The 72,089-nt window shown below is 33.0% G+C and overlaps 2 protein-coding genes and 1 long non-coding RNA gene across 13 annotated transcripts; 1 reads left to right on the top strand and 2 right to left on the bottom strand.

Annotated features, from left to right (window-relative positions):
• The first annotated feature begins 13,282 nt into the window (after positions 1–13,282).
• LOC129285141 (uncharacterized) lies at positions 13,283–21,936 on the top strand. Of its 2 annotated transcripts, none has more exons than XR_008587094.1 (2): positions 13,283–13,726; positions 21,344–21,936. It is a non-coding gene; the product is annotated as an uncharacterized LOC129285141 (long non-coding RNA). The 2 variants fall into 2 exon arrangements; XR_008587093.1 differs by having other exon boundaries at positions 21,335–21,936.
• A 2,872-nt stretch (positions 21,937–24,808) lies between these two features.
• Positions 24,809–42,133, bottom strand: LOC129285925 (uncharacterized). 10 transcript variants are annotated; one of them, XR_008587420.1, is made up of 4 exons: positions 41,723–42,133; positions 26,877–27,015; positions 26,217–26,305; positions 24,821–25,276 (listed from the first exon to the last, which is right to left on the bottom strand). XR_008587420.1 is itself a non-coding variant. In XM_054921905.1 (4 exons), exons 1-4 carry the CDS (start codon positions 42,000–42,002, stop codon positions 25,234–25,236), a joined length of 336 nt encoding a protein of 111 aa, XP_054777880.1. In that variant the 5' UTR covers positions 42,003–42,133; the 3' UTR covers positions 24,828–25,233. The 10 variants fall into 10 exon arrangements, 2 of the variants coding, with proteins under 2 accessions (XP_054777880.1, XP_054777881.1); XR_008587422.1 differs by lacking the exon at positions 26,877–27,015 and adding an exon at positions 41,137–41,194 and having other exon boundaries at positions 24,822–25,276; XM_054921905.1 differs by lacking the exon at positions 26,877–27,015 and adding an exon at positions 41,137–41,194 and having other exon boundaries at positions 24,828–25,276; positions 41,857–42,133.
• A 2,417-nt stretch (positions 42,134–44,550) lies between these two features.
• Positions 44,551–50,430, bottom strand: LOC129285444 (lipoxygenase 3, chloroplastic-like). The gene is made up of 9 exons (XM_054921155.1): positions 49,953–50,430; positions 49,144–49,409; positions 48,198–48,438; positions 46,850–47,149; positions 46,654–46,742; positions 46,440–46,547; positions 45,972–46,273; positions 45,597–45,863; positions 44,551–45,511 (listed from the first exon to the last, which is right to left on the bottom strand). The coding sequence occupies exons 1-9, from the start codon at positions 50,362–50,364 to the stop codon at positions 44,755–44,757; spliced, it is 2,742 nt and encodes a 913-aa protein (XP_054777130.1). The 5' UTR covers positions 50,365–50,430; the 3' UTR covers positions 44,551–44,754.
• Positions 50,431–72,089: the final 21,659 nt, after the last annotated feature.

The following is a 72,089-nucleotide window of genomic DNA, read 5'->3' as shown; positions in this document are numbered from 1 at the left end:
AAAGTGCCATGCGCCATGGCATGTGGATAGCGTCACAAGCTCTATGCTTCTCTATGCCATACGCTGTGATACATATGACAACTCAAAAGATGAACTTCATCGTGTACCATTTCCACATCTAACGTCTGATTGGAGTGATTCAAGTATCCACACGAAACTTACAACATATTCTATCTAATAAGATAAGTTTGTACTCAATGTGATAGTTAAATATAAAATTAGACACTTAGGTGTAAAAAGCTATTTTTTCTATCAAAACATCTACCTTAAGTGCTCAATTTTTATTCCTTGTTCTATTAGACCACTTTGGACCTTAAACCAAATCCAAAAGAACTATATACACCTAATTAAGTCTAAAATCACATATATCACATCAAATGCTCATTTTGACCTTTCAATACCGCATTACACAATTATAGACTTATATGAGACATAAATATACAAGTACATATACATATAGATTGTTGGAAATTGTGCCATAAGGCCAATCATTGTACTATGAATATTATTATTTAATGAATTTCTCTTTTGTTATCATATCAATTACATTTTCAATATGATAACTGTATCCTTGGACAAACTATAGTGATTGTCCTAAATGTCCTTGGTCGGTTATCTATGAGGGATCATAGATGAAACAAGACTAGTATGACTTTGATTAATTATAGAGATACAAATCAAAGTCATAGGCACTTGAAAGAGTACAAGGTGCTAGACTGATCTACCATGAGAAAGCTGCATAGTACAAGTCATAAGCTTATCTCATATGTAGCTATATCACTAAGCCCTTTGACCTAAGATTATTATGGATTCCTATATGATGATCACTGAACTTTGACCTAGTCAAAAGTCACCTTTGATCGGGTGATTATAAAGGCTATGATTGAGTTCAGTGATATTTATGTAGAGAAATATGAGCGATTACGATGGAATTTGTCCCTCACATTAACTGAGAGATAATACTAGGCCCCTCGATGAGTAAGACTAAGAAAATGTATGACCATACTATAATAAAAAAGGTTTTTTCCATTGCTACTCTCAGTCTACTCAAAGATCAAGAAAGTAACGGTCAGTTAAAGGAGAATGACAATTTCATGTCTCATACTTGACCGAAGTATCGCGTGACAAAAGGGATATGATATGATTGCATGATAGATTACATCAAATCATCAATCCCCATGTGAATTGGATAGTTGTAATGTCTTGTTAGATGCCCTTGTGACTTGTAGGCTAATAGTGTAATTAGCCTACTGCCAATTTCATTTGGGCCTACAAGGTAACACACAAGAACAGCCCAACTCGAGCGATAATGTCTAAATTTATTGAATCTGAAATATGTCTAGATTCAATGAATGTAATATAGGGTGAATGAATTATATATGTATATTTAAAAAATTTTTTGATAAATATTTATATATATTTATATGAAATATAAAATTCAAAATATAATTATATATATATTTTTTTGAAATATATATATTCATATGTGTGTATGCATATTTATGTATATCAGATATATATATATATATGATATATGTATATGATATATAAAATTAAATATAATATATATATATATATATATGTTTTGAAATATATATATATATATATTCATATATATATAATATAATATGTATATGTGATATATATTATGTTATGTTATGTTATGTTATGTTATGTTATGTTAGTATTAAATTTAATTTTATATGATAAATTAAATTTAATAACTAGTATGATATGAGAGAATATCATGTTAGTTTTATAATTTGAATTTATAAGATAAATTTGAATTAGATATGATATCATGGATTAAATTTATGACATAAATTTAATTAAACTTTCATGGGCTTTTAAGTGGAAGGTGAAAACCCTAATCCATATACTATATATAGATAGGGATGTCCTTTATGAAGGAAGAGAGAATTAGAAAAATTCTGACAGCAAAACACTTTGAGAGCCATGAAACACCTTTATAGAAAGGAAAAATAACGTTAAAAAAAGAATAGATGTTAGGAGCACTAGCATGCTATTCGAGTTAGAAAGATGTTCATGTGGATACCGGTAGAGGGAGCAGATTTATTTTGTCAGCTCTTGAGATCCAAACTCTTGAAGAGAACGTACGCCAAGTTCAAAGAATTAAAAGGTAACTCTTCTATCCACCTTGACTTAAACAACTTCGTTCGATCCATATGAGGATAAGGACTTTAAAATTTAATCTTCCGCCACGCTTCCCTACCTAACATAGACTTGTTCCACATTCAATTATCCAACTCTCACATATGGGGCTTCACCTTACTATATGGTCAGGAATTACAAATATACTTGACTCTTTTAAATAAGGCTCTGCCTTACCATTTGTGTCAATATCTCACATATATACATAATTTTACATGACAATTTACATATATACAAGTGGAAAAAGTTACATAATAACATACACTTGCTTATCCATATACCCCCTACTGTGGTACCCTTAATAAGATGTAGTATCACATACTCAAGTTTTCAACTACAATTTATATACACATTTACATATTTATTTTCACATATACTTATGGATCATAGTTGGCAGCTTAACTCTAACAACATATTATACATTCATTTTCACAATGGTAGTCATACCATTATCAATCAAAGCTACTCTTTTCTCACTTCCTTTTCCGGCCTTTTCGTGCTCTCTACATATATGTACAAAAGTAACAAAGTGAGACATATGTCACAGTAATTTGGATATAACCCAAATTCTGTTAGTAAGCAAAATTATAAATAAGAGATAAAGTAGCATGTGTTTTAGTAAATGCAGTATAATAAGCATATATAAGAATTCATACATATCCATCCATCGCATTCATGTTCATGCATTCTTAGTTCTACCTAGTGAAACAAGCTATATGCTTGAACTAAGACTTCTAGTTTTACATGAAACAAGGCCCACCATACCTCTATCTCATACCAAGTATCCTCTTGTGTATGGGTGGTCTTCTAAGTCCTTCTTGACGAAGTCAAGCTCTACGCTCAAGACCTTTAGGACATCCTAGCCTTACACAGAGTAGAATTATGACCCCCTACCCTAGTCTAAAGTGCATTAGTGGATCATTATCCTAAGTCCATCATGGTGGAGTCAAGCTCTATGCTCAAGACCTTCAGGATCTCCTAGGTCCTTTCTTGCAAAGTCAAGCTCCACACTCAAGACCTTCAGGACTTCCTAGACTTACACAGAGTAGGGTTATGACCCCCTACCCTAGTCTAGGGTATACTCGTGGATGCAATGCATATGTCTGTGTATATGTCTCTTTACATTCATTTAATACATAACTCACACACCGGCATGCGTATTACTTTCACAATACCGCTACTCTATTAGTTTATAAATCACAATGTATTGTATACAGTTCTACAAAATACTTGTAAATAATTTTACAAACGAACAAGTAAAAAGGCTACTCTAGTTACCTTTTACCCTTACTACTAAGGGTTACCAATGTATAGAATTCTCAAGAGTGTAGTTTCCCATAAGTAACATTACAAATGCTCAATCTACATAATACAATGTCCCTCAATCATTTCAAGATTTAACATAGGCATTGATTCAGTTAAACTGAATCTCTTAACACACAAAACGATTCAATTTACACATTTCAAATTCATAAGTCTATTATCTACAGTCATTAGTCCTATAGACTACTCAAATGACCATAACAACCTCCTAACTCACTTATTCACCTAATTTCTCAATTTCAACCTAAGTATTTAGGTTATTTTGAGCTTAGACTCTTAAAGCTTAACCATTTAACTTCAGACTAGTCACAAAACCTTAGTTTCATATTCAATAGCCCTTTTTAAACATTTCTTTAGATTCTAACACCTTAAAACTTCCTAATTCAATTTCTCAACTTATCAAATTTAAAGAAAATAGGGTAGAAACAAAGCTTAGGGGTACCCAACAAGTCACTAGTCAAAGCAAATTCCCAATAGCCAAATAATGCTTGCTCTAGTAAAGATGAACTTCCTCTCCTCTCTAGATGTGTTTTCCTTCACCCCCTCTTTTGATTTCACAACCTGATCACTTTAATTTTAAGTAAAATCTGTGTAGTGTGCTGGGGCACATGACACAATAGAGCCGTCAATTAGGGCCGAGCCCGTAGGGCCGGCCCTTTTAGGCCCGAAAAAATTGAGGGCCGGGCTTCCATTTTATCTTTAAAAATGTAAATTGGGCCTAAAAGGGCTGGCCCTTTTAGGCCCAAAAATAAAAGGGCCGGCCCTTTTAGGCCCGTTTATAATTTTTTTTTAAATTATAATATAAAAAAATAAAAGATTAAATACATAATTCAAAGAAATGAACATATTAAATGCATTCATTCATCCTTTATTTATTTATTATGATAATATTAGTTAAGTTTAATTTTTATTGGTATTCACTTTGATGTTGCTATTTGATATTAGACCTAAATATTCTAGTTTTCTTTATTGTTGTGGTGTAAATTAATTTAAATTTATTTTCTTAAACTTAATTTTATGAATAATAACTTTTTTTATAATTATAAATATATATTTTATAATTTTTAATTGAAAAAATAATTTTAAAAAAATAGGGCCGAGGCCCTGAAGGCCGGCCTTTTAGCCCTGAGGGCTAGGGCCGGGCCTTAAAAAATGGAACCCTGACATGTAATCGGGCTTATTAGGGCCAGCCCGTTTAGGCCCTGACCCTTTAAGGGCCGGCCCTAATTGACAGCTCTATGACACAATAAGGTTGATCTCACTTATGCACGCATGTTTAATCTCGAATTGTCATTCTACCCTTCAATCCTATTAACACAACAACCATTCAATACAAAATATTAACTCAACATCCAAACCATAATTAATCCACTAATTACTAATTTACCTCTACCTAGATTGAATTTTTGGATGTTACATGACTTGCCATTTCACACGTGAGTGTTATAGTGTTCCACACATGATTTTTCTTCCTGAATGGTTTGGGTTTGTAATAAACCATTCCATATGTGACAATCTATTGGTTCCATGTAAGTTTTATCACATTGAATTAGCTTTGGCATTCTACTAGCCAAATCACATGTGAGATCTTGAGGGTCACACGCAAATTTTGTCATATAGAATAGGTTGCATATTCTTACCCTTCAAAACACACATGAGATACCTTGAGGTTCATGCTTGAATTGTCACATATGTATGCCTGAAACTTAAATAGTGCCATTTCATGTGTCAAACATCTAGTTGCACACAAGAAATGTCACCAATGGCTAGAAACACTATTCTACCAGTTTACAAACTGCAAAACTATATATGTGATACAATTCAAGTCTAAAATAAGAATTCTAATCTTTGAGCTAACTATTCATTATTTGAGCATTCTAAAAGGCTTTTGGATTGTGCATAAACATTTAACATTCATTTATCATTCTTGATAAAGTTTGTGAAAAAGATCTCACAAATTTATAAGCTTTCATTTGTGATATATCTACTCTTCAAGAGAGTTTCTTTATGAAAGTTTTATTCTTCAATTGAAATATTGAAAAAGTATTTTTCAAGTGATTGTAATGACTTGTTAAATTGTAGCAAGGTTTGTTGTTGAATTAAGACAAGTAAAGTTTTAAGAGTTGTACTGTGGTAGCATGCACCCATTAAAGCTTGTGAGTTTAGTTAGAAATCTCAAGTGTGAACTTGAGGACTAGACATAGGCCAAGTTTAGGCTAAATTAGGATAACTCTCATATGTATTATCTCTTTCCTTCTTGCTCAACTCTTTTCACTCTTTAAGCTTTCAAGAAATTTTTAGTGTCACCCAATTTACCTCTTCTTGGGTACCAATCTATCTAACAACCTAGTAACAATTGGCACCATTTTTAAAGCCTTATAATGATAAGCACCCCTAAAGCCCAGTAACAATTGCCACCCTTTTTAAGCCCTATAATGATAGGCAACCTAAAGTCTAGTAACAATCAGCACCCTTGTCAAGCCAAGTATTGGCTAGTACATCAAAGCCCAATAATGCTTGGCAACCTTTTTCAAAGCCTTGTAATTGCAAGTACTTCAAAGCCTATCAATGGCTATCAACCTTTTCAAAGCTTTATAATGGCAAGCACTTTTAAAGTTCAATAACTATTGGCACCATTCTTTTAAAGCCCTATAATGGTAAACATCTTTCAAAGACCTATGAAAGTAGGTGTATCACTCCCATTTGAACATCTAGTTGTGCTAGCACATTTTTCATGCTTGTTATGCTTTTCAATCTTCTCCCCTAAGAACTAAGTAAAGAGGGGCATGAACATTGTATGTTATCCAAACTCCTTTAGTTTCAAGGGTACTTAAGGTTTCATTATCTTTTTCTCTCTCTCCTCACATGTTTAGTTAGACAAAATATGTATTCTTATGTTTACTTGATTCTTAAGTATGAGAATCTTAAAAAAAATGCATTCACTACCTTCATCTACAGAACAAGTAAAGAGGGTCAATTGTGAACACCTTATTTTATCCAGGTCTCACAAAAAAATGACAAAATTGAAAAAATCCTTTATTAATAAAATAATAAAAAATTAAATGAAAATTAAGAAATAAAGATTAAATGAAAAAATTCCCCACAATCATGCCTTGATCTGAGTCTTCAATGGGGGAGATCAATTGAAAGTTCACAATTCCCCAAATTTATGCCTTAATGTGAGTCTTCAATTTGGTAAAGTCAAATGAAAATTCAATCACGCTAATTTGTGCCTTGATTTGAAATGGTAAAAGTCAAATAAAATTAATCATAAATTATGATTTGATGGAATTCAACCATTAAAGATGGAAGCCCTAATATTCATATATAAAGGGAAGATGAAGGTGGTGGATTAAGAGGAAAAAAAGGCAAAAAAAGAAAAAAGGAGTTTGAGAAGAGAGTTTGTTGAAAAGGCAAAGAATATTTTTCTCTTACATGATCCTCGCTCATGATAATATAAGGTTAAGAATGGGTGGAGATGCCCTAGATAAGATAATATCAATTGCTCATTATTCTATAATACCCTAAGAAAAGCCAATCCTCTCATTTGGCATCACATGTATGATCTTCAAAAATATTAAAGGTTAAAGGATGTAGGATTAGTAATGATTTATATGATCTTTTTGATTTCCATTTTCTCCCTTCAAAAATTCTTGTGTGACACACACACACACACACACACACACACACACACACACATTCCTATGGTACCTTGTGCCTTATTGGTTCCTTTCTTCTCTCACTCATTCTTTGTTTTGTTTTTTTTTTCTTTCTTGCCTTCCCCACCTCTAAATCTGATTTCAACAAAGTATATCAATCTTTTTTTTTTGTGTCTTGTACATGCATGCCTCCCTCTCTACATGTATGTATTTGTGTGTGCTTTTCATTCCTCTCTCCTTTTTGGTTTTAATTCAATATTTCCTTCATTAATTTTGCTTCCTTTATTATTTTTCCTCCCTTGTTTCCTTTTCTATTATTTTCTTCCATCTCTCAATTAGCTTTAACCATAAGTATTTAAATAAGCTTTTATTTACCCCAAATGTGGTCTTTCATTCGTATATGTAGAAGAAGAAAATATATGTGTGTGGGGGTGTTTTTTTCCCTTAACATGCACACATACACACCCAAGCATATGTTTTGAGCCATTCACTTCTTTTATCTATTGCCTATAGGATGGAGATTGAAATTTCCTCAAGATTGTTACAAGAATGGTAAAGCCCCAAAGTTTTGATCCCTCATTTTTTGTTTTTTTAAGCTACTTATACTATTGTACCTTCTTCTAACACAGAGTACACCTGTAATATCCTAAGTTTTCTTAATTTAAATTCAGTGTCTCCAAGGGTAATTTAGTCAATTTAGATAAATTATTGATTTATGGAGCTTTGTGGGAGGCTAATATAGTTTTTGAATCCTTATACAATCTTAAAAGAGGGCTAGGTCAATGTTTGAGCGAGTCATGGCGTGAAAGGGAGTTTAAAATTTTGTGGAACTTTCTATGCCATACGCCGCGACAGGTGTGTCAATGCGCCGCGGCACACGTACTAAAAATAGACCAAAAATATAAGAGAAAGAAGGAAAAAATGAGAGAGTGATGGAAAGGAGCTCCTGATTTACTAGGGCATGATCCCTAGGCTACTTTAAAAGTATTTGGAACTTGAAGCACTATTGAGTAAGTTATACATTTCCTCTTCTCCCTCTTTTATGGGAAAATCTGGATCGGTGGGGCAATGGGGGCTTTGATTTCAGTTTCTTTAGGTTTAAACCAAACCTATTAGTTTATATAAGGTCTTGAAGAGTTAAATCAAGTCTCTAACCCTAAGTTTATGAGTTTTGTGGTGATTGGAAATTTTTGGTAAGGGTTTAGATGAACCCCAGGTATGATTTGAAGATTTTGAGACAATGTTGGATATTGGTTAGTGATTTTGGTGTGTAGAGATGTTTAATAGGATGGTTAAAGTGTTTGGGAATGGTTGATGTTGTCAGAAAAGGAATTTAGGTATTTTAGACACTTAGAACCTAGTGAATTCAGAGTTATTCAAAGTGATAATTAATGATTATCACCTGATTATGCAGATTGAGCGTTGCTCGAGCTACATCGTGTATATAAAATGTCTAGAGCTAACCTTGAGCCACGACAACCCTTTTGTGTGACAAAAGGTTGAGGTAACCATATAGTTTATTATGTTTATTAACTATTATAACTGTGTAGAAGTAAATATAAAGTGATGAATTTGTTGTTTAAGAATTTTATGCATGATTTGATATTGAAAAATAATTTTAGCATGAATATTGGTTTGTGAAATGAATTTGAAAAAAGTCATTGATTCCAATAGATATGTATATATATATGATATGAAAGTAAATATGGTGGAAATGTGGATAATCAGTGATAAGTGTGAAAAAGCATGATCATAGGGGGTGGGAGTTCACTTGAGACATGTAGGAATATATGTGTGTGGAGATATGTGAGTAAAAAATCCATATGATCGGGCTGGCATTATGAGACATCTAGTGCAGCATTATATGAGACTATTACCATGGGATATTTGGGCAATCTAGCAACTCCTTAGTACCCGTTAGGGTGTAGTTAGGAGTCAATGACGCCTTTATCACAAGTGCGTGAAGAGGGAAAAAAAACCATAGTCTGTAGGTAGGTTAGATTACCTTTGGCCAGGTGTTTCTACCGTTGAAAGTGTGCTAGGATCAATAAGTGATTGATCCAAGAGAGCCTATGGTTTTATGTCGGGGAGTATTAGAGGTTTGGTGGTTAAATAATCATACTAGTGTGAAATTATGTGGAATCATTGTGAAAAGATGCACTTATCTCATAAATATGGTTTACTTGATATTACCTTAGTTTTGATACTTTATCATAGTTATCTGTGATAATAAGCATTGGATGAACTATATTAGTTACTGAGATGAGATACATCTCATGGTTATATTTTATAGGTAAGGGCTCCAATAAGGGAAAGGGAAAAGAAGGAGCGTTTGAAGAGTAAAGAGCATAGTTGTGTAGCTCTTCCCTTTCTTCTTTTTAGGTTTTGTAACAAATATTATCAATATTTAATACCAACTTAGGAACATGACATTATTTTGGATATCACATGTATAGATTTGTTATAAGTATGCGTATCTTGATCCAAGGATAATGTGGTGGATTTTTTGTGCGTGTTGGGCCAAGTTACAATTACAAGTGATGAATTTGAAGTGAATTATGTGCCTAAAATGACTAAGTTAATGTGCATACTAAACACGATCCACCCTTTTGTGTTATTGTCAAATGGGGGTTTGGTGATCATTTTGAGTGATTGCTTATTTATGTGATATGAATGAATTGTCATGTTGTGTGTGGTCCATTTAAGGTGGTCAAAATGTCTTTAGGGCTAATGGCATTTGGTATTGTGAGTTAGACACCTTTGTGTGTGTTTTAAGGTGAAAACCAACCATTTCGGCTTTGAGTGTCCATCTTTTAAACAAATGGTTATTTGAGTATGAGACTGGTGTTGTTAGTTAGAGGGATCAAAGAGCTTCATGTGGACACTTGAACTGCTCAAATCGAACATTGGATGGCAAAACGGCGCGCTCTGAAAGTTTGGAGGTTTATTTGCTGTCATGATAATAGGTGCGCGCCACAGCGCATGATTATTGCATTGTGTCGCGATGTGAGTGGTCTTCGAGGGATTTATCCATGTGTGCCATCCACCACGGCGAGTATGACTTGTACCGTGACGGACGAACCAAATAATTGCAAAATGGCTTGTTTTAGCCTATTTTGAAATGATTTAATTTTCATGCTTCCGTATTTATTCTAAATTGATTTTTAACCATGGTATGAGCTCAAACAATATTTTAAAAAGGGTTTTCTTAGGATCTCAATATTTTAAACTAATTATCTTTTAAACCTCTAAGTTGTGATAACTTCTTTTTGAGATTTTATTTAATCCTAGTTATCACAATGGTGTGTATGAGTATTATCTTGTAATGTCAAGGCATACATTACAACATCAATACTTGATGTGAGAGTTTTGCATGTGTATTTTCTTATCTATTCATATTGTGTGAGAATTTTAGAATCTCTATAGCTAACTAGCCGATTAGCATGCTGTGTATGGCAATAGGCTACCACAGGCTTACCAATCTCTACATGAAATTGAAAAATAATTTCTATGCCGTGTGAAATTTTGAAATTTCTGCAAATATAAAATAAATTAATTTATGTGTGTGATTTTTAAAATCTCCCTAGAAACTTCAATCTAAATTTTTCATTAAAAAAAATCCTTTCTTAAATAAAGAAATAAGTCTCTTTTTATAAATTAAAAGATAAAAATCCAATTAAAAGCCTATTTTTAAAAAATAAAAAAATTTCTAAAAAATGCTAACAAACTGATACACATTTTTACTCTCAAACTACTTGAGCTTTGATCCTTTAAAAGAATACATAGACCCTAGAGTTTTATCCTAGATCAAGTCCAACTTGTAAATAAATAATATTTTTAATTTAATTTTTCTTATTCTTTTCTTTTTATTGTTCTTATTTATTAAGGGTAATCTAATTTCATTTAAAGCCATATTAATTTTATTTAGTCAACTTAGAGTAACCGTTCTCATAAATGGATGATGTGCGATGCCAAACACATTCTCTACGCATAATTAACTCCCAAATCAAATTCTAGTTATTTTAGACCATTTTGTGTTTTAAAAGGTTTTTAAAATTATCCTTTTTAATTTTGGTGGTGATCCTACATTTATAGATTTCCTTTCCGAGGAAATCACAGTCCAGGCATGACAACAGATACATTCTTTATAGAGTTAAATGTCATTGTTGTTCTTAAATAATTTTTTAAGGATCACTGGATATCCTATACTATATGTGAAGTGGTGCAAAATTATCCATAAACTACAAAAGTGTAACATTTTAAACCTTCTGTCCATTTTGAGCAAGCTGCGTTTATTGACCAAGTGTTCGATAGAAAGGAAGCGACCTGGGCTGCCATCTGTGGTTAAAATATTTGTCCTCCATCTTGGTTGGGTCCTTCTTTGAGAAAGCACCACCGCCGTGGGCACCCCATCCACCATAGGTGTCAATGATGATCTTGCGAATGAACTTCATTTTCTTTGGAAGCTCAACTTGCTTGAAATGCATTTCCACGATTGCTTTGTCCATTGCCATCAGTCTTCTTTTTCTTCCAGTCTTTACGTTGTGTCGTTTGGCTTTATTATTCATGCCGCAAAAGGTGATGCAAGCTTTCGCAGGCAGTAACCATGTTCAGATTTCCCTTTGTTGACGTCCAAAATATTTCTCTCACCAGAAAGTCGTATCCATGAGCTATTAAAAAGGAACCACCCACAGTGAAGTTTTGTGAAGTTGCATTCAGGTTTTTGGTGATTTTTGTCTTTGGCGCAACACTGGTTTAGGAACAAGAAGGCAGTTGAAGATTAAGATGATTCATCAATTATTAAAAGAAATAATATTATAACATAAATAAATTCTTGCATTGACTCAGTGTATCACATCTATGCTCTTTCCAATAAAAATATCCCATAATGTATGTTCTTAAATATAAATTCTAACATTAATGATGATAAGAAGAGAAAAGACAAAAAATTAAAGAGGCACTCTATTTCAAAAATAAAGTCACTACAAATAATGACACATTACATTTTATTTGATTAAATTGATGTAACATAGTATGTTTTTATTGAACATAATATGGATGATACTGTGCACTGGGTCTATGCAAGATTTTCTCATACAGATATAAAGTGGGCCCGCATTGAATTAATATAAGGATAAATTGGCTCACTAGCAAAAAAATAATTGTGCCTAAAAAATAAGGATTAAATTTTTGAAATTGTGGAAATGTGGCTAGTTTACATTGATATATAAGAGATTTATTATTGATATGCAAGGAATTTATTATTGATATACAAGAAATTTATTATTAAAAATTTAATATTTTGCAAAAGGTTTATCTTATATCATTGACAAATTTATATATCTATAAAATAAAAACCTCATAAGCTACAGTTTCTAAACAGCTCATCTCAAATTCTCCCTACTTTTATTGTTCATGTGAACATTGACGACTCATTTTATATCTTCCAGCTTGACATTGGACTTGTTGCCTTTCATAGAGCAACTTGGACTAAGCATTGAGCTCCGTAAAAAATTATGGTCAAATGCTTTGGTTTAATTATTTCTCTGTGCTCTCCTCAAGGTTTTTAAATTTCAAAATTTAAAATGCTTTGATTTTCTCACTTTCTCTCGCCTGATCTCTCAAATTCTGAAATTCAATATCTTTTTTTTTTTCCCTCTTTCTCTCATGACTCATCCCTTTTTTTCTTCTTTCCTTTTTTTCCCCTTTTCTTTTTTCTCTCTCTCATGTGTCCTCTCACCTTTCTTTCTTCCTTGCCTTTCTCTCTTTAGGACTGTACAAAAATCTCATAATCTGATCCGATCTGATCTGGCCCGTGAAAACCCGATCTTATCTAGCCTTATAAAATGTTAGTCTTATTGGACTAAAAAGACCAAAAAAATAAGACTGGTTTTCAGGTAAAACCAACTAGAGATCAAGCATATGGACTAACTGATCCGATTTGGTCCTATATAATTAATTTAATATAATTAAAATTAATTTATAAACCATCAATTAATAAGTTAGTCTTACATCTGGCCAAAGTTAGTCTTACTGTCTCAAGCAAAAAAGTCAATCTTACACAGTACTAGCACACTGCATGATGCACGCCACGCACTCAAGGCTCAAGCAAGCTACAGGCGCTCATTCTCACTTCTTAGTTTCTCTTTCTCCAGTGCACTGAGCCCTAGCCCTTTCCTCTTCCAGTTCACAGCCATCAATCACGTTGGTGAGCTCTGATTCATTGCTCTCCATTTGCGTCGGTGACCTCTAGGCCTTAGTCCCTTGCTCTCCGGTCTCCATCACCCCTAACCTTTGATTCATTGCTCTTCAGTCTCCATTCTCGCTCGAGCCATTATCCTGCTGTCAATCACGTCGGTGAGCTCTGGTTCATTGCTGCTCCGCCAGTGCGCCATCACCATCAGTCGCATTTATCGTCGCCTCTCGCATCTGATTCATCATCGAGCACGTCACATCATCGCCCCACCCCTGGTTTGCATCACCCCTACCCTCTAATTCACCGCCATTCTTGTACCTTTGAGCACACAGTCGCCACTCGCCTGCTCTCATGTTCTTAGAAGTTTCTTGCAAAGGTATGTCCTGTTACCTATCGCCCCACCCCTATTCGTTTTACACTTGTAGCTTTACAGTTCAAAAGTCAACTCAAAATGAAATTTCTTAAAATTAAGCATTAGAGAAAATGTGACCAAAAATAAAGGTTTCAGTTGAAAAGTAACTGTAAAAGTTTCCCATGACTCTACTTGATTACTCTGCACGATTGAAGTGGATGTGGATGTGTTTTTTTCCCCTTGACTCTGCTTGATCACTCTGAACGATCCTTAATATGGATTGAAATTCATTACACAATTTTCCCCATGTCTGTGTTGATCTGTTCGAAGGACATTTCTGTGGGCTGATTTTTATTAGTAATCACCTTATCAATTATATGCTCTCATTTTCTAGCTTTTGTGTTCCCTGCCATGATTTTGTGCTATTATAACTCATCTATTTTGCTTCCTTTTTATCACTGTGATGTTATAACTAGTCAATTATATGCTCTGAATTATATTTTATTATTGTGAAGTGATGGATATTGACCAAACATCCAGTATTGACCAACCTCAATCATCTCCTTTTATTGGTGAAAATATGAGTTCAACTCCTTCTGGACCATCTTTGACACCTACTCCTCCTCCTTAACCCCCAACTGTTATGGAATGTCCTCCTTCTCTTACAATTGTAACTGAAAATGAAGCTACAGAAGGTAGTAGAAAGAGGAAAAATTCTGTAAGAAAGGTATCAAAAGTGTGGGAACACTTTACTAAGTTACCATTGGAAGAGACAAATGGAAAAGTTAGAGCTGCATACAAGTACTATGGAATATCCTCCTCCTCTTACAATTATAACTGAAAATGAAGCTACAGAAGGTAGTAGAAAGAGGAAAAATTCTGTAAGAAAGGTATCAAAAGTGTGGGAACACTTTACTAAGTTACCATTGGAAGAGACAAATGGAAAAGTTAGAGCTGCATACAAGTATTGTAATTTAGATTATGCTTGTGACCCAAGCAAGCATTGTTTAACATCCTTGAAGAGGCATGTACCAAAGTATCCCAAAAATCCACATAAAGCTACACAAATGACAAAGCAATCTATATTGAATTATGTGACACCAAGTGGGCAAGAGGTAAGCTTAGTACCTCACATGTTCAATCAGAAACGATGTTGCAGGGCTCTAGTTGAGCTCATTATATGTGATGAAATGTCATTTAGGCTTGTTGAGAAGGAAGGCTTTAAAAAGTTTTTGAATGAGTTAGAACCACAATTTCAAATCCCTTTAAGAACAACAGTGGCTAGAGATGCTTGGCAATTGTATCTTGGTGAAATTAGAATCCTGAAAAATTTGTGAAGAAGTGTACTAATCATCTTTGCCTCACTACAGATTACTAGACATCTGTTCAAAACTTCAATTACTTATGTTTGAAGGCCCATTTCATTGATAATGATTGGCACTTGCATAAGAGGATTCTCAATTTTGCATGGTTGAGAATTATAAGGGTGATATGATAGGCACAATAATTGAAAGGTGCTTATCAGATTAGGACATACAAAATGTGTTTACCATAACCATAGATAATGCAACTTCTAATGATACAGCCTTGTCTTACTTAAAAAGGCGTCTAAAGAATTGGAGAGGTCTTGTTTGTGGTGGTGATTATCTTCAACTATGATGTTTTGCATATATTCTTAATCTAGTTGTTAATGACGATTTAAAGGAGTTGAAAGACACTTTTGAGTCCATTCAAAATGCTATTAGATATGTTCGTTCATCTCCTTCTTGCTTGCAAATATTTAAAGATGTTTGTGAATTGAAAATGTTGGACACAAAAAGTATTGTTTGCCTCGATGTTAGTACTAGATAGAATTCCACATATTTAATGTTGCATGTGGCTTTGAAGTTTCAAAAGGCATTTGAAAGATTAGAGGATGAGGATGAAGATTTTGTTAGCTACTTCAACAAAGGTTCAAAGCGTCATGCTCAGAGTGACTTTTCTTGCTTAAATGGTAGCATGGATGCCTATGTTTATAGGCAAGGTGCTAGACCCGATGACAATATGGATGCTTTTGCTTACTCTAGGCAGGCTCCTCCTAGGCGTAATGGCCCTCCAAACAAACAAGTTTGGAATAAAGCACGATTCTTTCTTAAGTTCTTGAAGGTGTTTTATGATGTCACTTTACAATTTTCTAACACACTAAAAGTTACTGCACATACATGCTTCTATCAAATTTCTTTAATTCAAGAGTTGTTAGATGAGAATATTGAAAGTGATCACCCTCTTCTTAGGGAAATGTCTTTGAGCATGAAGAGTAAGTATGATAAGTATTAGGGGGCAGCAAATAATTTAAACCCTTTGTTGATTATTGCTGTGATTCTTGATCCTTAATACAAGCTTGCCTATATCAATCATGTATTTGATCAACTTTTTCCTAACCCTGACCTTTGCATGTCCATGAAGAACAAGGCAAGAGACACTTTGTATCGCTTATTTGAGGAATACTCTGCAGTAGTTGGTCCTGATACAAGTAGTTCTGGTAGTACCAACTCTCTAAACGCTCTTGACGCCAACACTTCAAATGCAAGTAAAGGTAAAAAACACCCTGGTCGAAGATAGTTAGCATCCCAAAAGCAAAAAAGCTCATTAATTGTTACCCAATCAGAGTTGGATAAATACCTTTCTGCTAGTACATCTGAGGACACCCCTATTGATGATGATGATGATGATTTTGATATCTTGACATGGTGGAAGTTAATTCCACCAAGTACAGAGTGCTTTCCTTGATAGCACGAGATGCATTGGCTATACCAGTATCTACAGTTACTTCTAAATCAGCTTTTAGCACTGGAGGACATGTTGTTGATGATTGTAGAAGTTTTTTATCTCCTAAGATGACTGAAGCATTCATTTATACCCAAAATCGGCTAGTTGTAGGGCAATCTCTCTCAGAGTTTGTCTCTATGTTTCATGAGATTAACAATTTTCAAGAGATTGGCGATGTGGTTAATGTTGCAAGTAATATATTTAATTTTACATCTCTTAATTTAATTTTATATTGAATTTTTATACTTACTAATCACTTTATATATGTGTATATAATTTATTTTTGATAAATGCTTCAAGTGTTATTGACGCTAAGGAGATAATTATTTGAAGATTTGTTGAGTCTATTTCTGTTGAAGTTAAGGAAATAATTACATGACAGATATAATGTAGTGTTGAACTTTGTTGAGTGTTTTTGTTAAAGTTATATATTTAAATCATTTGGAGTTTGGACTGTAATTGAAATATTTTTTTCTTAATGTTAGAAATCATTATGGATTTATTATGATTATAAGTGTTTTTTATTATCTTAATTGGTTTATTAGGTTGAAATGAATTATTGCTTATCATAGAGAAAAAAAATAAAAAAAAAGGTTGACTGAGTACTGGACTAAAAGGACCAGTCTTCCAATCCTATGGACCAAGCTCAGTCCTGTTAATCTTCGAGTTAACACAGGATCAGACCAGACTACGGGTTGCCTAACCCAATCCTTTTCATGAAAAAAACCAGGCTCTGGGTTAGACTGAAGTCCAATCTCGTCCAATCCTTTGTGCAGCCCTACTCTCTCCCATGTCCCCTCCCTCTTCTTATTTTTTTTTTTTCCATTTTCTTTTCTATTCTTCGGCTCCCATCCCCTCTCATTCTTTCCTTTCTTTCTTTTATCTTCTTCATCCGATCTTTCCTCTCATTCTTCGTTGGTTTCTTTCTTAGCTTCGCTTCTCCCATTAGTTTATATCAATGGCCTCATTTTTTACTGTATCAACCCTGCTCATCTGGTAGTCGTGCGGCCGCTGTCTCTTTTCTTCGTGTCCGTCGGCTATCTTTTAGTGAGTAGATGGAGCTTCTGGTGAGTAGATGCCCTCCATTATTTCCTTAATCCAAAAGGACAAATGAAGTTTTTTATGCTACCTTTGATACACAAATCAACCAAAAGAGTTCAGCATCCCAAGTTTTGAGCCTGTGTTTTTCGGAGTGTATGGAGTGTCGTCAAATCTGGTCATTTGCTTGGAGTGTCATCAAATTTGCTCGTGTTGCTCTCCATTTCTTGCTTCACTATTCCTTACTTCTCTCATAAGATTAAGGAGAAGACGTCTTCATTGTTGAACAACTTCGAGTGACTCCACATCTACTCTAAGTGGTGTTGGCTTCTAGGTTCTTCGACTTTATGAGATCACTTTACATTATCACTTATGCATTTTTGTTATTTCTTTTAAAAATTTAAATTTTGTTTTTGGATTTCAGATTATCTTGTTTTTTTGTGATTGGTCACCATGACGGAGAAATATCGTCTTTGGCAATTATCTCATCACAGGGTTCGACTTCATTTTGCATAGTTTATCTCAATATTTGTATTCATATTAAGTTCTCTATTTTTCAATTTTCATTTCTGCACTATTGCTTGAATTAAGGTAACCCCTAGAGTTTTTTTATGTTTAGAATGATAGAAACTTTACCTTGAAATCATGCTTCCTTGGATGTACTGTGAACTTCTCTGAAAAGCCATTCATCTTTGTTCTACTATTTCTAGATTCTAGACTTCAATGGAGACCAAGGACCCTCAGCTTTGTTCTTCTTGCTTTTTATTTTATTTTATTCTTTTGGTGTGCTTCTCCTTCCATATGCTCTGTTTAAGAATTATTAATGATTTTGAGGGTAATTGCTATTTGGGATTTACATTCAATTCAATTCTTTTATTTTACAATAGAATGGCAGAGGTTTTTGTTTGCACTTATTTTTGCTTGATTTAGGTTCAGTCTTAGATTAATTGCCAAATTTCAGCAACGACCCTTTTTGCATTCCTTATGAGTAAGATTATTTATATGTGCAAATGCTATCCTACATGCTAACCAAAGATTAACTTGTGTCCTTGATACATGATTAATAATACTTTCTCGGGTGAATGGCTGTGTTGTGATAGAAGTATTAGGAGAGGATTAAATATTTCTTTCTTCTTTAAACTTTGATCGTCTAAAATCAAAACAAAAGGAGGTGGATGAGGGTGCATATCAAAACGGAAGGAGGTGTATAGCTAGGTCAAAGCTTCTTATCTATTATGGTGATGTTAGAGGCTTTGTAAGGTTTGCCATATCAGGACCACTTTCAACTGCAATTATTTGAAGGAGCTAAGGGTTTGTGATTTGAAAATTTTCTTTGGAGTGATGTTAACTGTGAAGGATTTGCTTCTTCTTGAGATACTTTCTTAGCATGTTATTTCCTTTCCTTTGTAATTATTATATGTTTTGTTTCTACTCGTCGCTTTTGAGAATAATCCTTATTAAAACATGTTGTGGATCCCTTATCTTCTTGCTTTGATATTTTGCATATGAAATATTAAATTGGTTATTCTGTAGTAAATATCCAACCCGACGATAGGCCAGAGCTTTGTAGTAACTGTGCTGGTGATGTGCATAAAAGTGAACTCTACACTATATATATTTTTAGGGAAAATTTCAGTTAGGGACTCTTGACCGAACTTAATCAAAAAGAGGACCCCGGAATTTCTAGAACTTAAATCAAGGACCTGTATGGAATTTCTCTTGAATTTGTGATAGAAATGATAAAATTGCCCTCATTTAAATGAACAATATAAACAATTTGTTTGTTTCCATACTGTATGTTATTATTTACTTACGAAATATTATTTGTTTCCTTCCTTCACTTGTTTATAGGCATAGTTTCACTTGATTTTATTTCATGTTGTTTCATGATAAGATGACTTGTTCATTCTCATATTGTTTATTGTTTATTTACTTACCAAATGTTATTCATTTTCTTACTTCATTTGTTTGTGGCTCTTGAAATGAAACCAAGTGAAAGTGGACCTATAAACCAATGAAATAAGGAAACAAACAACACTTCATAAGTAAATGAATAATATACAGTATGAGAACAAATAAGTTGTCTATGTTGTTCATTTAAATGAGAGCAATTTTGTCATTTCTGTTACAAATTCAATAAAAATTCTATATGGGTCCTTCAATGAAGTTTCAAAAAATTTGGGGTTCTTTTTTTATTAAGTTTGGTCAAGGGTCTTGACTGAAATTTTCCTTATTTTTTATGGCAAGTTTTGATCTCTCATCTACTGTTTGTGAGGAGAGCCTTGCTACAAGCCCCATTATCTCTCATTAAATTTTTTTTAATTTGTTTTAGTTGTCTTAATTATGGGATATGGATGTATGAATGTTTGAGGGAAAAGTTTGCTTTTTTGACTATTTGATTTTTTAGCTTAGAATATATACTTGTTTTAGATATTGCTTGTGTTAGGAGTTATAGAAAAAAGTTTGAATGTATCACAAGCAAGAATACACCTTAAAGTCCGTGCCAAAAGGTGAAAAAAACATATGAACCTCAAACCAAAGTCTGCTATAGTAAGAAAGGCATCTAAAACTTATTTTGACAATTTGAAAAGGCAATTTTGAACCTTAGCATGCAAGGTTATACTTTTCATGACTTTGACTAGAGAGTGGCTCATTAAATACTGATCAAGCAATGTTGCAAAGGAGAATGTACCTCATCCTCATTTTTTATTTACTAGGAATGTAAAAGTAACTAGAATTAATATTTAGACAACTCACTTATACTATTATTATAGTTTGTCCTGAGGTTATTCGTAATCTCAAATGCTAATATTATAGGTTACATAATGATTAAGTATGAATTAATAAATGCTAAAAAGGTAGATTCATTCATAGAGGGCCTTCACAATGATGAGGAAAAAGCAAGCCTCTTAAACGAGTTAGGAATAATTTTGAGTTTGACAGGCATGGAGATATTTTTGTGCATGTTACTCTTCACAGTTGTTTTCTGTTCAATAATCCAAATTCTCTTTTGCTCTTCACAAGTCTAATATTTATAATTTGTTGCATGTTGGCACATATGGTGAGAAAAGAGTTCTTAGCTATCCTCTAAAAATAATTGCCAAGAATGTTGTTAAGCAAAAAATTAGGCCTTTCACCATAGCATGCTAAGCTACTAATATTAGGCCTCAGTCTAACTTCTGCCACTAGCTAGCTTTCATCTGACATGCTACTTCTGTAAGGAAGGAAAAAATAGGTTGTCCATCTCACAAGCAAGTGTCAACCTCAAACAAGATGAGCAAAAGTTGAAGGCTATGGAGGTGATGGGAGAAGAGGGGAGGGAGGGGGAGAAGGAGGAGGAGGAGGAGGAGGAGGAGGAGGGAGGGGGAGGGGAGGGGGGATACCCCCAACTTGGGGGAGAGGTTTTGAAAGGGAGGGGAGAGAAAATTTTTCTGGTCCAACTAAATGCTACCAAGAAGACAACTCCAAAACCCAAACCTCAAGACCATAAACTTGTTCGTGACCTCCCTCTTTTCAAGCTACCTAACATACTTTCTTTTTACTTTTTGAACTTCGCAATTAATGATATACTGTATAGTTCCTTTAGACTACAAAGAGTCTATAGCGGCTTCAAATCCTTTGGATTGATCACATTGACCAACCTATAACAGTATGAAGTGCTATGTAAACCCTTTTTTGTTTTTTTGGGGGTATTTTAACTTGCATAAATTGGTGTAATTTGCTGGTAGCACCTATTGTCCATTAAATTATCCGTGCGTTCCGACTTATGGATGAAGTGATATTTAGTTTTTTTAGAGTGACGAATGGAAGCTAGAATGATGCAGAGTATCAAGCTCAAAATGTTCAATGGTACATTTAGTGCAAGAATGTGCAATAACAGTTCTTTTAGACTTGTCAAAGAATGTGCACGATTCACTGTCAAAGGAATTTATTGACATAATGGTGGTGACGTTGTTGCTGGGATAATTTGGAACTCCGAGGATTAGTGGATTTACTGCTTTGAACACGTCTTTACCTCCAGTTATTGCTGAAATTAATGCTGAGGTTGGGGTGCCAAGCTTGCTGCAACAAGGGTTCGCATAAAGTTGGAGTTGCTGTGCAAAATGCCCTCTGTTGTAACCTCCTCGTCCATGACAATTCGATTATTCACCCATTTTTTGAGATTATTGATGGTACTAGGTTGTTGCTATCTAGGATTGTTGGGAATATCTACCTTTCTTATGATTGTGTAGACGATAATTAGCATTTATGTAATCTTATTAGACTAGGATTTAGTATCATGTAATTAAACTCCATGATTTCATTTTGCCTTTTATTCAAGGATGAATGAATCTTTTTTTTTTTTGGCCAACAGGATGGATGAATGAAGCACGAATTGCCTTATTTTATTTCATGTTGCATTTTTTTTAGTTTTTTATTTTCACGTTCTCCTTCCATTTGCTATGTTTAAGAACTACTATTGATTTTGAGAGTGATTGTTCTTTAGGATTTGCGTTCAGTTCAATTCTTTTATTTTACAATGGCAAAATGGTTGAGGGTTAATTATATGTTGGCATGGTAATTTTTGTTTGACATGCGTTTTTAGATATGGCACTTTTTTTTTTAATAATATATTGTTAAAATGTTAAAATTTTGGAGGAAAGGAGATGTTTTTCCTGTAAGAGACAGACACTTTTGTGTAATCGCGTGCATATAATCCTTTATATTACGGAGGTAGAATTTCAATCGAAAATGTTATGGGACTTTCAGGATGCTGAGCATGGAAAGAAATCTGCTGGTTTTTGCTTTTATTAAGGACTCGTGATTTGCTCATTTTGATGGATTTGAAGACAGATTTTGGTGACCTCCCGTGTTAAGTTTTGGTGATATTGATAAATTACTTATTATAGATAGCATCATAGTTTGCAAAGTTTGTTTTGCTAAAGTTTTCTTTGATCAATGCTTTAAGAAGTTTGAGTTTGAGAGGAGAATTTTCTTGAAGTTTTATGAGAGGATTAACTTCGTTGCTTTCGTTTTTCTATGGAAGTTTAAGATTTTTTTTCTTTGAATGATTTATATTAATTTTTTGCACGAAACATATATTTGCGACGATGTTAAGCTTAATGTATTTTACTAAAAGTGGCTTTGACATTTTTTGCTTAAAAATTCTTGTTTTTTTTTTTTTTTTGCATTTGTGACAATCTTTTTTGACTTTTGTCATCTACATAAGTAGAATGCGCACCCTAAATCAAAGAAGGCCTTGCAAATTTTACATGGCAGTCCAATCCATTTGACATAAGTAGTCACAGGTTTTTTTTTTTTTTTAGCAATGTTTGGTGATTAGATAAGTTATTGTTATTTGAGTAATGTTTTATGATTAGATAAGTTAGTTTTGCGTTAATTTGTTTGTAATATTATTTTTTATTAATAATTTATTTTCTTAATGACCCTTTCTCTTTATATTTAAAGTTATTTTTATTTTATTTTCTTTGCATTCATCAAGCATTGTAAGTGCAATATGATTTAGATATCTATGATCATGGTTATTTTACCTTTTTTTTTAACATTCACTACTATAAAAAATTTTTACCAGAACATACATATCAGAGCGTTTAAAACAAAAAATGCTCCAAATATAAAGTTCAAAACATACTGGAGCATTTGAAAAACCAAACGCTCTGGTAAGCTTATACTTACAGGAGCTTTTTAGGCTATAAAATGCTCCCGCATGTTAATTTTATCATATAGGAACATTTTTATTTAAAAAAGCTCCTATAAGGTTTTTAAAATTTTACACAAAACATTAAGAATTTTAAATACTTAAAAAATATAAATTATTATTTTGCAAAAGTAGTTTTATTATATAATTTATTTTCTCAAAAAATAAATTATTTTTATAAAATTGAAATTATTACAAAATAAATAATAATAATTATAACATTTAAATTAATTTTAAATTATTTGTAAAACAAAATATCCGAAACATTTTATAAGAAAAGAAGCTCTTGCACACTACTTTTTTATTTTTGTTTGGGCTAAATATGAAACGTTGCTCAAATAGGTCATGAAACTAGTTGGGCTGAATAATTGAAACATCGGGCCCAATATAAACAAAAGAGGCCAGCCCCGAAACTCAAGAAAATCCACAACACATAAACATGCCAAAATTCCATTAGTTTCAAATATCAGATCGTTGGCACAAAGACACGGTCCTAAGTGATGCTGAAATCTATGCCCAAGTAGTTCGGTGAAACGGGCTATTGATCAAAATAGAAAGATTGTGCCATAAGTTAATAACGATTGTTGAATCTTTGGTAGAACATGCTAAGTGTAACACTTTCTCCGAGTGTTATCCAAAAATCATACAATTCAAATAAACTAAGTGTGGTTAAAGAGTTAATCTTAAAACCAACTTAGGAAATAAACCATTTAAATCACTAAGCAAATACACAATTGCAAAGTAAACATTTAAAACCTTAAAAGAATTATAGGTTCTACTTATAGCGCACGGAAGCAAGCTAGACAAAAGTGGAATAAAAAGATGCTGTCATGGCAGCATTTTTTAATGCTGTAATGACAGCCCTCCCGGGCCAACTTTCGGGAGACACTGTTCCGCCATTCAATCTTCAATTGAAGTGATTTTAAACCTCACACGTCACATTCAAAAGATACTATAAGTGTATCAAATTTTAAAAAGATCCAACGGTCAAATTAAAAATTAGACATGTTAAAAGATTGGTCATCTTTGCTGTCATGATAGCAGCCCACATGTTACTTTTAAATAGTACTATTAGCATACCAAATTTTGAAAAGATCCAACAGACGGATTGAATTTCATGCATATTACAACATCAACAAATATTGCTATCATGGTAGCACTTTTGCTGTCATGACAACTCCTTCGGACCAAATTCTGAAGCGTGCTGTTTCTCCGTTCGGTATCCGATTAATGTGATTTCAAAGCCCATACGAAGCTTATAAAAGGTTTTACTTGTGACCTAAATTTTAAAGAAATCCAACGGTCAGATTAAAATTTGGACACCGGATGTAAAAGTGTGGTTTTTTTGATAAAAATTATTTTCAAAATTGTCCAAATCTCATCCTAATGGTCACAAACTTGTGAAAACACTTTGGACACGTCAAATAGGACTAAAAACACCTGATAGAATATTTACATGATAGAAAAACTTTTTATACCAAAATTTAACCACCCGGGTGCCATTTCCCAAAATGGATCATAAACCCCCAAAATGCACAAATTACACAAGAGTGGCCAAAAATTATTTCAAATATCATATACACATATAAATACACACGCTAAACATTTTCACTTGGCTCAGAGATCTTTGTGGGGCCCACGTATCCACTCTCTCTATCTAAGGTGTATGTTTGCCCATAGCACACCATTTGTAATGTAACCACTTTGTATTTATTTGTGGAATCACATATATATTAAAATAAATATTTACTTGTAGTGAAAACTTGATCTACTAAATAAATTCATCGAAACCACACACCGTAGCCCAAGTTTCCTAGCCACAAGTCTATAAGCAAACAAAAATTCATACATAAGCCATACAATCCAAACATACTCACACACATAAACATAATCACATCCTACTGTCACCCTAATCCTAAATACATTACAATAGACTTGCTCAAAAGAAATGGATTACAATTCTTTACAATTCACAAACAACCCCTAGTTATGCTCCTTTCCCCATCCTCCACTGGTTCCTTCGCTTGGACCTGAAAATATTAAAAAGAAAGAAGTGAGACAACCACAGTCTCAGTAACATAAAAATCAGTAACATAAAAATCTATATTGATTATTACAAAGCAAGCAATAATTGAATAAACAAATAATAAATTTAACATAGTATATAATTTAGCCATTTAAAATGCATGAATGCATGACCTAGGCTGGTATGGCCTTTCATGACTAACAGAATACCCCCTGACACTCTTTAACTCGCAAGTAAACCTTATACCTACTTGTACCTCCACAGGCACAAAAGATAATATAAGGCATGATCTAATCCACTGAACCGCCTATACCCCTTCGACGTGAATCCTGAGTAATCAAAACTAACTCCCTTTCAGAGTCAGCCCGATTTACTCTCCATGTGAGGGTTACCTTGGCCTAAGCACTCAATCTCACACTTCATATGTCGAATTCCCTCCCCCACTGAGAGATGTCGAACACTCAATACACTAACCACTTTAGTGCATTGAGCCCACAATACGTGAGGCAACACTGAGTACTGGCAGTGTGCCATAGAATATCAAAAATCCACACCTTCTCATTGGTGAACTCCCACAGAGATCATGCCTTTTATTCGTGTCTACCTTTCCCAAGTATTGACCACTTCAACACTTTAAGGTAGTATAACATTTATAAATCTCCTTTAAACGGTTCCTTAGCCTATCTAAGGTACCTTACTTAGTTACACTTCCTTAAGTACAACTTCTATTGTTTATGATTACAATGCATGCAAACAAATTTCATTTTCATAAAAACATTGTTGTTAAATAATTAGAAAATATATTTGCACTATAATCAAAGTAGTACCCCATAACCCTTTATAAAGCACATTTAATCTTTTAAAACATGTAATGCATGATAGTTAGTAATATTTATTCAAAAAATAACTAAAACAAAGTAATAAAAAATATAAATTCCTGTTACCTCAACCTTTTGGTACCAAAAGGGTTTCTTTTATACAAAATAGGACTCAACTTATTTCTTAACTTCTGAACAAATTTCACCAACGATTCCTACAGTATATAAGTAATCCACATCACTTATCATGACAAATAACATTAATGAAGACTATAACTCATACCACACAACTTGAGTCAATGAGTCATAATCCATCCTAATGGTTCATATATTAAACCAACCATTCACATAATATTACTTAACCTACCAAAACCATTTATTAGCCATCACTAGGCTAATTTCTAATTTATATAATTTTTAATTAATTAAAAACCTTCACTTAGTGTCACTAACTTTCACCATTAGCCCTTATAATGAAAACCAAACTTTAATTTAAATCTTATTGGGCTCAAATAGAAAAATTATAACTAAATTAATAGACATAAACCATTAAGGAGCAAAACCCAATCTCTCAGGGTTTAATTTGTGTCCAAAACACCTCTTTTCATCCAATTATTCACTCAAAACATTATATCACTATATAGAAACTTAAAACATCCTCCCTAGAATTCAAAGAAATAAAAGCTTACAAGAATAAAGCCTTTAAGATCAAAATCTAGAAATTTTCTCTTTCGAAAATTGAAGAAAATCAAGAGGAATGGAAGAGGATTGAAGTAGGGAGTTTACCTATCGTGTAGCCGAGCTCGCAACGGTCGCAAAACCTCCTAAATTCAAACCTAACTCCCTCTCTTTCTCTTCTCTTCTTCCTCTCTCCCTCTCGTGTGTTTTGTTCTTTCCTTTCTAATTTAGTTTTTGCGTTCTGTTTCTGTTTAAAAAAGCTAATATAAGACTTTAGGGAAAATTACAAGAAAAGGCCCAACATTTTTTATTATAGCACAAAAGCTCGAGTCAACTTTGGTAATTTTTTTCATAGTTAAAAATAAAATAAAACCCAACTTTTGCTTAGTAAAATTCAAACTCTAGACCTCTATCAAATTATTATTAATTTTAATTTAATTATAGATATTTTATTTTATTTTTTAAAATAAATCCGAGTCTTAAAATTTTTGGCATGTTACACTAAGTCCCAAAGAAAAGGCTTCTGCTATCAGACACTATAAATAGGAAGAAGAAAAAACAGAGAAGGCAGTCAACACTCGATCAAGACTCGCGTAATTTACATTTACTAGTCCTTTTCAGTTCTTAGTTTGTAGTTTGTAATTTTCAAACACTTCAATAAAATTACACACTTGTTCTACCAAAGCCTACTATCTTTTTACATCCAAGCAAACTATGGTAAGGGAACTCAGGGCCCTTTCGTTATCTATTGAGACCCAGCGTCTCTGGCACACCTAGTATTTATTGTTCAACCATGAACAATTTGTGGCACTCCCAGTAGGACTTGTGTAACAAAGATGGCAAGGATGAGAAAAGATAAAAGGACTGATGAAATAAGTGCTAGTTCTCACAAACCAGAAGGGATCTTTGCGCATGCAGGATCAGAATACTTAATGCCCAATGCTAGAGCAGCTGATCATCGTGAGCATGTAGTGCTAGTGATAACAGATAGTAGCAGCACGAGCCCTGGCACCAAGTCAGGAAGTGGCCAACCCAACCTACTGATCATATCTAACAGACCTACGGCAAAAGTGTTGTGGCGAATTCAAGACCGGATGGATAAGTAACTGGAAGAGAAATAGAAGTTTTTTGCAATATCCCTAGAAACATCAAAACGCAGGGAGAAGGAACGATAGCAGATCATGATGTAGGTTATGCATGAAGGCATGAAGAATATAGCCGCATCATTGAAAAGCACCCATCAAGAAGCAGGCTCGAACATAAGGCCGCTCGGGAGGCAGCAAGCTGGAGACAATATAGGTACTGGCCATCAAGGTCGCATACTTGTAAGAGACATCCATAACCACCAAGTATTAGCACACACTCATCCGTTAATTAACCCTTTGTATTATCTATAAGATCCTGGCACGAGTGGCACAGGGGGCACGGTGGTAATGTCGAAATGTGCAGTCGAGCCTCAGAACCAACTAGTGAACATAGAGGCTCTAAGGATGCCATTCAAGATATATATGGACTAGGGCTGAGGCCAATCGGCCGCCCCACCTTCTCAAGACCTTATTCGGAGTATATAGACAGGGACAACCCATACCCTCGGGGATATAGGATCCCTGACTTCACATTGTTCTTAGGAGACAGTACACAGTCAACCCTGGAGCACATTGGGAGATCCAAAATCCAGTACAGCGAAATTACTAATTATGAAAACTTCGCTAACTTAAAGCTGAGGTTGTTTCCAAATACTCTCACAGGCTCGGCGTTCACATAGTATATGTCGCTACCTTGTAACTCAATCATCAGCTGGATAGAGATGGAGCAGAAGTTCCACATCCAATTCTATAAATCAGAGCTAGAAGTCAATATAGCGGAACTCTGCAGCTCACACAACGAGCTAGAGAGACAGCAGACTAATACTTGGTTAGGTTCAAACGTCTAAGGAGTAGGTGCCACGTGCCGCTTCCAGAAACCGAATTTGTCAAGCTGGCACAAGCAGGATTGGATATAGAGCTCCGAAAGAAATTTTAGGGGATGGAATTTCGAGATTTCTATGAACTTGCGACCACAGTGTGGGGTTATGAGGAACTACTCAAGGAAGAGGATCATCACTGACGGACTACAATTGGGACCTACTTTGGGGACCTAGACGTAATGGTGGCAGAACTGAAGAATGCTGGTAACTACACATGCCTGACTCTAATTAAGAAGGTTGGAGAACTGTCCAAAAGACCAAACGCAGTCCAGTACACCTTTGATATCACGAAAATAGAGAAAATTTTTAATTTCCTCCTCAAGGAAAACTTCATCTCCTTGCCCCTAAATCATAAGATTCCCTCAAAGGAAGAACAGAGAGGGAAGGAATACTACAAGTATCATCACTCATGGAGTCATAGTACAAAGCATGTTGGGGATTCAAGAATGTCATCCAGGACTAGATCAATAAGAGAGTTCTGAAATTCCCTAAGAAAGAATCCATGGTGGTAGACGACGACCAGTTTCCCCCATTTGCTACGGTCAACATGGTAGAGATAACCTCTAACAAATGATGGCTCAAGAAGGGTGATGGTAAACAAAAGGATGGAAGACCTTAGAACGTCTGGAATAAGGGTAAAGTAACTCAAAAAGATGCTAAGACAGTATGAAACTGCTTGAGGAAGCCTACAGGCTGGTCTAATAAGAACAGGTCTTCTAAATGGGATATAAGCCCGGAGAGGCAGAATATGAAAAGCCCGGATGGCTCCAAAGTAGTTTGGGACTGTTTAGGGGAAACTCAGAATGGACACAGTCAGTAGGAAAAGAAGGAAAATAGCAAACGACCCTCAGGATAGGATGTTGGCCCAGGAGGATTAGTGATGACAGAACCAGATGGATCTAAGGTGGTCTAGGATTGTTTAAGAGAACCATCTGGCAAATTTAACTTCTTTGTAAAGTACTCAACACCCCCTGGGTCAAATGAACTATTCGTGGGGACACCAATGAGTTGGGATATAGGCCCCGACGATTTACCATTACTATCGTCAATGCTTTCAGAAAATAGCACAAAGCTTCCTTCAAAAGCAAAAGCCACTTAGGGCTCAGGAAGGTTCGTTATGCTGCCTGGCAACGTTCCACTTCTGAAATGGAGAGTTGTGAGGCACAAAATTCTCAACTGCCTTAACAAGAACCCAGAAGTGACATCTTTAATGAAAACGGGCTACATAAAGGTACCTTGAACAGTAAAAAACCAAGATACAGGATAGCCCCAACATTCAACAAGAGGCTAGTAAGTTCAAAAGAAAGTCCACCAAGGATCAGGATGAAGAAAGCGAGGCCGAAAATCAAAAAAAGAGGACCATTCACGTTGGAGAAATACCACTTAACCTCTGCTGCGTGGTCTCGTTAACACTACCTTCTCAATTCCGGTCCACCATTGGCAATACCCAAGACCTGCAGGAGCAGAACTCCTTGAGGCCAACACAACGGGCCTATATCAGTATTGCCCTATGGAGCCAAGAGAATAGGAGGAGTATGAGCCTTAAGCATACAAGCTTAGAAAGAAAAAATTGTGGAGCCTGTCTGTCAAATTACTTTGCAAGCAATAGAAGGGAAACTAAAGCAAGCTGTCCTGGAGAAACCCAGCATGAAGATGACTCAACACCTGAAACCCTTGTACATCAAGGCACATTTCGATGGGAGACTAATGACTAGGGTCCTCGTTGGTAATGGATCAGTGGTGAACATTCTGCCACCTCGCATGATGATCAAGATGGGGCAAGAAAAGCATGACCTAATGCAAACTAAGGTATCAGTGGTAGGGTTCACTGGGACTGCATCTAAAGTCCTCAGTATATTGCCATTACAGGTTGATGTCGGGACCAAGTCGTCACCAACGGCCTTTTTCGTGATCAGCACTATAGCTTAATACCAGGCTCTCCTGGGACGGGATTGGATTCATGCCAATGAATGTGTATCCTCTTCATTATACCAGATGCTCCTGATGTGGAAAGGAGAGGAGGTATAAGTGGTCTGGGCTAAAGACAAGCCATTCACAACAGCTACTAACTTCATGGATGCGAGGTATTACAATACTGACGTGGGCCCATTCACATTCCAAAACACTCAAGGAATCCTTTCATGCAGAACAACACCAGACGCTATAGTGCCTCTAATCTCACAGACGTGTGAGCCCATCATAACTGGTCGATGACTAAAGCAAATGAAGAAAAGGCCGTAGCAGCCGCGGCCATCCAAAAGTTATGGTTGCACAATCTACAAGAGAAACTAGAAGACTACGGACCCGAGGTCTATGGGATTGAAGTTGTATATGAAGATGAGACTTAGAAGATAGCACAACTACACGAGTTAGACCCTACACTTCTGAAATTCAAAGATATAGCCCTAGAGGTCTAGGATCCACTAGAAGTAAACCTCGGATCCCAGAAGAGTCGAGGATCACATTTATTAGCTCACTACTAAATAAAGAACAGAAGGTTGCCATCAAGCTAACACTGCTGGAATTCAAGGACTACTTTGCATGGGATTATGATGAAATGCCAAGCCTAGCTAGGCAGCTGGTCGAACATAGGCTTCCTATAAAGCCAAACTATAGACTGTACCAACAGCCCGCCCGAAGAATGTCAGTAGAAGTGAAGCTACGAGTAAAGGAGGAGATCAAACGCCTCCTACAAACCGGATTCATACAGCCTTATAGGTATGCTTAGTGGCTATCAAACATAGTCCCAGTAATCAAGAAGAATGGAAAATTGCGATTTTGCGTAGATTTCCAAAACACAAACATGACCACACCTAAAGATGTGTATGCAATGCCTATTGCAGATAGGTTAATAGATGCTGGGGTCAAAAATGCTTTATTGTCATTTATGGATTGCTTCTCTAGATACAATCAAATATTTATCGCAAAAAAAGACGTTCATAAAACCGCTTTCAAGTGTCCGAGCTCCATTGGAACTTTTAAATGGATAGTTCTTTAGGCTAAAAAATGCTGGAGCCACCTATCAGCGGGCTATGAATGCCATCTTTTACGATATGATAGGAAAGAACCTAAAAGTATACATAGATGACATAATGATAAAATCTAAGAAGGCACATGATCATATTAAACATTTAAGGATGAGTTTCCTTCGAACGAGGGAGGTCGGCCTTAACTTAAATCCACTGAAGTATGCTTTTGGTGTAACTGTAGGTAACTTCCTTGGATTCCTAGTCCACAGAAGGGGGATTGAAGTAGACCGGAACAAAGCACGAGCTATCTTAGAGGCAAAGGTGCCGAGCAACAAGAAAGAACTTCAAAGGTTCCTAAGGTAGGTCAATTATATCAGGCATTTTATCTCAAATCTTGCAGGGAAGACAAAGGATTTTTTCGAACTCTTGAAACTTAAAGATGCCGAGGAATTCACCTGGACCAGACATCATTAGGCAGTCTTTGACAAGATTAAGAAACACTTGACAAAACCTTTGATCATAACAGCACCGAGGGAGAATACCTCATTTCTATTGTATTTAGCTTCTACCGCCACATCTATAGGTTGTATGTTAGCCCAAAATGTTGATGAGGGATGTGAGCAGGCAGTCTATTATTTAAGTAGGTGTTTAACTCCCACTGAGACTAGATATTCAGTTGTAGAAATAGTGTGTTTAGCGTTATATTATGCTTGTACTAAGTTAAGGCATTATATAATAAACACAGTTGTGTATGTGGTTTCTCATTCTGATCTGATTAAATACATGCTTAATCGGCCAATATAACGGGCCATATAGGAAAATGGAATTTGGCCTTAGCAGAATTTTTTTTAATATTTTTATCTCAAAAATTAGTAAAGGGCCAAGCGTTAGCAGACTTCTTGGCTAATCATCTCTCAGCCGAGCTCCCTGAAGATGAATAGGAATTACCAATGGTCTTAGTAGATCCTAGGCCCTGGGTACTTAAGTTCGATGGATCTAGCACTAAACAGGCATCTGGGGTGGAATAGTGATAACCTTTCCTACAGGGATAAAAATGATACTATCTTTTCAATTAAATTTTGAGTGTACTAACAACGAGACAGAGTACGAAGCACTACTCACGGGGCTTGAGATTCTTCAAGAAATGAAGGCCCGTGATGTGGTCATAGAAGGGATTCTCAGTGAGTCATTAAACAATTAATTGGCAAGTACAAGTGCACGAGCCTAGCTTTAGTGATGTATTATGCTGGGGCTTCCCAGATTCTAGAGGAGTTCGAAACAATAATGTTGATTCATGTTCCTCGAGCAAAAAACAGGGAAGCTAATGAATTGGCATAAATAGCATCAGGGCTAAGGTTGTTACTCGAGCTCACTAGAAAAGTAATTGTGGTGGAACGAAAAGAACATCCCTCAATCATTCAGCGTGGTTTGATAGTACAGTATAATACGGTCTCGCAAGGGTTAGCTCGAGATTGGAGAGATGATTTTAAGAGTTATCTTCAAGATCCTAGTCAACATTACCCTTACAGAACAAGGATATGTGCTCAATACTTTATTTTAATTGGAGATGAATTATACAGGAAAGGCCCGGATAGGTTATTACTTAAGTGTTTGGCCTTCACTATTATATGGAGGTTTTAAGACAAGTACATGAGGGAGTCTGTGGGACTCATCAGTCGGGGCTAAAGATGCAATGGCTAGTGCGTAGGCATGGATACTATTGACTGTCAATGACAAAAGACTGCATCAAATACACTAGGAGGTGCAAAAAGTGTCAGACTTACGGGCCAACACAACAAGTGCTAGCATCAGACATGCATTCGATTATCAAACCATGGCCTTTTCGGGGATAGGCCATGGATATAATAGGAAAAATCTATCCAGCTTCATCTAAGGGCCACTCATTCATCTTAGTGGCTACAAATTATTTCACTAAGTTAATTGAGGTCGTCCCTATGAAGAAAGTAAAATAGGGCGATGTTATCAACTTCGTACGGGAGCAAATTATGTTTCGTTTTGGGATTTCTTAAACAATCACAACAGACTAAGGGACAATGTTCATTGAAAGTGAATTCAAGGCCTTTGCCAAGGAAAGTGAGATTAAGTTTTTGGCATCCTCACCATATTATCCTCAGGCAAACGAACAAGCCGAAGCTTCTAACAAGCTCATCCTCGGAATTGTAAAGAAAACAATTGAAGAGAATCCTTGAAAATGGCACAAACGATTGGCCAAAACACTATGGGCGTATCGGACATCTAAAAGAGAAGCTATAGACACAAACTCGTATGTACTAACATATGGACACGAGGCCGTTTTGCCTGTGAAAATAGCAGTTTCCTCGCTACGTATTGCAAGTAGTCTAAGAAGACCATCTGACGACTACAACAAAGCCATAAAGATCGAGTTAATCCAATTAGACGAAATTCGCTTACAAGCACTCAATCATATGATAGCACAGAAGAAAGAAGTTTCAAGAATATACATTCAAAGGATAAGGCGGAAACATTTTCAGGTGGACGAGATCATATGGAAACTTACGTGGAATAAGATAACTATTTTTGATTGTCTTCTTATTAAGCTCACGGTAGTGAATATACATGCGCCATGAGCCATCCTTCTTTTTTACCAACATAATAGATGCAGTAAAAGGGAGCTACTCTCTTGTATCATTCCTGTAGCTAGCAACTCTCCCACCATTTTCTCAATAAGGTCCTTTTGGGCAGAAGAATAACAATAAGGCTTAAGATTAATAGGATTTGTCCTTTCTTGTAAAAGAATAGGGTGGTTATGACCCTTCCTAAAAGGGGGCAGACCTTTAGGTTCTTCAAAAAGATTGTTACATTCTTCCAAAAGGTCACCAACAGCCTTTAGAATGGTTTCTGTTGGTTGCACAGCATGGATTTGACTCTGAAACTGATTATTTTTTGCTAATTAGAGTAGAAATAATTAGCACCCATCTCTATTCTTAATTTCCAACTTGCTAGAATCAACCATTTTCCCTTTTAATGAAGGTTGTGCTTGCAAAACACACATTTTTCCATAAGTCCAAAACTACATAGTACCAAAAATATAATCTCAAAAAGCATAATGAAGGCTTTTAAGCCATTCCCAGCCTAACACAATATCATAAGTGTGTATGTTCATTATCCTAAGGTCTCGGCCAAAGTCTTCTCCTTGCATTTTTCATTTAAATGCCTTCCAAACACCATATATTTTCAATTTTCTAGCCCCTACAACCACTCTATTAGTCCATCCATCTTCTTCTTCATTCCAACCCAGCTTCTTTGCCAAATCATAATCGAGAAAATCATGGCTGCTTTCATTATCTATGAGAATTTGGATAGGTCTCCTTCCCACATATCCTTGAAGTCTCATAGAATTCATCCTAACTTCACCCTTAATGGCATGCACTAAAATTTGATGGCATTTAGGAGGAATTTCTCGTTCATTAGGGTCTATCTCATTAGGTTCCATCTCCTCTTCCTCCAGATTTTCATCCAGCTCTATTAATTACAATTGCATCTTGTGTCTTTGAGGGCAATTATAGCCTCTAAAAATTTTTTTATGACAGTAAAAGCAGAGGTTTTGTGCTCTGTGTTCTGCCTCCTCCTCTGGTGTTAATTTTGTGGGGATTTTAATCCTAGAAATAAATTGGCTAGAAGAAGAGGATGAATCTTTTGCTGTGTTGGACGCTGAGCTTCGCATGACTGAGGATTCTGAGGTTGGTCGTGCTGTTTTAGTTGTGTTTTGGCGAGACCCATCACGTGAGAAGCTCTATTTCAGTACTACCCAGGCATTTGCAAAACGCAAAGAGGCTGTGGATGTCATGATGTTGCTCTGCAATGCGCAGGATACCTTTCTTGAGCACTTGTTTGTTTCTAGTGATCTCTGAAGGTTTATTTCTTGAAGTCGGGCTAGACTTCTTGCATCTTGAATAGTTGTAGGCTTAAGTAACTTCACTGGCCCAGCATATTCTTCTTGTAAACCCTTTAAATAGGTTTGCACCAAATACTCCTCAGTTAGGTCTAGCTTACACACAATTTCACCAAAAAAATCATTATAATCTCCTAAGCTCCCTGACTGTCACAGTCACATCAATTCTACCATGGGCGCTTCATAAGTGGGTCCAAATCGATTCTTTATAGCTTCCAAGTATTCTTCCCATCTAGTCGCACGTCTCCTTCTAGTACGCATGAAGCTTTGATGCCATTAAAAGGCCTTCTTATCGAGATGAATACTAGCTATCATGACTTTCCACGCGTTGGGGTGTTATCAAGTTGGAAGTACTTATCGCACTTCATGAGCCATCCAAGAACATCTCCTCTTTGAAATCTTGGAAACTCTATCTTAGTAAATCAGGTAAGAGGTTGGTATTCTCATTCTTGTCTTGGTCACTGGCATCCTTCTCCAATTCTTTGCTAGTGTCCTTCTGCCTTATTGGAGTCTGTCTCGTGTGAATTCGAGACTCTTCCACTGTGCGGACAAGTTCTATGATCTAGGCAGTGAGTCCTTCAATCTGATTTTCAACCACCATGAGTCTGGCATCTGTTTCTTTAGCCATTCTTGTTTGCAGATGAGTGACGGGCATATAAGGGAGGAAGGATAGGATCTGATACCATTGTTAGGATACAAAGAGATGAAGAGAGAAGAAGAGAGATAGGCAGACGAGAAGGAAAGAACAGAAGAAAGTTTAGATGAGACGTTTTTGAATAGTGCATTTTATTAAAATGAGTTCAACCACACACTGTGTATCTGAACTTGGGTATTTATAGGGCTGGACTATTAAACTAAATAATAGTAATAATACCAATCCATAAAAATAACATTTATACCCCTGTCCCAACTAATTCCTATAGCTCTTAATATTTTCATATCACTATATGCCTACATATTTGACATGGGTTTTGAGGGAAACTATGTCATAGAGATGGACAGACCAAAGCCAATCACAATATTTGTAGTAAACTTTGACAAGGTATAAGTGGTCCTTTGCTTTATAAAATGCTTTCCTTTCTTTGTATTAAACTAAAGTCAATTTATGTCAAATTCAATCAAACTACTTGCAATGCTTAGAAGTTTTAGTTGGTTGATTACTATAAATGGAAAAATTAGTGAACGGAGGAATTGGTTTTTCTTGTTTCTACTATCTTCAAACAACGATTGTCACTAGGTTTTCATTTCTTTTTCTCACTAAATTCTTAGAAAACTAGTGAGAATGGTTTACTAATAAAGAAATTGATCTTGATAGTTTAATGTGTGGGAAACTTCTTGAGCTAACTGAGGATAATATTACAAAACAAGGAGATTACATTTATCATTATAACTACAATAGGGGAATCCCAAGTTTGGCTAGGGTCTTACAGGTATGAAACAATTTGGTGCCAAACTTATCTTTCTGTGTATAATCTAATTGCTAGCCAAAATCTATTTCTAGTGTGTGCTCAGGGAACTATCATTAAAGGTGGGAATCAAGGTGGGCTCGGCCATTAAGGGCTCAAGCCCTAAAGCCCGATTATTCAAAATTTAATCTATTTCTAAGGCTTAGCCCTTATTTACAAGGCTCAAGGCCCAGCCTCTAAGCCATCTTTCTCACAAAAAAATTATTTTAATTTAAATAAAATATTTTAAAATTTAATATAAAATAAATTAAAGTCCCATATAAAATTCAACATAAATTCGACAAAGATTTACAATTTTAAATTTAAGATATATATTAAAATCTTCATTAATATAAATTAAAATTCTCCTCATCATCATTTAAAAATAAAATATTAAATCCCTTATATGAAGGTATACTTGTTGAAAATAGAGGTATAGATTTAATATTAATTATCTCTACAACTTTTTCTTCATTACTTATAATAAATATTAATCAAATTGTATCATTCTTAGTCAAATATATATATATATATGTATGTATGTATGTACATATATATATATATATTAAGATAACCCAGCTTATTAGGGCTTAAAAGGCCGCCCGAACCCGAACCCTTTTTAATAGAATTTATCAAGATTAGGCCCTTAAGCTCAATTACTTTAAAAAAATAATTTCTAAACCCCAAACCTTTATTTAAATAGGGCCTTCATGCTTGGCCCTTTAAGTGCAGCCCGTATTCCCGATTCTAACTATCATTCCAATTTTCAAGTGAATTCTTGTTTTCACATTTCAGCTATCAGACTCGGACAACAAAACCATCTTCACTTGTCATCCTGTTTGTGTATTATCTTTCTTTATGTGTTTTTCTATAGTTAGATGATTTAATAACATGAATACTACTCATAATAAGTACTTGTAATGATCTCAAAAGTTAATATTTTGTAATTGTTTGATATAGTCTTTCATCTAATTTAGTGTGTTCAAACAATGGATGCTGGTGATTATATACTCTTCATCATGTATCCTTGTAGAGATAATTAAAAAACTTTTACCATGTCTTCTGCTGACAGTTTAATTTTTTAGAATTGGAGTAAAGTGTTGGTGTGCCTTATATCAACCTCAAGACAATTAAACTTTGCTGAGTCTTTTTTATAGAACACTTTTAAAAATTGTCTTCTACATTAATTCACACACATAGAGATCAGAACACAAAAAATAAGCTTATCAGTCATAAGGTAGATCTCTTTTGGCAAGTTATATATGCTGCAAAATTCATATGACTTATTTAAGTGGTTTGCTTTGGTCTTTTTATATAGAACACTTTTAAAAACTGTCTTGTGCATTAATTACTTTTTCACAAAAATACCCTTCATTACTTCACATTTAATTAATTAGGTGGAAAAATTAACTGTGATAAAATTAAGATGTGTAATTTCCATAGTTTTCATGGTTGATTATTGACTTCATCTAAAACAATGTCATCTCATACTTGCTGGTATAGTAGATGAGACTGGATATCTTGTACACAAGTACACTAAACACAAGAATTTTGTACACTTCTTGATATCCAATATTATAAAATTAACATAATTGCTTACCAAAATCTTTTTGAAGTTGTAAAACCATATCTGATTAAATACAATCATCATATAGTTTTATGCCTGATTTTTTTCTGTTATTTGTTTTTAGAACCTTTCAGTATGTCTTGGTCTAAATTCTGGTATTATGATTAAAAAAAAGTGTTCAAACAAGTTCATCATGTATTAATTCCTTTATTTTATTATGATTATTATTATTTTTTAAAGAAGGAAAGCATATAGAAAATGCATTGCCAATCATGTATTATGATTATTCTTATTATGATTATTAAATAGGTGAGTTTGTTCATAATTAATATGATATTTATGATTTAATTAAATTATTTTTCTTTAATATTTTTTGCAGCTAGAATATGATTGGGTACTTTTTAGCTAAGAATGGTGTTAGATACACTTGTTTGTGCCATGTAAGCACGGGAGGATTGACAATGTTTTTGAATTATTTGGTTATAATTTACATTATAATCATATAAATTATAGTATTGAATAAATTAGTTGTTGATCTCTTGTGTGTATATATATATATATATATTGAAATTTCTTATTGCTTGTATTTTTGCATTAATTATATAAATAATTTTTTATATATTGTTCATGATGTACAATGCACGCAAGGAATAGTAAATGAATTAATTTTTTTTTAAATTAACCTACTAGAGCATTTTGAGAAAAAAAAAGCTCCTCTAAAGGTCTCATAAGAGAACATTCCTAAATAAAAATGCTTCGGTAAGCATACCCTATGAGAGCATTTACATGAAAAAAAGCTTCGATAGGCCTAACATACAAAAGCCTTTCTTACCTAAAATGCTCCTGTAGGCCCACTTTACTGGAGTGTTTCTAAAACACTCCCATACATATGAGAGCGCTAGCTTTCGAAATGTTTTCAAAATATTAAAATAAATGCTTCGAACAAGCTTTTTTGTAATAGTGATTTATTTGTAAGAAAAAATTAATCAAATATAGTACTCCCTCTGTCTTACATTATAACACACTTTTAGATAAAATTTTATATACCAATAAATCTCATTAAATGTATTTAACAACTTTATCTTTTTAAAATAAAAATATAATATCAAGGCCTGAAAATAAGACGTGATTAGCATAGAATATAGAAACAAAACTTATACTCCAGAAACCTTAACTTGGGGAGGGAATTTTTTTCCCCCTCTCATGGACACATTTTGTCGAGGATTAGACCACAATCTATGTGAGTCATATAGCAAAAGCTTTAATAATTTTGTAAAAGTTTTGACATAACCTTCCTTAAAAATAAGACCTTTCAAAAAATTTACAATAATAATTCTCAATACAAAATAGCATCAAAGAGCTCTGCTCGTAGCAGACAAATCATGCATAATATATATAATGGTTCTAACTATAGTTATGTAAAGCACTGAGAATAACATTTCTAAAACACAAATGTAAAATTTAAATTTTTACATCAATGTAAATCTTTCAGTTCAAGTCAAAAGGTAGCTCCTCAATAGTCAGTTGGAAGTACATTCAACTATAATATCTAGGACCAAAATAATTTCTTAATGAATAACATCCCAACAATGATAAAATTTAAAAGAATAAATTGAATACTTAAGTAATTATATAAATAGTTGAAAAGAAAAGAATAGTTCAATAAAATATACTCATTTAATCTTGGAATCAAAATCATAAACCATTAAATTTACAATAACAAAGCAATCTTATCATTTGATCTTGAGAAATCAATAAATTGAATCAATAAATAAAATAAATAAAAATAGAAACATTTACTAAATAAAACCAACGAAGTATAAATTTCACAAATCATTTAAAAGTTAATATTCTGAGGACTTCACAAAATAGATAACAAATGTGAATACATAATCCACAAAGGTAAATAACTAAATGCAACTTATGCTACGAAGCAAATGTGAACACACAGTCTACAAGAGTAAGTAACTAAACACGTCTCGAAACCACGAAAACAAACGTGTAAATACAATCCACGAGGCTAATACCAATTGAATGCGACTCAAAACCACGAAAACAAACACATATTAGACCCATGATAATAAATGTGAGAACAAAGCTCACGAAATCAAACTAACTAGCCATTGACCATAGTGCGTCAAAAGCTAACGAAACTGCCATTAACAATCAATGCTTTATATTTAGTCGTCTTTTAAAATCAACTTTCAAACATGCATGGAAATTTCCATAACAAACATTTTATAATTTTAGTAACAATTCCATGCATGACTTTATCAAATAAAATTCATTTGAACTTATGTACATACTTTATCATTTCAGCACAATATAATTTCACATAACAAATTGATCCATTAATGTAGAATTATCCAATAAAAAAAACATTCTTTCATAAATGTGGTTTACTAACAATAAAATAAAAAAAATGGCATTAATAAATTTTATAAAGGAAATTTTATTGATAAATTAATTGGGACGCTATTTATTTACCTGATGATTTCCAAATTCAAAGATATAATCCTTCCAAATTTCTCCTCTTTCAAATATTCTGTAAAACATAATAAGACTTTAAAAAGCTTTCTACAAGTTTAAAGACTCCTTTCCAACACTATCACAACCACAATCAATATAAATAATTCAAAATTTTCCCAAACATCATAATTTTTGGTACAATTTTTGTACGATACAATAGCCATAACTAATTACTTAATTGATATCTGATTCTCTATTGGACTTTTTAAAAAACACCTAATGTGCATTAGCTTCCCATCTATTCAATCAAGCTTTTTAACCTTCAACTTCTTGCCTAACAAATCTCCATATATCCATACTTAAATTTATCATGCTTTCCCAATCAAATTTCCTTTCAGAATCAAGTAATCTTAAAGAAAAATCATACACAGCACAGCACCTACCTCTTATTCTCATAGGCCAAAACTTTCAATTTAATTCAAAGGCCCCCATTTAGTCAATCATGCACAGTAGCAGCAGCAGCGAGTTAAAAAAAATAAAAAAAATGAAATTGCACTCAAACACACACACGGACTAATAGGCAGGAGAAGACTCAGGTCCGCACCTTGAATCATGAACGCCAAAAGCAGGGAAAATTTCAAAGCTCCCTTAAACTAGATTAGCAATGGCAAGCACGAAAGAGTGATAGAAGGAGACCTTGGCTGCACAGACAAGCAGAAGCAAGAAGACGATCCTCACCTACAATGGTTGCCTAGGGATAGTACGGAGAAGACTACGCCGCGCTTGGCCGTCTCTGCCGCACGAAGAGAAAGAAGATGAGGAATCAGCGGTGAGGCAGGGGAAAGGGGAAACTCGTGACTCAGACTTCTAGCACGGCAGATCATCACGAACCCACGATCACCTATGCCAGCGAACTACAATGGAGGACGAACGGTGGATATTGAACGGAACTCTCCTTCTCTCTCTGCTCTAGAACCAGATCGAAGATGAGGGAAAACAGAAACATCCAACGCATGCTCTGATTTACTCTCAATTCTTCATACTATTTATTATTATTATTTTTTAAAACAAGGGCCTTATAGTAATTTCACCACATTGAAGTAAAAGTTAAAAAAATCTTTTGCCCAATGAAGATTCGGACGGGAGACCTAGCGTGTGTTTGGACAGGAATAATAATCAATTTTGGAGTCTAAAATTGATTTTTGGAACCAAATTATCCAAACAGTTAAAAAAATTTAAAATTAATTATTGGCTTAAACGTGTATTTTTTCAAAAGCTCTCTGATCAGCTTTTTGAGAAAAGTTGATTGAAAGTGTTGGAAAAAATTATAAAAAAAGCCTAAAAAAATTATAAAAAAGACACAACATTAAATAAAAATAAAATTAAACTCTCTTCTCTTATTTTTTTTCAATAAAATTTAAATTTTATATGCTCAAAAAATTGATATTTTGTATTTAAAAATTAAATTATATAGTAATTTATATGGTTAAAATTGATTATAATTAAATTATGCAAACATCTTTAATTCTGTTAAAATTAATTTTAGAAAAATAATATCCAAATAAATTGTGTTATGACATAATCAATTATGATTAAAATCTATCACTTAATCAATTATTTTTATAATCCATTATACCCGACTAAAATCCAAATGAGTAACTAAATATAAGATCCAAAATCATTTTCATTGAACCACTAATTTTATTTAATTAAATCCAATTCAAAATTAATAAAAATACACTTAAAACACCTTATTATATATTTTAATTTTATTTAATGTTTCTGAGTTATTACATTTAAACTTTTAAAAATACTAATTATTTAATATATTAAAAAGAGAATAGATGGAAATTAATTATAGAGAAAGAAAGGATGATATAAGAATTATTGTATTTAATAAAACCTTAATTTACATAAAATATCTTATATTTTAAAGTGAAGGAACTCCTTTAAAAGTGTCCTATAGCTTAGGATGAAGGGAGTATAAATATAGATGCATGGGAAAGTAAAACAATCAAGCTTTAAGATTGTGCAATGAAACTCAATTATGCGTCACTTGACTTGGTAAAACTATCATTGAAAGCATCACATTAAATGTATTGTAATGATCCAAAAATTTAATTAAAATTAAAATTTATGGTGAGGTGTTTTAGTGGCATTTTTATATATAATTTGAGAGAGTTTAACAAGAGTGAATTGGCATCTTAGTGGCAATAATTGTGGGCCTTTATTTATGTATAGGTCCTAAGTTCGTATCTGATGCGAGTGGCTCTCATTCACTTGTTAGCCGTTCACGTGTGTGTAGTTGCTGATAAGAAACAAATTGGTTCCACAAGAATACAGTTTATCATCTTCTTACTTCCCACGTTGGCAAGCTTCATTATTGATGTTCCTACACTCTGGTACGTATATGGAAATATGCGTGTGTGTGCGCGCGTAAAATAATTTTTTTTAAGCTTAATCAACTTGGTTTAATTTTCCATCTATTATTATGTACTTGAAGACAAATATCATTTGTTTAACAAATTGATCACTCCTTGTATTTAATGATATTTGATATATTTTAAGGAATCATCATTGAATTTTATGTGAGAATTTTCTAAATATCAAGGAATATTTGAGTTTTGTGCATTAGGGAGATTTGTTATGGAAATGTCTTAAAAATTTATTGAATATCGGTTCAATTTAGATGTATAAACTCCTCACTGGTTTTTGGGTTATTTATTTATAGGATCGATGAATCTAGTGAAGCAAGAGTAAGAAATTTAACATATCAAGGAGGATATAAATTACTGTAATGCCAACTAGTTCTTTAAAATCTCGTCTTTTCCCACTTCTTTGTATATTCTAAATTAAAAAATGATTAATTTTAGCCACTATTTTCCCTTAGCTTTGCTTAATAATGCTAAAGCCCCAAAATTGCTAAATCCTTTGCAAGCTGGTCCTTGTATTTTTTTTAAATTATATTCTATTTAAATTTTTGAGATGTTATATGGAGCCGGAGAGAGATATTAGGTTTATAGAATAAATTACCAGTAATGGAGATGTATATAGTTTGGAGACCCAGTACTGCAATAATGATAGGACACTAATGATCACTACTTCTGAGATTTGAAATCATTACTGCAATAAATTTCTAACATTTGTGTGATGGCGTTAATAGTTTTTACCTACATTCATAATTTCATTTTTGATGAACTGATAATTTAATTTATATTTTGTTGATTGTTTATTTATGAGTTTTTTTTGTTTAATTGAGTAACTTAATCATTCACTTTTGAGATATAGATAGATTTCATTGTTTCAATGTATGAATTGATTTTGATTCGCAACAGTACTGCTTTTGTCAATCAAAAAATTTTGGTGTATTCATATATTGCCTTTAACTTAAAATTAGAACCTCAAAACCAAAATAGTCAATGATTTCATCCATTACAGTAGGCAATAATGTCTCCATGATGTACTCATTCATTCCTTTACAGCATGTCATATACACATTTTCCTAATTTCAATTTCTTATAAGTAAACATATAGCTTGGCTAGCTGCTTCTCTAACCAGACAGTAAACTTGTAACTGACCCAATTGAGTGTGAAGGAAAAAAATATTTCCCAAACTAATTTCAAACTATCATATGTTTATATACTTATGCTATTAGGCACTCCTCTACAAGTTGCTCCTGGACCAGAACTAGCCATTAGCAGCTCATATGGTGGAATTCCAGCCCCACATCTATTTTTCAAACTTGGGTCTTTATTTCTCTTCTCAATCTCCTTTTCTATTCTTTTTAATTCCATTGAGAACCTATAGAATGCCTCTACGATTTCAGGATCATCAGACCAATATGAAAGATCCTTCCTTTGTCCCAAATACTCTTCCCCTGTAAAATGTTGTGAAAGAATGTTGACCACAGCCAAATACTTTGTGGTCTGAAACAAGTCAGGCATTGAGCTCAAAAGGTACCCTTCTGGGTCCTTCATGAACTCTTTGTACTCTGGGCCATCTTCTTGAGGTAATAGCCTTTTCATCAATGGGGGACGCATTGGGACATACCCTCCATAAGGGTACTGCCCAAAGTTCACTGCAGAATGCTGTACTGATGCGATCCAAATCAGAGTTGTGAGAACCGAAATGAGGTCACTAGGAGTTGATAGTTTAGGCCACCAGCTTGCATGTTTGTGATCTGCATGGCCAACATTGATTACCTCACTATACCAAGCCTGAAGTTCATAATCTGATTGAACCATGAGCCCATCGCGATAATAGTATGTCACATAGGTCCTAACCCATTTCTCTATTGCAAACCAAATGGGAAGGCCATCATTTGCATAGGGATAGTCTTCGATGAGCAATTTCAGTCCATAGGGTTTGGTTTGGTCAGGTTCAGCTAATCCTCTGCATTATTAAGAGTTCATTAGTCTTTATATTTAGTAGAACATCACGAATTGAGATTAAAAAAATGTGAGTTTAGAATCCAAACCTTCTTATAAGATCATTAGGAAGGGCTTCCATGTCGAGACGCCACCAATCTTTGTAAGCAGCGGAAACAATGTGGTTACAATATTTACCACAGGAGAAGTCGGATTCAATGATGCCTCCAGCATTGATGAGAGATTCTCGAGCTAGAGCATTTATTTGCAAGGTGTCTTTCATATGAGGCTTTAGAAGCTTGAAAATTGGGTGCATCACATTCAATTGCCTATGAGCTGCTATAATAAATGGTTCCATGCATGCGTGTGTCCTTAACCTATACATGTACAAAGATGATTTCAAGTTTAGCCATTAAAATTTGATTGATTAATTGGTTTGAACAAAAAAATACCTCAATAGAGATTGGATTTATAGAAGTGTTTACCAGTGTTGGACAAGCTGGTGGACTCCGGAATCATTGGAGCAAACATGTGCTTTGCCAAGTTGCCACAGCCAATAAGAGTTGGAATCCTCAGGAGGAGTTAGGACTTGTTTCGACAAATGATTTGGATATCCTTGTGGAAGACTGAGCTCAATTGCTATAGACTTCAAAGTTCCCAGTCTAGTCAAAAAGAAGACGGTGCGAGTCGCATAAGCCTTCCTATCTTCTTGAGCATTTATGCCTTTGAGAAATGGGATATAAGCGTCATGGTAATCCAATATGAATAACTTATTCTCGTCCAAAGCCTGTAACATGGAAAAAATAAAACTATATTTAGACTTTCAAATGTACCGGGAAAAAATAAGTATCTAACGTTACTTGTTAAAAAATCAAGAATATAAACTTAAAAATTGCAAGTTTTACTTAGCTAATTTTTTTTTAAAAGAAAAAAAGACTTAAAAAAAATGATACCTCTTGTACAGACATTCCATGAAGGAAGGGCAAAATGTGTTCGTCTTTGAGTGCAGAATCTTGCGGACCATACAAAGATGGATCTAAATCAGTCTTTGGAGGAAAGGTCTGCAAAAGTTTAGAGGTTAGAAAATTTAGGATACATCTTCAGTTTGGTTTGTTTTATTTTTTGAAAAATTTGATAAATTTTCTTTAGGCTATTATATATACTTACTTGGAGCCTTTTTATGCTTAAAGGGTTGATGCCAGCTAATGTCTGACGGCCAAGTTCCTCATCTAGCATACAAGAGACACTGTTCTTTCCTGCAATCATTGGAAATTTTGTGTACTTAGGATATTTTACAATTCAAAAGTTTATAACGAATTGAAAATTTTTACAGAACTAAATGTTGGAAAATAACTATACATACCTCTGATAAGGTTTGGAGAACTGAATTTGAAGTACTCATCGAAAGAATCTTGGATCTTAGTGCTCGAATCTCTACACTTCAATTCTTGCGCAGTCTTTCCACTGTAAATGCTGGTAACATCTGAAAACTGCTTGAAAGCTCCACATTTTGTGACACAAGTTTTGAAGAAAGGAATAAGATTCCGAGTTATTCCTTTTGTTCTTTCCACATCCAGAGCTTCGGTTCTAATCTCATCAAATACTTCATCTCTCGGCACATAAGTTTCATTGAATGCATTTACTGGTGTCTCAGCTTTCTGGTCTGTTAAAAATGTAAATTATCTATGAAACTTTATTGTACAATAATCAATAATATGTTAATATATATTAATCTAAATTATAATTTTTTTTCTGTTTATATATACAAGTTAGTGGGTAGCTTTACTCTTATTGCGTACTATATCCATGTTGTTTCATCTTAAATCTTGAAAAATATTTAAGCTTCCATTTAGTTGAATTAATTTCTTGTTGGATTATAATAACCGTAGTCCGATTGGGATCAAGATATTATATCAAATTAAATATTATTTAATTTAATATACTGATTAAATTAGTTTTAATCAAATTAAGAATTAAATAAATATTTAATATTGATTGAATCCAATATATCTTATTAATTAAAATATTATATTTGTATATTTGTAGGAATTTATCTTATTGTTTTCAATCTCTCGTTAAGAGAATATTTAATTTACCATGATATGATTGCCCAGTTTAACTCAACCACCCATACATCGTATGTAGGCATTGACGAACCTACGCTGGAAGCTAGGAAACTCTTGCATGATAAGACGCAAGAAAATTGCACATGCTCTCATACAAAATTTCATTCGTCTCCATCATTAAAAAAAAAAAAAACAAATTTACTTACCCCCTTCACTTACCCAATATAAATTTGTATGACGTAAGCGACTAAAAAAATTATCCTATTAAAAGATAATTTTTATGTTAGTATAATTGTATGCCTTTGTTATTAGTATTTAATTTATTATGTTATTTCCTTAAATATTTTTATAAAAAATATGAATATTTATTTTAAATATGAATAATGCCTCCATTAACTTATTTTTCCAAGTCCGTCACTCTATATAGGGCTAGCTAGGTGAAGAGAAGAGACATACTAGAGTTGAATAGCCACTCTCATATTTACTCCTCTCTCTTGTAAGGTACATCAGTTGTGCTTCACCAGTATCTGGTATGATTAAGACTCTACACTTCACCCTTATGTGGTGTAATTCTACGTGGTTTAGTGGTCGTCATCTTTTTATGAAGTGAAGTTATCAGCGTGGTAGCTAGGGTTCATTACTCACCATAAACACAAGGAGGACGACCAGTTCGGCATCGTCTAGGGTAGGGGTATTGATGGCCACCAAATATAGGCCTAAAATCCAATCTAGTTTTGTCTGGATTCCCCAAATCATTGTACACGTCATAGTCATAAATCCTATCACCATATTGTCTAACACCTTTTCCTCCTCCTCCTCTTGCCTGCCTTAGCTCTTCTCTTCTTAGTTCTCTTAGACCCGCCGGGGTGTCCCAAGGTAAATGAACCTTTTTGAAACATTAATTAATCAGTCTCAAGTTGACAGCAAGAAAGAAAAACAAGGGTTAGGGTATCTAATTTACCTTTCTCTAATGTTCTTATAATGTCCTGTTTTTCAATCTTCATTTCTCTTTGAATTATTGGTTTCTATAAAAAACAAGAGATACGTTTTTTTTTAAAGTAAACATAATTTTTAATCCATATACTTTATTTACATTTTACTTTTAATTTTTATATTTTTTTTGGTATTTTAAATCCATATACTTTTACTTTTTATTATTTTCTATACCTCTGTGAACAAAATATAGGAACTTTAGAAGAATTTAAAATAATAAAAAATAAAAGTGTAAGGATTTAGAATTAAAAAAAAGTATGGAGACCAAAAATGAAATGCAAGTAAAGTAAAGGGATCAAAAGTTATATTTATCCTTTTTTTAATAATTTTTCAAAGATAAAAGTGTGCACTTTTGATAATTTTCACTATAAAAAAATCATAAACACAAAACGGTTCCATTTTGGGACTTTAAGATGTCAAATTGTTTCTTATTTTATAAGAAGTCAATGATCCAAAAAATAATTAAAAAAAATTGAAATTGAAAAGGGAAGGTATTACAAAGAACATTAGAGACTCCTAAGCCAAAAATCTCAACTTTGGAACGAATTTGTTGTGGCTAATTAGTGATAAAGAAATGAAACATCACATTTGCACTTACCTTGTTAGAGAAGAAAATTCTCTTCTCTGGCTGAAGCATCTCAGGTTGAACCCAAGAATTGCAAGGAAAATGGAAAATGCCTTCAATGACAATGCCTTCTAAAAAAAACTCCTTCTCATTTTTATTCAACACAGTGATTGCTCCTGGTATACCAAAATCTGAATCAATCTCAAATTCTACTTTGCAAGTGGTCCTGGAAGCCCCCACCTTCACTTCCTTCATCCACTCCAGTACAGCAGCTTTGCTCACCTTTGGTTCCATTGTTCCTTCATTTTCATATGAACAGTACCAATTGAGACCACATGTATACATATATTTGGGGATAAATGGAAAATGGGCTCAAAAATCATAGGTCTAAAAGTATCTAGAATCCTAAGCTCCTTAATTTTGTTACAATATTCCTCTTCAACTTTTTAAAATGGTGAAATATTATCCCTACCATTAACAAATATGAATTTTAATTATTAGTTGACCAAAACATGACAAAAAATTAAAGAACCAAAAAATCCTTGGTCTTTTTTTTTGTAATTTTTGGATCTTATTTATAATAGCTGGGTCATTTTTTATAATTTTTTGATCTTTTTCTTTAATTTTCTAGTTAACTAATGCTTACAGTTAAATTTTATTAATTATTACAGAGGTGACATTGCACTATTCTTAAAAGTTGAAGTGAAATATTATACTTAAAATAAGTTTAAAGTCTCATATGTTTGGCTTATATATAATAGGCATTATATTAACAAGAGACGCTTGAATCGAACCAAAAATGAACGGATAAACAATAAATAAATAAAAAAATAAAAACTTACTAGGGTCAACTTCAGTGCTCACTAACTGCATAACCATGCCCCTCCCAGGCGTGATTTTGTTGAAATCTTCAAAATGTTGAAGCATCATCGACGTCATCGCATTCTCTACATATTTGCTATTCTTGACAGTTACCATGGCAGTTACTGTCACCATCGTCGTCTCGTCCGATGCCGGCTTCGACTCAGCACCCTCGGTAACAGTTGAGAGTGGTGAAACAGTTTGTTGCACCACCACCTTCTTCTTTTTCTGCTCATTTGTTTCTTGAACTGATGAGCAATAGAAAGTTGGAGACAAGGAAATTCTATGCTGCTTGCTGGTGCAGCGTTTTAAGTAAAATAATGGCCCTATAGAAGCACCAAAACGAAATGCTTCCACCATAGATTGGCCCATAATCTCTTTTGTAAAAGTCATACCTGGTGTTTTCTCTTCTAAGCGACTACCCTATATAAGACTATATGGTTGAGACTTGGAATCTCGAAATCTTGAACTAGGATTACAATATATGATCAGGGAAGTGAAATGTGCTGCATTTATAGGCTTTTTTTTTTTTTTTTTTTGTGGGGGGGGGGGCGCGCGGAAGGTTCCACGTGTGACTCAAACACGTTTCAACATACGCGGAAAGATTTCTTGAATCCGTTGACAAAGTATGAATAATGTGATATATATGTCTATTGGTTGTTCAAGTAATCCTCATAAAACTGGCAGATATGTGACTAATTTCTAGAGTAATCTGAACATCATTTAAGAGGTTGTCATTTTCCAAACGATGATCTCTATACACATATTCAAGAATTAAACTTTAGAATGACATTTAAGAGACTCAGACTGCTACAATAAATGTCACATCCACTAAGTTATATGGCAACAATATTTTAGTTGTTAAACGTCAATCCATAATAATTTTTTTATTATCAAATAAGTAACTACTGATGTGTAAAGGATGAAAGACAGTTGAGTCTCAAAATAATAATAATAATAATAATAATAATAATAATATATTAAGATGTGTGCTGGTACCAACGGGATTATACTTCCTTTACAATATAATGAATTAATATTTAAATTTTTATTAAAAAAGATATCTATATTTAGTGCTCAATCATATCTCAAATAGGATTATCTCTAGTAGAAAGCTATTTATGGGCAGTTAAAAAAAAAAGAAAAAGATGCTGGCTTATCACAGTGGAAAGAAATGAGTTAATTCATTAAAAAGACATAATGTAAAATTAATACTAGAAAATAGGTGATTTGCAACTGACTAAAAAGCGCTCCAAATCCATCCCAAATTTATGCAGGTTGAGATTGAATGTTGGTTCCAAAAAACTCGCAACAAAATTTGGCACGGATTATTCTAACTCTAATATTTTGTCTCAGACATAATTGGGACGGAATTTAGGGTCACAAAATTGCGACACCATTTGGGACTAATTATTCCATCCCAAACTGTTTGTGATGAACTTTTGCAAAAAAAAAAAAAATCCAATCATAAAATATTGAAATGTAGCTAGTTTCAGTTAAGAAGTTATTAATTGACTTTTTTTTTCCTTTTTAAAACCTATGGGATATAAAACGATGGGCAGGAAGTTACGGAACTGAGAAACTTAGGGTCTGTTTGGTTTCTACTTCTATTTTTTTAATTTTAAAAACTGTTTTATTGTACAGATTTTAAAATTGTTTTTAAAAACAAAATAAAATGAAAATCTATTTGGTTATGTTATTTTAAAAACAGTTTTAAAATTACAAAATAGGCTGATAGTGATAGTTATAGGTAGTTAATGACAATAATTTATAATAAAAATTGATTAAGCTAATTGTAATCTTCAGTAATCAAATATAGCGTATTTTAAAAATTATCATACAAAATTAAAAATAAAAAGAAAAAGAAAAGTGGGATGGGTCTATAGTACTCATCCTACCGTGAAAACCTTATATTATAGATCATTGATTGTGGGAATAAATTATGGATTGTTGAATTAACAATCATTTTTTGTCTCTGAACTGTATATAGAGATCACAAATGCTTCTAAATTTAATTATGAGTATATTTTGCCTCTCAATTTTAAAGATTCACTTCTCCATCACCTTTTCATTTTTTTTATCACTAATTGACTGTTACTAGGTTCCATATTATATCTTGTTAACATTTTTTATTATAAAATATTTGAGTTGAAATGTAAAAATGACATTTTGAATGGAAGTTAAGGGGTATAAATGACCTTTAAGTTGTTAAAAAATATTTTAAAAATAGTGGGACCCACTAATAATTAACTGATATTAAGTGTTTTTAAAGTGAAGGTGATGACGGAGAGAATCTTTAAAATTAAGCGATAAAATTAACCTATTATTAAGTTTAAGAACATTTATAACTTTTCGTGTATAATTCAAAGATAAAAAATGACCCTTAAATCTTGATAGTTTATAGGTAAAACGGGCTCCCATAGTATCCCTTACTGCAGTTTTTTGCATATATGAAGATGCAAGCTAATGGAAATGGAAACAAACGAGTTACTTTTCTGGCCTTATTTTTAGGATAGTGATAGAAAATTAATTTTAATTTTATTTATATGATATTTTATTATCTGTTATGTTAATATTTAACTTTTTGTCTTTGTTACATGTTAAAAAAAATATTAATTTTTTTTGTACTTATTAGGAGGTAGACATAAAAATTTATTAAATTTTAAAATAAAGTTAATGAAATTAAAAATTTTATTTGATTTAAATAAAATATGTTAGAAATTTCTTGTAAATAGGATTAGAAGAAATATTTTATTAAAAAAAAGAGATTTAAGTGTCTGAGAACCACCTTTCTTGAATACGAAAAAAACATAAAATATAAAATGTGAGAAGACTACTAGAAAATAGGTTATTCAAATATATATATATATATATATATAAAAGAGGGAGCAATAGGAAAAATCAATATAAATTTAAAAAACTCAAAAGTAAGTAAATAAAACTCAATTATTTTAGGAAATGTGACCTTTTCAGTTTTTTGTTTTTTTTTTTTTCTTTTTAATTTTAAGTAAAATAATATTAATTCTTATTTATTCAGAGGCAGACAAAGCCAATGTGTTGAAGTGCTATATATAGGCTTTAATTTAACTCTGGAAATAAACACAAAAATATTCTATAAATTTAAATTCACATGTATTCTCAATGATAACATTAATTGACAAAATCATAAAGATATAATAATATATGTAACTGTAATTGAGTATTCAAAATCTTCTAATGGGGAGAGAGAGATCAGTCATGGGATCAGCCTCTAGGTTTCCAGAATTTCTGGGCTCTGAACCTTTGTTATAACAATACAAAACTTCACGGGATTCGGATTCAAATACACTTGCCATTTCCTTATTTGCATGAATATTTCTTTCTAATTAAATTCAAACGTTTAAATTATAGAAACCGTGTTGAATGGATATTTTGAGCTTTTGCACTGTTGTGTGGCTGTCATTTAATAACATGTCGCTCACGGATGTACTCATGGGGATGATAAGAACAATTGGCCCCGGAAGAATAGAGTTTGTCGTTTTCTCACTTACCACGTGGGCATGCTTTAACTAATCCTGGAATGTATGGTTGTTAGCACTAAAACTGAACGGTCAACATATTTTTTTAAATTTTTATTAAATTTAATTTAAATTTTAAGATGTACATATAATTTAAAATGGTTAGTTAGAAAAACATATGAAATTTAAAATAAGATAATTTTTAATCTGTCATTACGGTAAAATTAATTTTATTATTTAAAAAAATTGTAAATTAAAAAAATTGAATTTAAATAATCTAGATTCAATTTAGACATTTCAAATCTTCTTGCTGCAGTGAGCTTGATGCTTATGACAAAGAAGTTTTGGCCAGCTGGTATATCAATCCTTTGAAAAAAAAAAAAAAAGAAACCACGATAATTAGGGCTAGCTGCAAAAGCGCCCAAGAGAATGGTTAATTGGGATTAAAAAACATTTGACAAATAGTACTTAATAGGAAAAGATAAGTTAGGAATGATATTATCAAATATGTTAGGGGTGAAGAAGAGAAGCTTGCATGAGTATTTATACTAATTTAGCTCTAATCACTAGAGTTTACATCTAATTCTTAAATCTCACTTGAAATTTTTCACCACTTACTCTACCAAAATTAATCCACGCTTTTTGTTGTCATACCTAAGTTTGAATGCTATAAGGGAAAATAACATATAGGTCTTGTGAAGTATACTTATTTATAAATAAGTCCCATGAAATTCAAAAGCTACAACCTCCCTTAGAACTGAAATGTAATTTAAAATTGGGTTTAAAAGACAATAATGCCCTTGTTAAAAATGCATTATATCAATCAAATAATTCACAACTATTTCATCAATAATTTATAGCTACCACTTTAACTTTTTTTTTTTTACAACTATAATTTTAAATATCTAATAGTTAAACTAATCATGCTTTCTTAAAAAGTTTAATACTAATTGTTTATAACTAATTCATCGCTAATTTATAACTATAACTTCATATGTCTAATGATTAAAATGTTTGAATATTTGATATAAAAAGTTGAAGTTATAATTGTAAAATATTAAAGTGATAATTGTAAATTATTGATGAAATAGTTGAAAATTATTTAATTGATATAATATATTTTTAATAAGGGCATTATTGTCTCTACACCCTAATTTCAAATTACATTCAAGTCTCTCGTTCCTAAATTTTATGAGACTTATTTATAAATGAGTCTACTTCACAAGACTCATGCATAATTTCCTCATGATATAATCCCTTTAAGCTCTCCACGCTTAAGTCCTCTGCTACAAGTATAGAGAACAAGGGTAAATATAGTATATTTAAGAATGAACAACTACCATTAAGAACTCACTCTAAGAGTGAATTTATAGTAAATGAAGTTCAAATACAATGAATATGATTACAAAAAGTTGGTAAAGAATTGAATGCTTAAATTCATGCAATAACTCTCTACGTCTATCCTTATAAATGTGCCTATTTGTAGTTGAAAATGATTAATAATTCATTGGACACATTTAATTAGCTGCTAGATTCGTCTTTTCTTTCCTTCTGGGTTTCTCTAAAAGTATAGCAACACCATAGTGCTTTTCGGTGGAGTTTTGTACTCACGTGAAGTAAGGAAATAAACGGCTAGCTACTTTTAATGCTCTGATAGAAGGTAGGTAAGGAATATTGGTAGAGCCAAATGCAATATGGGTAGATAGAATGATTTAATTCAAATAAGTGTATAAAACTACCCAAGGTTTTAGGATCCCAAACTTTCAAATGTAAATATTTCCCTTAATTTGGGAGGTTTGCGAAACCTTGGATTATGATTATTCATGATAACTGTGATAATTTGGTGTAATGTCAAGTGGATATTATTGTGGTGTTAAAGTGCAATTCTTATTTAACAAAAAAATAGAGATATATAACATGTATAAGGGAGTTTATGATAATTTGAATAACAAAGTTGATGCTTTAACTTCTCAAATTAACATGCTTGCTAATCATGTTAGTTTATCTAATGCACAAGCACCTACACTTCCATGTAACATGGTTGAACTCAAAAGCACCTATTAATGTTATAACTTCAAGGAGTGGTAAGGAAGTGGTGAAAATGTTAAGAAGGAAAGAAAAGAGGGGGAGGTTGTGGCATATCATAATGACTTGTCTTTACAAGCTTCTTCTAGCACTACTAATGTTCATTTATGTAAGGATAATGATGAGGGGAATATTGAAGAGATTGACGTGGAGAAACCACCACCAAAGTGCAAAGGAGATGGAAAAATGAAAATTCCAAAATTGGTTTAAGAGGAGAAAAATGAAGATAAGACCAAGGAAGATCAAGAAATTGTGAGGAAACTTCTATTTCCTCAAACCCAAGTGATCAAGCATCAACTAAAAGGAGTTCATGACAAAGAGGACAAAGAGGTAATAGATTTTTTGAATAAAATTCATGTGAATATTTCTTTTCTTGATGTTGTGAAAATTTTTCCAAAATATGCAAAATTTCTCAAATATTATTGCACTAACAAGAGAAAATTTACACCTAATGTTAGGGTTCAATTACCCTCTTCTTTTAGTGCAACAATGAAACTCTAACTACCAATCAAGTGTGAAGATTTGGGTTCTTTTACAATACCATGCAAAATAAGAACTACCATATTTTCTAGTACTTTCATTGATTTTGGGGCAACCATTAATGTTATGTCTTTGTCTATTTACATTTCTTTAAAGCTTGATTGCATGCATAAGGACCCAATGATATTCCAACTTGCTAAATGAACAGTTCATGCATCTCATTATAGTGCATTATAATATGTGATTTTCAATTGGTGAATGTCTTGCATTGACTTAGCATGTAATTGCTTACTAAATGCTTGATGAATTGCTCAAGTAATAAAATTTATAATTCACACACTTTAGTCATTCATTTAGGGTCCATTTTACACGTTTCATTCCCTATTTTGGTACATTGATGGTGTCAAAAGTAAGAAAAACATCTAAGGGGCAAAATTGTACACTGGGGGTAATTTAGTCTAAAATTACACTTTTTATGAAAAATTGGGTTAATGTTGTGTTCCATTGTTTTTATTCCCAAAAGAATGAATATGAAGTTGTTTTTTCAAAATCCAATTTGGTTTGGGAGTTATAAAATAAAAATAACATTTTGGGGTTGTTGACTTTGTTGATTAAATTAGGGTTTTATATGCTTGCATAAGCTTTCACGTGTCACTACCCTTAGATTTTACTTCATTAATATTCTCCCATGCTAGATAATTAATTCAATATGCAAAAATATAAATATTATGTCACATATATTATTTGATTTAATTAAATGCTAATTTTGTGACTTAAGTAAAACCTATGCGTTTGGACTTGTGTCAATTGGTCAAGAAGCATGCAAGGAAGCTTATGGATACATTGTGGCATGCTTGGGCTTATGTGGATAAGAAAGATCAGATCCAAATAAGCCAAATAATAGGAATGTTCATAATATCATTAGATATTTTCCTATTAAGGTTGTTGTTAAAAAAAAAAGGAAACTCTCTCTATTCTTTTGTATTTCAATTTTTGAAATATGTTTTTGGAGGGAGTTGGCAGCTATTTTGCATGCCTCTCTCACCCATTTTAACCTAAAAAACATAACCTAGCCATCACACACTCATCTCCCATCAACCTCTTTCATTTTCATTTGACATTCTCTCTTTTGTTCTTCATTGTTCAATTTTCTCAGAAATTCCAGCCATGGCTGCCCCTTTCTCTCCTCTATCTCTCTTCATCTAACCATCAAATCTTCACCAAATCACTCACATTTTTCTCCTCTTACTCTCCTCTACACATCCCTACCACTTGATCATCCATTCTATGCTTCCTTTTTTACTTTTGTTCATAGAGAATTTTGGCCACCTATGCTTTCCATGGTGGACTTGAAGAACTTTGAAGCCTAAACCACTTGGAGTGCTTTGAGGAGGATGAAAGCTTAGTGAACCACTTAGATCTTTAATTTTATAACTCTTTTATTTTTCTCTTAATTTTCCCTACTAGTAGACTTATAAGACCATAATTTTAGATTGCTATGTCTTGGCTTTACATCTATAATCTTGGCTGATATTTTTATATGGAGATTGATTTGGTTAATTTTAAATTTCAATTTGTATGGTAGCTACATGATTTCAGTCACTTATCTCCTCCTTGGCTGAAAAAGTGATTACTCAAGATAACTATTCCAAGTAATCTAGCCTCATCAATTGAATTCCTTAAGTGCTAAGTACAAGCCCCTTAAGTAACCTCACTAGCTTAGCTTAAAGAGTAACTAAGTGCTTAATCAAATATCCTCTCCTAATGCCATGATCAAGAGCTGTACCCAAGCAAAAAACCATGCAACTTGATGAACCAAGTGGTCACACACTTAGCAATTTAAACTAGATTAATCAACTATACAGTATAGTGACAACCTAGGTTGATTCCTTAAGAGTTGTTTAAAATATTAATTTTAGAGATTTCTAATGCAATTATATTAAATTAAAAAAATCCCAAGAGGTGATTGATTTTAAGTGAATCAAACTAAAACACTAATTAATCTAATTAAAGCCTAAAAACCTAAGCTATTGAGTTTGTGAAAATGGGATAGAATATGATACTTAGAATTTGATTAATGCTCAAATCCTAACCACTTGTGAAATGTGAATTATCCACCCTTAATTCTTCTTTTCCTAACCAAATTGTGAAGCCGTTAAGATAATTCTTTCTAGCAACTTAACTTTACTAAGAACCCTAATTAAGCCTAGGATTCTAGAACCCAATTCAAATCCCTAATTTAGTTTTAAGCCCAAGTTGGGTGGTTATTAATAAATTGCAGAAAGCATGATCTACCCTTTACAACCCAATGACCCCCAAAATTATAGTAGATCATAAGCAAGCCCAATAAGGTCTAAAGAACCTCTACAAAGGATTCCCAAACTTGAGGCAAATTTGAGTAAGCATAATTTTCACATTATGTGTCCAATTTGTCTAGATCAAGTCTTAAATTGTTCCTCCTTATCTTAGCTTTGTTTCTTGTGTTTAGAACTTTCTTTAATTCTGCCTTTATTCTATTGGGAAGTTCATTGGAAGCTCACAAGGTCATCTGGACGAAATTCTATTTCTCCATCACTGTTGGCCTACTTGTGAAACATTCTGGGAACTATTGGGAAGGAATTTTGGGCTTGATTTTTTAAAGAATTGTCTTATATATCCCTTCTATCTATCATTAAATTTTCAGTAGAATTTATCTTATTGATTTACTGCTACAAAATCTGCACGCTGCTAATTGTAGGATTTATAGAACAAGCAAAGCTTCTTCAAATGAGCATTTCTAACTCTTTCCTCTTTATGTTTTAGTGATTTTTGTTTATGTGTAATAATTTGATTGTTTGTTCAGTTTAAAAAAAAAAGAAAGAGAATTTTTTAATATCTTAAGAATATAAATAAATGGGGACTTTGGTATCTTAAAAGAGGAAGTGAATTCTTGATTGAATACTATAATGTGGATTTTAGAGGATGCAAAATAGAGAGAAAGAGCACAAGTTAGATCTATCACTTTTTTTATGGCTCACTTGTCTCTTAGGCAAGCAACAAGAAAAACATTATCTTGTTATCTTCAATGAAGTCACAAATATTATGGATGAAGTAGCAACTTGAGGGCTTTGTGAAAACATGAGTACAATATACTTAGCAAAGAATCTAGTGCATTACTTGAAAAGAAAGCATATTGACATTTGATATCACTTCATCAAAGATCAAGTGTAGAAGAAAGATGTGATAGTGGACTTCACCCTAACAAATTTTCTGCTTGTAGACATATTTACATAGGCCTTAGTAGTTGAACAATTTGCCTACATAAGGAGAGAATTGGATTTGTTAAATCCCAATGAGTTGTAAGCATTTCTAACTTAATCTATATTTAAATTTATTTTGAATCAAATATTAACTCAAGTGTCGGTGTGTAAAGTTATTTTTGCAGGTCTTTGATTTTTCAATTTTGAAACTAAGATATTTATTAGGGCATTGTGCAAATAGTATCAATGCTAAACAAAAAATGTAGGAACTATTGAAAGCTCATAAGAATAAGGACAAGTTATTTGCACATGAATTAGTCATTATAGGTATTGTCTCATTAATATTGGTTGAAATAATCAATTCCAGAACTAATGTTTGATTGAGTTTTGTAAGGCAAAACAATCAATACCGATACAAAGAAACTTGTTAGGGTACTTTGTAAATAGTACTAGTACTGTGCCTAATAATACTAGTACTAATGAAGAAATGAAGAAGTCAAGAAAAGGATGGTTTGTACTAGAACTAAAATGCTAGTAGGTGTTTTGAAGGGAGCAATACCAATATTAACACACCCATACCAGTACTAAGGTGAAAAGAGTATAAAATGTTTATAATACTAGTACTAGTCAAAACATTAGGGTATAGGCGAAGCTATAGCAATACTAACAGTACTTATATCGGTACTATGAGGTAATGCTTTATATTTTTCATTTAATCATGCCATTCATTTATTATTATTTAACTTATATCTTTAATGACTAGTTTTCAATACCAGTACTAAAGGTAACAATATTGGCACTGAGGGTCATTACATACAAGTTTTCTAATCATTGCACCTAAATTTTTTGAATCTTAACTAGTACTAGGCTTTCTCACTCTCAAGTCAGTCTACCTACTTCCTTAAATTTTATCAAAATCCATCCATATATCTCACTAAAAAAACCTTCAACCAAAACCCCTCTCCAAATGTAACCTATAAACACCTTAATCTTTTTCTAAGAACCTTTGAATGGATGGAAAAGATGGGATGGTTCAAACAAAGAACATAGTAAAATCTCTCAATGATCAAGGAATTGTGCTTAAATATTTCTTAAAGGCAAGAGATATAGTAGTTAAGAAGAAGCAAAGGACTACTTCAAGCTCAAGTGCTCACTAAGAAGTTCTAAGCTAAACAGTTTGCAAAGGCATGAAAGAAAGTGGAAGGGACTATAAAGAAATTGAAAATCTAAGAGGAGCCTAAGCTTATGACAATATTAGCTTCTTGATGCTAATTAACTTAAGAAGTATCTCATTCTCAAGGTATGTATTCAACATCTCGACTTGGTGATTCTAATTCTTTTGAGTGTACACTCAAGGCCACACCTTATTTATTTTGAGATAGAAATTTAAATGTTAGAGAGGTAAGCATTCAAAGTAAGATGTCACGACAACTCATTGCAAAGGATAAAAGGAAAGCTTTTATGTAACATCATGAATTTCAATCCCAAGAACTAGTTTCTAATCAGAGGTAAATTAGTAATTAGTAGATTGATTGTGGTTTGGATTTTGATTTAATAATTTCTATTTATTGGATGTTGTATTGATAGGATTAAAGAATAGAATGACAATTTGAAGCTTAATGCATGAGCACAAGTGAGATTCACCTCACTATGCCACACACCACAATAGAAGTTGCATGTGCCATGGTGCACTGTCCAGGAATCACTTAAAGCTGGCATGAACAGCTCACGAAATTAGAAGTGAAAGAGTGGAAAATGTATCTAGAGGGGTAGAGAAGCTCAATTCTATTAGGGCAAGCCATATCTAGAGGTTTGGAGTTTGTTTTGATTAGTAACTTATTGGGTAAGTATCACACAATCCCAAGCTTCATTTCTACACCATTTTTGTTTGAATTTTATTAGTTGAGAAATTGAGTCATGAAGTTCTAAGGTGTTGTAATCTAAAAGAAAGGGTTAAAATGGGCTATTGAATATGGAAATAAGGTTTTGTGACTAATATAGAGTTGCATGGTTAAGCTTTAAGGATTTAGGCTCAAGATAGTTTAAAAGTTAAGTTAAATGGCAAAATAACGGTTGAATAGTATGTTAGGAGATTGTTATGGTTGTTTGAGTAGCCTATAGGGCTAATGACTATAAATAATAGATAAGTGAATTCAAAAGGGTTTAACTAAACTATTTTATGTGTTAAGGGATTTGGTTAAGCCAAATCAATGCCTATGTGAAATGTTGGATATTGACTGAGGGACACTGTGTTATGTAGATTGAACATCTGTGGTATCGCTCATGAGAATCTATACCCCTAGAAGCTTAGTGTGATTAGTAATGCTTAATAGCAAGAGTTAAAGGTAATTGGAGTAATCTTTTTACTTATTTTTTTGTAAAATTATTTATAAGTATTTTTATATAACTACATGCATTATGTTATAAATTGATAGAGTAGCAGCATTATAGAAGAATATGCATGCGAGTGTATGAGTATTGATTGAAATGAATTTGAGGTGGCATGTGTATTGACATGTATCACATCTATGAGTATGCCTTGAATTATGGTAGGGGGACACAGCTTTACCGTGGAGAGGTCCAAAAAGTCCTGATGATCTAGAGCGTAGAGCTTGACTTTACTAGGATGGACCTAGGAGAAAAATCCTAATGATTTAGAGCATAGAGAATAAGTCCACTATGACGGACTTAGGATATAGAATGATCTATTAGGTTACCCTAGACTAAGGTAGGGGGTTATGGTCCTATTTTGTATAAAGTTAGAAAGTCTTGATAATATAGAGTGTAGAGTTTAATTTTGCCATAACAGACCTAGGAGACCACCCAGACTAGGAATGTATTATATGAGCATAATGAGATTGATGAGAATGAATTCTTATATATACATATGATATTGCTATTATTAATACACATGCTACTTTATCTGTTGTTTATGATTTTGCCTACTAACTAGTAATTAGGGTTACCTTTGAGTCACTGGGACATATGTCTTACTCTGTTACTTTTGAACACAAGTAAAGAGAGCATGAGAAGGCTGAGAAAGGAAGCAAGGAAAGAGTAGCTTCATTTGGTATTGGTGTGACTACCATTGAGTTAAATGAATGTATAATATGTTGTTAAAGTTTGAGTTGCCAACTTAGATGCATAAGTGAATGTGTGTATGAATCGTGTTGTGAATCTTACTTGTATATATATATGATGTTGCATCTCACCAAGGCTGCCCTAGTAGAGGGTACGTGGGTAGGCCTAGATACTATTCAAGCAAGTCTATGTTGTTATGTAACTTATTCTACTTGTATATATTTGAATTGATGATGATTATGCAATATTGTGAATTGTGTTGTTATATGAGAACTTGACACAAATGGTGAGGCAGAACCCCCTGAAAAAGTCAAGTATGTTGTGATTCCTGACCATATGATGAGATAGAACCCTATATGTAAGAGTCGAAGAGTTAAAAGTGGAACAAATCTAGTTATATATATGTGAATATGTTTTGTATGTGTATTCCTTATATAAGTCCATAATTGTGTAATGTGGCATTGAGAAGCCAAAATGGTCAATTGATGTGGTATGTGTGGTATAAGGTGTCAGTTAGGTGTATGTGGTCTTTTTGGACTTAATTCAAGGCTCGAAGTGGTCTAATGAGATAAAGAATAAGAATTGAGCAATTTGGGTGTAAGTTTTTAAAAGAAAAGTGACTTTTTATACCAGGGTGTCTAATTTTAGATCAAACCATCAGATGTGAGTCCAAACTTGTTCCATTAGCTAGTACACGTCGTAAGCTTTGTGTAGGCACTTGAATCACTCTAATTGGACATCGAATGTGGAAATGGCATACAGCAAAAGTTCATCTTTCAAGCTATCATATGACAATAGAATTTGATGTCGTTTGTGCTTTGGCACAAGATGTTCCCACTACAGTGCATGACGTAAACAACAATAAAGGACGTTGCTTTGTACCACATGTCGTGGTGCATGTGGTACACACTGCAACACATGGCCCTTTTTTAATGTTGAGAAGTTGTGTCTTATTAAGTTGTTTGACTGCATTTACACTTTTGTTAGCCCTCTTATTTGAATATATGTTTTAAAAAGTTAGGATCCTGCGATTTAAAAACAAATAAAGGGCTATTACTCTGATATTATTGTGTTTTTGGTTTGTTGGTTGTACGATTGGGAATGGTAAAGTCTAGTTTAGGTTAGGACTTTACATTTTATATTAAAAAAGAATATTGAGGAGAAAGATAATGATGAATTTTCCAAGCATAACGATGGCAAATTAGAAGAAGAGGTAATTCAAGCTTTGTGGAGTAAGATTAGTTAGAAGACAATGGGGCTTAGTTGATGTATTAATCTACAAGAGCCAGTAGATAAAAGGTGTGATTTATCTAAATTTTTGAACCCTTATAACATGATTTCTATCAATCTTCCAATTAGCTAAGATGTGGTGCAAGCCTCTTATAGCTTGATGAAAGTGCTAGATGATGGCAAAATTCTCAAAGATAAAGCAAGAGGCCAAAAATTTGATATCACTAAAAAATATTTGATCAAGTTACTAGAACTACCTTCTAATGGATCGATGCAAAGAGTTAGTGATTTGTAGTTCACAAAGCCTATTATGTTTAAGGCTTTAGTACTAGAATGGAAACCTAATATAGAGCCTATCACCAAGCCTTCCTCTATGCCACTTATCCATAGGCTTCCACATTATGTTCTTACTAAAACTAGAATAATGATGTGCAAATAGTAGGGACATAATGTTTTGCTACACATAGAGTGGAAACCAAACTAGACTGGCTAGTTCAAATGGTGAACTAATGAATTGGTCTCTCTTCTTATCTAGTTTTCCGTCTAACTCAATCATGGAGTGACACTTGATAAGCTCGGTGTAACTTGGCTAACCTAACAAGCTAGGTGGGTTGATTGGGTTATTTATTTTCTTTCAAGAACCCTAAAATGACATCATTTTGGGGTTTTTAAAAAATTAAAAAAATTTAGAAAGGAAAAAAGCCTTTGATCAATTTTTGTTTCTAAAAGTATAATACTGATGAGTCATAATCAATCTCATCTATCATCCTTAGCCCTAGCTCAAGTCAACTGTCATTCTTCTTAGCCTTGCTTAGTGAATCCCTAGCCATTGACGATCAACCATTGTCACTTTCCTCTCTACTGTAATAGATCTCTTGGTTTAAATGCTATCTAATTGTGTCAATCATCACTCTCATCTATCCTGACTCTTGACTCAGTGAATCATTGAATCTTGTCACTCACTCTCTCTCTCAGTGAGTCACAACTTGCTATGAAGCAGAACTCGCCATGATATCGCTTTGTTCTGTCTCTCTCTGTGAATCTCTTCATCACCCACTCGTTAGTTTTCTTATTTCTTTACCTCTTTTACATTTTTTTAATTTGGAATGAGTGGTTTCTACTTTCTATATTATTTATTATTGTTAATTTGTCTATTGTTACTTAGCATTTCTAATTGTCATTGTTTTATCTATAGTTGATTTATCTACATTATTTGCTATTATTGATGCTTGTTTTATATTTGAATCTATCTACTTGAAATTGAATTACTTAGCCATCTTTGCCTAAATGTCACTTGAAAGTCAAAAAGTATTTTTTTGTGTTAAAAATTGAACTTAAAACTTGTTATTGTTTTAGCTTGCAAATTAAAATTTAGTTATTGAACATGGCTATTGGAAGTAATCCTAATATTGATGGAAATGAGAATAACAATCCCACCCCCAATTCTAATACTCCTTCCCCTATTTCTAGTAATCCCCTTCCTAATGGCAATGATTCTACATCTATGGCCCCATCTATGTATGGGAAAATTGATCCTGCATGGGAATATGTTCTCTTAAGAAAAGAGGGTGATAAAAATAAGTATACTTGTCTTTATTATGAATCAAGCTATGGAGGAGATGGGATAAACAAAATAAAGCAATATCTTGCTAGTGTAAGTGGTTAAGTAGTTTGTTATGAGAAAGTTCCTCATGATGTACATAATAGGATCGTAGAGTATTTGAAAGGTAGGATAAAAAGGAAGCTTGATGATAGAAAAGAATAAGAACAAGAACAGGTAGATATTGGGGATTTTGAAACTAAAGATCCAATTGCTCCTACTCGAAGTGACACAGTCCCTAAGAGAAGTGCCAATAAAAGGGAAGATTCTATTACTTCAGTTAAGAATTATTTTTCCCTGAGGACAACTCCTGGCTCTTAAGAGTGTATTTATAACTAAGAAGCATAGTACAATGCAAAGATGGCCATTGCTAAATGGGCTATCATCAATTACATTCCATTTAATGCACTAGATTGCCCTTTATTTATAAAGCTATAGATGCTATCACTTCAATTAGGCTTGGGTTTAAAGTCTCTAATGCTTATGAATTTAGAATTAACATGTTTATAGGTTGAAAAAGAGAATGTTAATTACATATTGAGAATAATCAAACTAAATGGAAAAATGATGGATGTACACTCATGGTTGATGATTAGATAGATGTGAGGTAGTAATTTTAATAAATTTCTTAGTCTATTGTACACATGGAATAGTTTTTGTGAAGTCCATTTGAGGCTTCAGATTTAGTAAAAAATGCTAAGACTTTATTCTCATTGTTTTGTGAGGTTATTAAGTAGGTTGATCATAAGAACATTACTCATGTTGTGATTGATAATGCTATTAATTATGTAGCATGTGGCAAGTTGATTAGAGAAAAATATAAAAGTATTTATTGATCACCTTGTATTACTCACTGTTTGAATCTTACTTTAAGAGACATATAAGCAAGCACTACTATAAAAAATATCTTTTGAAACGTGTCTTTCGAAGCGCTCTTTAAAAAAGCACTCCTAAAAATAGAGGCGAAACATATCAGAGCGCTTAACTAAAATAGTGCTCGGGTATGACAATATTTAGGAGTAATCATTATAAAGAGTGCTCCAAAATTAAATATTAAAATATTAAAAAAAATAAAAAGTCTTACCTTTAAAGAGCACTCCTAAATAGTAAACATTTAGAAGCGCTCCTAAAGGTGATACATTTAAGAGCACTCTTTAAATGTTATATTAAAAAATAAAATAAAAAGCTAATGAACATTTCAAAGCACTATGCAAAATAGTGGTGTAACGCTTGTAGCTCAATCAATGCATGTCTCTAGTTTTAAAGATAAGAACCCAATCTATGCAACGATGTCATATTTTGAGATTATATAGCACATTTGGGAATTGGATTATATCAAGTTTCACAAACCTATCTTTGTTGCATGTGGGTTGATAATAAAATGGCTTTTGAATTGATGAGTTGGGTTTTATTCATGTAGATCTTAATAAGGTGGCTCATAAAGATGAACCATTCATTTTGGCATTACAAGCTCGACAAGTATTCTATGTGTCAGATCCAACACATAAAAATTGGTTGATTGTTGTTTTAACAAATAAAATAGTAGGTAATGAAGAGGATGAAGATTTTAATGTTGAGGATGACCCTTTCATGGAAATATCATGGACATTTGATGTTTCAACTAAGGAGAATGCCTTCTATATTAGAGAAGATCATGTGGAAGGGATTTAGATTGATGAGGGATATGTAGAACACACAAAAGAAAAAACAAAAAGAAAAAAGAAAAAACAAATCTTAACACTTATAAGATCTTTATTTAAATTTCCTTTTAGTTGTTAAAAATTTACTTTTTGTTCTTTCAGGTAAATGGATACCCCACCTAAGAAGAGTGGTGATGCTCCACCCATTGAAGAAGAAGCATTCAAGGAGGTTAAGAGGGGTAAAACTATAATGAAAGTAGTGATACAAGCTCGAGCAGCTAGTCATAAATTACCAATAAATTAGAATGATAGGGGCCAACTAGTTAAGTCTCCTTAGTTGGTTAGTTATATAAGGGTCTTAGCTTATCATTATGTGTCCTGTTGCATTGCAGATTGAAGAAAGAAAAATGACCTACAACTTGAAGAAGTAAAAAATAATATCTAGAAAGATCTGTGTATATCTTTTAACCTAGATGAGAGTCATAGGCATTAGATTATGAGAAAAGCAACATATGCTTATAGAAAATTTCGAGCTATTCTCACAACATATCATCTAAAAGATGCAAATGAAGAATTCAATCCTCATCCTCTTGAAATGTATCTAGAGATCCAGCATGAGCATTGGGATGAATTTATTAAAATGTGCCAGCAGCCTGAATTACAACAGATCAGCCACGTCAATCACTTTAGAGCCACAAGTACTCCTTTTCAATATAGAGCAAGAAGAAAGAGCTATCCAAATATTGAGCATGTTTTGATAAGTTTCAATTAATATCGTCTATTGATATTACTTATATATATAAAGAAATTTTTTTTAATCATTCTAATATTTCTTTAAATAGAGGGAAGAGGCTGGATCTAATGCTCTAATTTCTTGAGCTCTTATTTAGAGATTGCTCAAGAAGATAAAGAAGGCAAATTACCTCATGAATGCACTCGAAAAGTCAAGGAGGATTGTGTGAGTATTGATATTTTAGTGTATTATTTTATTTACATTCATTACTTAATAATCTCATTTCCACTTGTTCAATAGGAATCATTATCACAATCAATATCACAAGATGATGCAGGTGAACATATGGATGTCCTTAGTAGGGCATTGGAAGCTTTAAAGGTCTATGGTAAGGTTAAAGGAGTCGGATTCGACATTTTTGAGGGCATATACTTTAGATGTCGGTCCAAAATTTTTACCGAAGATGATTTTAATGCAAGGATAGAGAAAATAGAGGTGAGAATGGAAAAAAAAATTTCAAGCTCAAATGGAAAAGAGATTTAAGCAAATGATTGGAGTTATAAATGTGCCATAAGCTAGCCCCAATGCCAAAGATAGTTGTTCATTCCACATTCCCTATTTCTTAAGATTTTCTTTATATTATCTTCTCTTTATTCACAAATTATGTTTCATATTTTCTTAAAATATTAATTTTTTGATTTTTAAGGTGAGTCTCAATATCAATTATGGTTAAAATCATCACATTATCGTGTTATGGAACTCGGATTTGTGTATAATGACAGTATTGTTACTATATACTCCAAATCATTGCCTACTGATCATTTAAAGGTGACTATAATTATTTCAATAGAAAATGATACTGAGTTGCTAGTGCAAAGAGAAGATGAGGATATATTCACAATTTTTGATGCCATTAGAACTTATGTGGCTTGGCCTACAAAGCTAATTAAGTTACAAGTATAATAATTGATGATTCTTTAAAATCATTCATGTTTTCTTTTGGCCTTACTAATTTATTTTACATTTTGTAGTCCTCAAAATCTAAAGAAGTAATAAAGAAACCAATCAAAGTGAAAGGAAAGCCATCGAAAGGATCTACCTTTGTAACTAAGGTAGGGAAGACTGGCATAGAATCTACTCAGCTGAAATATTCTCATCAAAATGCACTTGAAGTGATTATGTGGACAACATTTAAAAATAAGATCCGTGAAGTAGAATTTGAAAAGAAGATTTATGGTGAAATGATTAGCAAAAAATTAGCAGCTAAAAATATTAATGAGATTCTAACCAAGAATTGATTACAAACCATACAAATTAGTTTATACATCAGGTACTTTTTAAATTTTATTATTTATTATGGTATTTATTTAATTTTATTTGTGAATGATTCTATTTTTTTCATTTTAGGTACTTGTATCATACTTTTATGGTACTGGGCTCATTGATAAGAAAGTTTTTATTTATTAGCCCTCACAACACTATTACCTACAATGTTGAGTACCATTCTCAAAAGATTACTGATGCATTCAAAGCTAAAGGTAAAAGAAACATATTATTTTTAGCTCCTCATAATCTAGGGTAAATTGTTATTATTGTTTATCTTTAAATTTATTTGATATTTTGGTTAATAAAATATTTTATTTTTTCAAGCAACATTGGGTGCTTGTTTGTATCAACCTATTCATCCTTGTGATTTATTATCCTGGCTCATTAATAAAGAGTGACTTTAAGAACTATAAATCTATGAGGATATTATTTAATCAGTAAGTTTTTAGTTCTATATTCTTTATATATGTTTATTATATCAATTAGTTTTTAGTTGGTATACTTAATCATTATATTATAGAGCTGTAGCACGTTATCGAGGTGGTGAAGGTCTCCCTCCAAACACTAAAAGGCCTGATCCTATTGAGTTTTATTCATGAAAAAGAATAAAGGTTTGTATTATTTTCTTAATAAAATAAGTTGGCATGTATTTAAATGATTATTTAATTAATATTTTATGTTTGTTATTTTGAATATATTGTTCTAAATTGATGTATAATTTTTAAAAAATTCTGGAACTTTCAAGTTATAAAGGAGATTCTGCTGAATTTTTGACAGTAAATACTTGTATTATATATATAACTTCGTCCCTAAAGTATTTTAAATTAAATTGAAAGTTGTTTCTTTCATATTTTGATAATGATATTTTTATTGTTTTATAGGTATCTACACAATTACAAGGTTAGGAGTGTGGATACTATGTTATGAAGTTTATGAGAGAAGTAATCATGCAATAAGAGTTGATCATTCCTAAAAATGCAAGTCAAAAGCTTTGAAATTAAGTTAATATAATATTAATTACTTATATATTGCTTTCATATCTTATGTGGTATTTTGTTGGAGTAAGATCTTCGCATTTTACTATGGAGCAAATAGAAGATTTAGTTGAAGAGTGGTCAAAATATATTATTAGTTGTTTGTAATAAGAAGTTAGATTTCAATGTTAGAAAAATACTAATAGTTTCATTAGTTATACTTGTTAGAAATTAAACTAGCTAGTTAGGAAATTGAAATTTTTGTTTTAATTTTAAATTCTTTCTTTGAATATAAATTTTTATATTGATATTATTTTTAAATTAGTTTTTGATATTGTGATTAGTTATTGTTAAAGAGATGTAAAGGAAGAAATTTTGAGAAATATATTAAAAAAACAAATACAATCTATAAGAGCGCTCTTAAAATGAGCGCTCCTATAAATAAGACATACGAGAGCGCTCATCAGTAGAGCGCTCTCGTATGCTAACATAGATGAGCGCTCCCGTATGCTAACATACAGGAGCTCTCTACAAATGAGCACTCCTGTATGTCTAATCTATAGGAGCGCTCATTTTAAAAGCACTCCCGTATTCTAACATTAGGGAGCGATCTTCTAATATGTGCTCCCTTATGCTAATATACAGGAGCGCTCTTTAAATGAGCACTCCTGTATGTGCCTCTACCAACTTATTTTATCCTTTTATATATAGGAGCGCTTTTTGAAAAGGGCTCTTGTATTGCATATATATAGGAGTGCTTTTTTAAGCGCTCCAGTATATTCTAATGTGCTTAATATGACAGCACTTCAAAAGCTCTCCCTAAGGCAAAAAAAAGTGCTCGTACAACCTTATTTTATAGTAGTGAAGCTTGAACAATGTGTTAACACTCACAATTAGGGCATCAAAGATAATTATTTTTGTTTATAATCATGTGATCTTCTTGTCATGGCTTAAGAAAAGATTAGGTTGGAAAGAAATTGTGCATCTAAGTGCAACAAGGTTTGCTACTACATTTATCACATTACATAGTATATAATACAAACTAGCTAGAAAATAATACAAACTCAAGGTTTCCTCCTCCTCATAATAGCTCCTTCAAGAACCTAGCCTTGCATCTTCAAGTGATGAACAAGATGAAGCTTCAAGATTATGGTCTTTTTCACCATTATTTTGCCCAACGATAGCTTAGTTTGATCCTTAAGAAAGCTATTAGATTATTTAGAGGAAGAAAAGAGGAAGAGAACTTTAGTGGTTTTGTGAAATTTGGATGGTTAGATTGAGAGATATGGAGGAGAGAGAGTGGAAGTATAGAGAGAGAAGTGAGCGGATTTGATGAACTTGAAGTTAAAATATGAAAATATGGGTGAATAATCTGAAAATTTTATTTAAACCTAGTTAAGAAGTGTTATTGGATGAAAATATGATGGTGACCTACTAAACAAGTTGCTATAAAGCTCAAAACAAGTCATTAGGTTAAGTGAGGTTAAGGGTAGTCTAGGTTGCAAGTCAACTTAGGTGATAATTTCGATGTTACTCTTCTAATCCCATATGTGTATGGACATGATAAGCTCTTGTATTCCCTTAATTTCCTTGGAATTCACTCTTAATGCCATTTAAATTTAGATAAAAAATTTGCTTCCAAACTTTTCAAACACATTGCAATTATCTTGAACTTTGACAAGTCAACTTGATCCTTTGTGTGCAAGTGCATGAAAACTTTATATGTGCCTCATTAAATTTGATAAATCACACGATCTTGAAGCCCATTTATGTCTAAAATTTCATGCTCCTTAGCTTCCCCATGTGCCAAACTAAGTCTTGAACTAAATCCTCTTCCATGTAAAGTGTCACTTTGAGTTATGTCTTTATTTGTCACACCAATTCATCTAAATTACAATTAAATCAAATGATCAAATAACTATAGTATAACATTTATTTAATTAGACCAAGATAGAAAATATTTAATTCATCAATGGTATTAAAATGACTAAAGGAAAAGAGCATAATAAAATACAAGTGCATACAAGCACACACTTAAACCAAAATCAAAGAGAGACAACTTTAAAATGTTGTCTTTTTCTAATAACTCTTAGCTTGGGATGAATCAATGAAAACTAATTAGACCAATCATCTTAGCTCATTAAAAGACATAAACCTCTAGCTTAGCCTTAATTTGATGAAAACTATATTTTATAATCAAATTGCCACTAATGCAGGTATTTGAACATTTAGG

The sequence above is a fragment of the Prosopis cineraria genome, unplaced genomic scaffold, assembly GCF_029017545.1.
Source record: "Prosopis cineraria cultivar Desert tree isolate PC_DT_omini unplaced genomic scaffold, ASM2901754v1 PC11, whole genome shotgun sequence".
In the NCBI taxonomy this organism is placed as follows: domain Eukaryota; kingdom Viridiplantae; phylum Streptophyta; class Magnoliopsida; order Fabales; family Fabaceae; genus Prosopis; species Prosopis cineraria.
This window is presented reverse-complemented; position numbering and strand designations above follow the sequence as displayed.

Coding starts and splice junctions, on each gene's coding strand:
- LOC129285925 (XM_054921905.1), bottom strand. CDS start 42,002: ATGATCTGCCGTGCTAGAAGTCTGAGTCACGAGTTTCCCCTTTCCCCT. Junction 41,195..41,856: donor TCCCTAGGCAACCATTGTAG/GTGAGGATCGTC, acceptor TATGTTTTACAG/AATATTTGAAAGAGGAGAAA. Junction 25,277..26,216: donor TTTGGTACCAAAAGGTTGAG/GTAACAGGAATT, acceptor TAATATTTTCAG/GTCCAAGCGAAGGAACCAGT.
- LOC129285444 (XM_054921155.1), bottom strand. CDS start 50,364: ATGACTTTTACAAAAGAGATTATGGGCCAATCTATGGTGGAAGCATTT. Junction 46,548..46,653: donor TAAGCATAAAAAGGCTCCAA/GTAAGTATATAT, acceptor AAACTTTTGCAG/ACCTTTCCTCCAAAGACTGA. Junction 45,864..45,971: donor CACCAGCTTGTCCAACACTG/GTAAACACTTCT, acceptor GTACATGTATAG/GTTAAGGACACACGCATGCA.